This window comes from Eriocheir sinensis, chromosome 62 (genome assembly GCF_024679095.1).
Source record: "Eriocheir sinensis breed Jianghai 21 chromosome 62, ASM2467909v1, whole genome shotgun sequence".
NCBI lineage: Eukaryota > Metazoa > Arthropoda > Malacostraca > Decapoda > Varunidae > Eriocheir > Eriocheir sinensis.
In genome coordinates this window covers 6,527,788-6,598,354 of record NC_066570.1, presented here as the reverse complement: position 1 = coordinate 6,598,354, position 70,567 = coordinate 6,527,788, and the positions used below count along the sequence as shown (strand labels likewise).

Below are 70,567 nucleotides of genomic sequence, written 5' to 3'. Positions count from 1 at the left end.
AACTGAGATTACAGGTAGAGGTCCCTCGCTCACCCACTCCCCCGACCCCTCCTCACCCCCTCACCCACCTGACTCACTGACCGGCCCCGCCCATCTACAGCACAACTCGGCCTATATACGGACAACACAATACGATGCAACACAATACAGCGAAGGTTATTACAACACTACATTCTACTACAACATAAAATGAGGTTCCGCAATACAAAATAACACGGGGCAGCATTACACAATACACTCACAACACATAATAGGCAACACATTACAGCACAACACACACAACACAACACATGAAACCTCCCAAATACTCCTCCTGTCCTACAACACCCCATCCACTCCACCTACAACACAGCTAGGCACACTCACCCCTTTCCACCTCCCACTCCCCATCAACACCTCGCAACACAGTACAACACAACACAACAGTACACACGAATACACACTCAGAAAAACTCTCGACCTTACTTGCAACGCTAATGAAGCAACTTTTTACAACACTCCACTCTTCCACATCCCTCCACCTCTCAACACCTCCATGCAACACAATACCTACAACACAAGTCACCCCATCTACTCCTCCACACCTCCCTCTCCCCACTCCACACTCCAATCCACTCCACATTCTATATCCCTCCACACCCTTCCATCATACTCCACCCCTCTCTCTATCTCCCTACTCCACAACACCCCAATCCACTCCACATCCTACATCCCTTCACACCCTTCCATCCCACTCCACCCCTCTCTCTCTCTCTCTCTCTCCCCACTCCACAACATCCCAATCCACTCTTCTACAGATCCACACTAACCCTCAACATCCTTTCATCCCTCCTCCACATCCCCCTCCAGTCTATTACACCCATTGCCATCCTTCCACACTCCACTCCACTCCACAACACCCCAAACACGCCAGTACTCACACCTCCACCCCTCCCATCAATCCCCCTACAATACAAGTAAACAATCTAGTCTTTTTTTTTATTTCACTCAGGTTCTCGATTCAACAACTTGCAACACAACAGCAACACCATTTACCACCTCCGCAACACAGTAAGATTATCCACTTGTTATCTCATTCCACCTCTCAGTGCAACACCCCACACCCCACAGCATTATTTATCTCCCTCCCCTCCCCCCCCCCGCACCCACCCACAACACTACTAAATAAACCACTCCTTATCTCACTCTTCCATACAATTTAACACTCCGCAACACCATTCTTCTTCCCCTCCCACACACAACCAAGCAAACCACCCCATATCTCATCTCACTTCAACACTGCAACACCGGGCAACATCACTTATATCAGCTCTACAACACACTTAAACCGGTCGTTACCTCATTTCTTCCTCTCACTGCAACACCCACCAACACATCACTTCCCAGCGCCATTTATCTGCCTCCGCAACACAGCTAAACTAACCACTCCTTGCTTCAACAACCCGCAACACACAGCAACACAAACAAGCCACTCCCTATCTTGTTCTTCCTTATGACTTAACTCCATGCAACACCCAGCAACATGTTTTATTATCTCCCCTCCGCAACACAGCTAAACATACCAGTCATTACTTCATTCCCTCCTCTCCCTCCACCTTACCAACACCTCGCACGCAACATCCTGTACTCACCCCTGCCGCTGCGCCACCTTCATCCACCAGCGCGGGATCCTCTTCGCGTCGGTGGGGTGCGCGCCGACCACCAGCAGGCACCCCACACACACCAGCCTCAGCGCCTCCGCCAGCCCCATGCCTCCTGCGGCCTCTCTAGCACTGTGTTAACGTGTCGGTGCGTCGCGTCCTGTCAGCGCACCATGCTCCCCTGCGTGCGTGTCTGCGTTGGTGTGCGCGCGGCGAGGGAGGGTTCTCTACTGACACAACTTTGCTAGGCTAGGCTCAACCCGCGCTCCCCTCAGCTGCCCACCGTCTCAATGGCTAAACCAGAGCGTCTCCAGCACTCCCTTGCCCCCGTCTCCCCCTCCTTCGCCTCCTCCTCCTTCGCCTCCTCCGCCAAGCCACCTGTTTCTAACCCGCCCACCTCGCCCGCCCACGCCTCTCCAACCCCGCCAGCTGCCCGCCCTAGCCACGTGGAGGGAGGGTAGGATGGGGGATAGGGTGTGTGTGTGTATGTGTGTGTGTGTGTGTCGCCTCGCTGCACATACCCACCCACGCATGTTTTAGTGGCGCGACCTTTTCCTCTTGACCCGTCTCGAATTTATTTATTTATTTATTATTATTATTATTATTATTATTATTATTATTATTATTATTATTATTATTATTATTATTATTAGTGTTCTCATTATCACTTCCAAACATCCACTTGTCTCATTATGTCTCTGTTAATTAATGTTTGCGTGTGTTTTATCCATTCATCCATCCAATTATCATCTGTTGACATGTGTGTGTGTGTGTGTGTGTGTGTGTGTGTGTGTGTGTGTGTGTGTTCCATTCATCAGCCTCTTGCCGTCTGCTTTCCTGCCTATTTGTGTTTGTGTCTTATCCATCATGCCATCCACACACCTGTTTGTCCGCTCACTCATTATCTCATTACCTGGCCTGCATACCGCCCTGGTCTTCTGCCATTCATCACCCCCCCCCCCTCGCCCCCACACACACACACAACGAAAATCTATCCACCAGTCCACCCGCTTCTTCTCGTGTGTGTTTTATTTTCATTTTTTTTACGAGGGAGGCAGCTCAAGGGCAAAAAATAAAATAAATAAAGAGGCCGCTAGACACCGCTCCGAACAAACAAACAAAAGAAGACGAGAGGCCAGAAAAGAGGTCAGTTTCGGGTGTTTTTTGGGTGCTTTGGTCCATCTGGTCTTTTCTCGACCTAGATACTAATTTACCTTTATTTACTTTGTCCGTGTGATGCCGCCGCTCCGTGGGCTCCGGGGGCGGTAGGAGAATGAAATGACCCTTTTCGTAGACGGACAATATAATGTGGTCAAACCTGTCAACAATAACATTTACCGTCAGGATCACAATCATGACACTCAAAACGGCCGTGTCTCTGAGCACTAAACCGGGGAGCTGAACACTTCACTCAGCATCTAACGTCCAGCATTGTACGTCACTTTTTCTTTTTTTTTTCACAACAAAGGAGACAGCTCAAGGGCACACAAAAAAAGGAAACAATAATATAAAAAAGCCCGCTACTCGTTGCCCCTAAAAAAGAATCAAAAGAGGTGGCCGAAAGAGGGGTCAATTTCGGGAGAGGTGTCCTGATATATCAACAGACTGTATAAGGAGATAAATAAGCAAAGATAGAATTATACTCCGGCAGGCGCTTGCATTTACGCATTCTGGGCCTACTAAAATGTCTCCGTCTTTCTGTTCCTTGTGTTCCTCTATAGTGAAGCCAAATTGTCGAGTCCGTTTGGGTGGAGGCTCCCGCGGGTCTATTTCTCCCCTCTGCTCTGCCACACAGTCCCAACACCTATATCTCTTCCTCTCATATGTTAGGTAAAGGTAACATATGATAGGAAAAAAATAGGTGTTAGGTGGAGTTCTACACAACGTTACCAGATTATCGTACGCATAACATTGTATTTCCCGGTTTCTGGCCCATAAATATTGCAAAAAAGACCATCAGTATTTACCGATTTTAACAATAATTATAAATGCATATCGTTATCTTTGTGGGTGCGATAGTTTTTGGTCAGAAATCGGCAAAACAATACGCCAAGTACGATAATCTGGTAACGTTGGAACTTCTACAGGGGCAAACAGTGAGGCCGGGAAAGGACGTCTTCCCCTCACCGTTACTGTTAACTGTCTCTCTCCTCCTCGCCTCCTACAGCGCCCCGAGTGCCCCATCATATTTTTTTTTACAACAAAGGAGACAGCTCAAGGGCACAAAAAAAGGAAACAATAATATAAAAAAAATGTCGAATCATCAAAAATACACGTGTGTGGATTCGTCAACCCTGTCCCCTGAGTCAGCGAGAGCCTTCATCTGTTCTTCTTTTGCTATATTGAACCCGGTAGCTGCGGGGTCATGTTACTTAGGTTAGGTTAGGTTAGGTTAGGTTAGGTTAGGTTAGGTTAGGTTAGGTTAGGTTAGGTTAGGCTAGGTTAGGTCAGGTTAGGTTAGGTTAGGTTAGGTTAGGTTAGGTCAGGTTAGGTTAGGTTAGGTTAGGTTAGGTTAGGTTAGGTTGGGTTAGGTTAGGTTAGGTTAGGTTAGGTTGGGTTAGGTTAGGTTGGGTTAGGTTAGGTTAGGTTAGGTTAGGTTAGGTTAGGTTAGGTTAGGTTAGGTTAGGTTAGGTTAGGTTAGGTTAGGTTAAAGGCCCCTCTAAGTAAAATGATGAGAAAGAATCATCACTCACGCAAACCATTTCATAAAATATATCAACGCATGTGTGATCAGTTTATGCATCATCTATTTTGGGAGGTTTATATCATGGCAGAAATTTGGCCCATCGCTGCTACACGGTAAAGCCACAAATTTGGCCCGTCGCTGCTACCGGGTGAAGCGATACCGAAATGCTGGCTTGGCACCTTCAACACCGAGCAGCCGTGACACTCCTTTGATCTCTATTCAGGAGCAGTGAGTAGCGGGCTTTTTTTTTAATATTTTTCTTTACGGCCTTGAACTGTCTCCTTAGCTGTAAAAAAAAAAAAAAAATGACACCACAACCAAAGTTCCCTGTTCGCGTTCTCCACACCATCGTTTACTCCTCGCCCTATTAACCTAATCTTACTCCCCAAACTTTTCCATTCACCTTCCACCAATCATTCGTTCCGCCTTCAGGCAGTAACAGTGTGTGTGTTTTATTAAGGTTTGACTATTTATCTATCATCCCACATATCTGTTTATTGATATATTTTGTTATCCACCTGTTTATGTATTGATTATTATGATTACCTTATAACCTTATATATGATTTACCTTATATATACCTTAGAACGGGAAGGGGAACTGCATTGAGGCCTGCTTGGGTTGACCGTCTGTGTGTGTGTGTGTGTGTGTGTGTGTGTGTGTGTGTGTGTGTGTGTGTGTGTGGTGGTGGTGGGGGGGGGAGTCGATGGGTGAGTGAAGCAACGATCTCCTGGCGTATGCTCCCTTGATAGTACCGTACCTGTCTTCTTTCCTTCCATACTTGCTTACCTCAATACAGCTTTTTGCTTGTTTCACTTTTATTTACATGCTATCCAGCTTTTCCGAGACCACCTGTTTGTGTGTTCAACGAGTCCATCTTATCTTAACTTATCTTCCCACACGTACCTGTTAATTAGCTTCTCTTTATCTACCTGTGTGTGTTTATGAGTCTACCTGTCTCTTTACTCTTACTGGGCAAACCTCCATATCTATCTTCCCACATGTACCTGTTAATTAGCTTCTCTTTATCTACCTGTGTGTGTGTTTATGAGTCTACCTGTCTCTTTACTCTTACTGGGCAAACCTCCATATCTATCTTCCCACTTGTACCTGTTAATTAGCTTCTCTATATCTACCTGTGTCTCTTTCTTTACTCTTACTTGGCAAACCTTCATATCTATCTACCTGTGTGTGTTTATGAGTCTACCTGTCTCTCTCTTTACTCTTACTTGGCAAACCTCCATATTTATCTTCCCACCTGTACATGTTAATTAGTTTTTCCTCTCATCCACCTGTGTGTGTGTGTGTGTGTGTGTGTGTGTGTGTGTGTGTGTGTGTGTGTGTGTGTGTGTGTGTGTGTGTGTGTGTGTGTGTGTTTTATGAGGCCACCTGTCCTTTCTCTTTACTCATATCTCCTAACCTCCAAATTCATCTTCCCACGCATACCTGTTAATTAGCTTCCCCCTTTTATCCACCTCTGTGTTTTATGAGTCCACCTGTTATTCTCATTATTCAGATTCCCCGCTCATCCCACTAACTTTTTTTTTTGTTTTGTTTTTTTTTTGAGCATATACCTGTTTTATTCCCTTAATTACATTCTGCTTATCTTCCCACTTACCTGCTAATGGGCCAATCATCCTGCACTCCTGTTTACACCGTGCATTTAATTTACCTGTCTAATTTATCTTTTTTTTATGTATGGTTACCAAGAGACGACTCAGGTGAGGTATGAGAGAGAGAGAGAGAGAGATGGTATTTCGAGGACAAAAGGACCTCTCCCACCTCCCCTTCATCCACGTACCACTTGCTCGTCCACGTCATCATCACTCCGCTCCTCTTTGCGTCTGTGTGTGTGTATGTGTGTATGTGTGTGTATGTGTGGGTGTGGGTGTGTAGGTGTTGTGAATGGATTATACGTACATGGGTCTTGCAGTGATGTGTGTGTGTGTGTGGGTGTGGGTGTGGGTGTGTAGGTGTTGTGAATGGATTAAACGTACATGGGTCTTGCAGTGATGTGTGTGTGTGTGTGTGTGTGTGTGTGTGTGTGTGTGTGTGTGTGTGTGGTGGGTGGCCTGCCTTAGCTGCCCACACGTCGTCCCTTCCCCCTCATCACCTCCCCTTCAAGACAGCATTCACCTTACCCTCTCCCCCCTTGTTCCCCACCCCAGCCACCTCCAATCTTCCCCGTCTTTCCCTTCTCCCTCCCTCCATCCTTCCTTTCCTCCTTCGTTTCCCTCCCCTTCCTTCCCCTTCCCAACCACCTCCAATCTTCTCCGTCTTTCCCATCTCCCTCCCTCCACCCTTCCTTTCCCCTCCGTCTCCCTTCTCCTTCCTTCCCCTCCCCAACCGCCTCCAATCTTCCCCGTCTTTCCCCTCTCCCTCCCTCCACCCTTCCTTTCCCCTCCGTTCCCCTTCCCCTTCCTTCCCCTTCCCAACCGCCTCCAGTCTTCCCTGTCTTTCCCCTCTCCCTCCCTCCACCCTTCCTTTCCCCTCCGTCTCCCTTCCCTTACTTCCCCTCCCCAGCCACCTCCAGCCTTCCCCGTCTTTCCCCTCTCCCTCCCTCCACCCTTCCTTTCCCCTCCGTCTCCCTTCCCCTTACTTCCCCTTCCCAACCACCTCCAATCTTCTCCGTCTTTCCCTTCTCCCTCCCTCCAACCAACCTTACCTCCTCCGTCACCCTTCCCCTTCCTTCCCCTCCCCAACCACCTACAAACTTCCCCGTCTTTCCTCTCCCTCCCTCCACCTTTCCTTTCCTCCTTCGTCTCCCCTCCCCAACCACCTCCAAGCTACCCCGTCTTTCCTCTCCCTCCCTCCACCTTTCCTTGCCTCCTTCGTCTCCCCTCCCCAACCGCCTCCAATCTTCCCCGTCTTTCCTCTCCCTCCCTCCACCCTTCATTTCCTCCTCCGTCCCCCTTCCCCTTCCTTCCCCTCCCCAACCACCTTCAACCTTCCCCTTCCTCCCGCGACCCCTCCCTCCCCTCACCCTTCACTCTATGCCCCTTCTTTCCTCATACCATTCCCACGCCTCTCCCTCCCTCCCCCTCCCTCTCCTCCTCCATGTCCTATCACTCCCCCGCCAGCCATGCAACCTCCCCTCTCTCCGTAAATAGTTTTCCTTTTCACATTTACACCTGCCTGCAATCAGAATTACATAATGGTCACTTTGCCAAGGTTGACAGCCCCGCCAAGGACTGTTATGTGTGTGTGTGTGTGTGTGTGTGTGTGTGTGTGTGTGTGTGTGTGTGTGTGTGTGTGTGTGTGTGTCGTGCTCTCATCATGTCAGGCGAAGTCACGAACACACACACACACACACACACACACACACAAGTTTTAGATACTCAGTAATTAAGAGAGAGAGAGAGAGAGAGAGAGAGAGAGAGAGAGAGAGAGAGGTATACTGTATCTATACATGAGAGGTATACAGAAAGAACCATTCATCCATTATATTCTTTCTGACTGTTTCTGGTGACGGTTAATTAGGCTGGGCGATTGTTTTATTAATTCATTTATTCATCTATTAATTTATTTGATGATGGTGTTATTCATTCTGCGATCAGTTGTATTATTTCATCCTTATATCAGTTACATTTCTTTCTTGTTCCAGGTCCCGACGAAGGTGTTCAGCGGGCGGGCGGCGGTGGGTTGGGGGCCACATGGGGACTGCCGCAAGTACGCCGTCGAACCCAAGCCTTCAACTCAGGGCAGGGCGCGATGGGCTGAACCCCCACTGAGCCCTTAATGTAACCCCCCACCCACCACCTCCACGCACCACCACCACGCACCACCACCACCACCACCTCAACGGAGCAAAGGTAAGCTACAGTTCTCTTTCTCGGCGTTGCGTTACTTTTTCAATGTCAATTCATTTTTCAGCAAGAGTCGCGCTTGTTCACCATTAATCATATAAGGAGACGAGGCGGCGCAGTTCGGGCATCCGCGTGTGTTGACCGTGGTACGTACAGACAGCTTTAAGGCCCATGCTGCCGCCGCGAAGCCCCTGTCGACGCAAATAGCAATGTAAAGGTGATTGGGTAATACGGGGATGACTTTGCAGCGCGCGTTGATCAGGGGATAACCTCGATAGATCTTGACGCACTTGGGATCAGCTGGTTTTCACGGCGCGTATGATAGACTAACATGGTCGAGGGACTGTTAAGAAGCTGAAATATTAATAGGGTTTTTGTTTTTAGTTCACGTTAGGCTTCAGTTGATGTTGGGAGTGGAAGAATGAGTCGTATTTTCACCACACACACACACACACACACACACACACACACACACACACACACACACACACTTACCTGCACTAACCGACAGCATCATAACAATACACAACATTGCTCGCCGCGCCTGTGAACAAGGAAAGTCATTAGTCTCTCTCTCTCTCTCTCTCTCTCTCTCTCTCTCTCTCTCTCTCTCTCTCTCTCTCTCTCTCTCTCTCTCTCTCTCTCTCATCATCGTAACTGTTTAACGGGTCATCCACACATCACCACCTGCTTGTAACATCTCAGTTCTGCCTACATATCCTCACTGCCTCGTATGCACATTCTCCCGCCAACCGCGCACCTTCTGGCAGCTTATCTTTCGGCCACCCCACGTCACATCCTTCTTGGTTACTGTTTGCAAGCAGAGTTTGTCCTTGTTTTACCCTCGCGCCCTTAGGATAGTTTGTAGCCTTCACCAGTAGTAAGGAGAGCCAACATCTTTCTGCTTGTTTGCTTGTCAACCTCTCAGTCTTGCTATTTGATGATTGCTTAGGTCGCTGTCTGTCTCTCGGTTTGTCATTCTGTCGCTGTTTCTCTGTCTTTCTCTGTCTATATGTCTTTCACCCCCACACACACCAACACGCCAAATCCCACACATACCTACACCCACACACGCAGGTCGGTTGTTTTCTTTGTATAGCTTAAAACATCATCCCATGCCAGCTTCGCACGACACCGAGACAGTCTTCTCTAATCTTACTCCATTCACTCCCACTGCACGACGTCAACAAAATTCGGAATGGCCTCTTAAATTCACATGGCATTACGTCTGGCAGTATATTTTATGAGCCTGGGTTTATAGTCGCCGGGTGTATCACCAACCCTTCCACTATCCACCAGTCCATTCTGAGTCCCTTCCGCTATCCACCATTCCCTTCCCTATCCCTTCCCTTATCCACCAGTCCCTTTACCAACCCTTCCCCTCTCCATGAATCCCATTACCATCCCTTCGCCTGTCCACCAGTCCCATTACCAACCCTTCCCTTATCCACCAGTCCCATTACCAACCCTTCCCCTCTCCACCAGTCCCATTACCAACCCGTCCCCTATCCACCAGTCCCACTACTAACCCTTCCCCTCTCCACCAGTCCCATTACCAACCCGTCCCCTATCCACCAGTCCCATTACCAATCCTTCCCCTCTCCACCAGTCCCATTACCAACCTTTCCCCTATCCACCAGTCCCATTACCAATCCTTCCCCTCTCTACCAGTCCCATTACCAACCCTTCCCCTATCCACCTGTCCTATTACCAACCCTTCCCCTCTCCACCAGTCCCATTACCAATCCTTCCCCTATCCACAAGTCCCATTACCAACCCTTCCCCTCTCCACCAGTCCCATTACCAATACTTCCCCTCTCCATCAGTCCCTTTACCAAACCTTCCCCTCTCCACCAGTCCCATTACCAATCCTTCTCCTATCCACCAGTCCCATTCCCAACCCTTCCCCTATCCACCAGTCCCATTAATATCCCTTCCCCTATCCACCAATCCCATTACCAACCCTTCCCCTCTCCACCAGTCCCATTACCAACCCTTCCCTTCTCCACCAGTCCCAATACCAACCCTTCCCCTATCCACCAGTCCCATTACCAATCCGTCCCCTATCCACCAGTCCCATTAACAACCCTTCCCCTATCCACCAGTCCCATTACCAATCCTTCCCCTCTCCACCAGTCCCATTATCATTCATTCCCCTCTCCACCAGTCCCATTACCAATCCTTCCCCTATCCACCAGTTCCTTTACCAACCCTTCCCCTCTCCACCAGTCCCATTACTAACCCTTCCTCTATCCACCAGTCCCATTACCAATCCTTCCCCTATCCACCAGTCCCAATACCAACCCTTCCCCTCTCCACCAGTCCCATTACCAACCCTTCCCCTATCCACGAGTCAAATACCAATCCTTCCCCTATCCACAAGTCTCATTACCAACCCTTTCCATATCCACCAGTCCCATTACCAATCCTTCCCCTATTCACCAGTCCCATTACCAACCCTTCCTCTATCCACAAGTCCCGTTACCAATCCTTCCCCTATCCACCAGTCCCATTAGCAACCCTTCCCCTCTCCACCAGTCCCATTACCAACCCTTCCCCTATTCACCAGTCCCAATACCAATACTTCCCCTATCCACCAGTCCCATTACCAACCCTTCCCCTCTCCACCAGTCCCACAACCAATCCTTCCCTTATCCACCAGTCGCATTACCAAACCTTCCCCTATCCACCTGTCCCATGACCAATCCTTCCCTTATCCACCAGTCCCATTACCAACCCTTCCCCTATCCACCAGTCCCATTACCAATCCTTCCCTTATCCACCAGTCCCATTACCAACCCTTCCCCTATCCACCAGTCCCATTATCAACCCTTCCCCTCTCCACCAGTCCCATTACCAATTCTTCCCCTCTCCACCAGTCCCATTACCAACCCGTCCCCTATCCACCAGTCCCATTACCAGCCCTTACCCTATCTACCGGTCCCATTACCAACCATTCCCCTATCCACCAGTCCCATTACCAACCCTTCCCCTATCCACCAGTCCCATTACCAACCCTTCCCCTATCCACCAGTCCCATTACCAACCCTTCTCCTATCCACCAGTCCCATTACCAATCCTTCCCTTATCCACCAGTCCCATTACCAACCCTTCCCCTATCCACCAGTCCCATTATCAACCCTTCCCCTCTCCACCAGTCCCATTACCAATTCTTCCCCTCTCCACCAGTCCCATTACCAACCCGTCCCCTATCCATCAGTCCCATTACCAGCCCTTACCCTATCTACCGGTCCCATTACCAACCATTCCCCTATCCACCAGTCCCATTACCAACCCTTCCCCTATCCACCAGTCCCATTACCAACCCTTCCCCTATCTACCAGTCTCATTACCAACCCATCTCCTATCCACCAGTCCCATTACCAATCCTTCCCTTATACACCAGTCCCATTACCAATCCTTTCGCTATCCACCAGTCCCATTACCAATCCTTCCCCTATCCACCAGTCCCATTACCAATCCTTCCCCTATCCACCAGTCCCATTACCAACTCTTCCCCTTTCCACCAGTCCCATTACCAACCCTTCCCCTATCCACCAGTCCCATTACCAATCCTTCCCCTAACCACCAGTCCTAATACCAACCCTTCCCCTCTACAACAGTCCCATAACCAATCTTTCCCTTATCCACCAGTCCCATTACCAACCCTTTCTCTATCCACCAGTCCCATTACCAATCCTTCCCCTATCCACCAGTCCCGTTACCAACCCTTCCCCTATCCACTAGTCCCATTACCAACCCTTCCCCTCTCCACCAGTCCCATTACCAATCCTTCCCCTATCCACCAGTCCCATTACCAACCCGTCCCCTATCCACCAGTCCCATTACCAACCCGTCCCTTATCTACCGGTCCCATTACCAACCCGTCCCCTATCCACCAGTCCCATTACCAACCCGTCCCCTATCCACCAGTCCCATTACTAATCCTTCCCCTATCCACCAGTCCCATTACCAACCCGTCCCCTATCCACCAGTCCCATTAACAACCCTTCCTCTCTTCACCAGTCCCATTAACAATCCTTCCCCTATCCACCTGTCCCATTACCAAACTGTCCCCTATCCACCAGTCCCATTACCAATCCTTCCCCTATCCACCAGTTCCATTACCAACCCGTCCTCTACCCACCAGTCCCATTACCAGCCCTTACCCTATCTACCGGTCCCATTACCAACCCTTCCCCTATCCACCAGTCCCATTACCAACCCTTCCCCTATCCACCAGTCCCATTACCAACCCTTCCCCTATCCACCAGTCCCATTACCAACCCTTCCCCTATCCACCAGTCCCATTACCAGCCCTTCTCCTATCCACCAGTCCCATTACCAATCCTTCCCTTATCCGCCAGTCCCATTACCAACCCTTTCGCTATCCACCAGTCCCATTACCAATCTTTCCCCTATCCACCAGTCCCATTACCAATCCTTCCCCTATCCACCAGTCCCATTACCAACCCATCCCCTTTCCACCAGTCCCATTACCAACCCTTCCCCTATCCACCAGCCCATAACCAATCCTTCCCCTAACCACCAGTCCCATTACCAACCCTTCCTCTCTCCAACAGTCCCATAACCAATCCTTCCCTTATCCACCATTCCCATTACCAACCCTTCCCCTATCCACCAGTCCCATTACCAATCCTTCTCTTATCCACCAGTCCCATTACCAACCCTTCCCCTATCCACTAGTCCCATTACCAACCCTTCCCCTCTCCACCAGTCCCATTACCAATCCTTCCCCTATCCACCAGTCCCATTACCAACCCGTCCCGTATCTACCAGTCTCATTACCAACCGGTCCCCTATCCACCAGTCCCATTACTAACCCTTCCCCTATCCACCAGTCCCATTACCAATCCGTCCTCTATCCACCAGTCCCATTAACAATCCTTCCTCTCTCCACCAGCCCCATTAACAATCCTTCCCCTATCCACCTGTCCCATTACCAAACTCTCCCCTCTCCACCAGTCATATTACCAATCCTTCCCCTATCCACCAGTCCCATTACCAATCCTTCCCCTATCCGCCAGTCCCATTACCAACCCTTCCCCTATCCACCAGTCCCATTAACAACCCTTCCCATTTCCACCAGTCCCATTACGAATCCTTCCCCTATCCACCAGTCCCATTACCAATCCTTCCCCTATCCACCAGTCTCATTACCAACCCTTCCCATCTCCACCAGTCCCATTACCAATCCTTCCCCTATCCACCAGTCCCATTACCAATCCTTCCCCTATCCACCAGTCTCATTACCAACCCTTCCCATCTCCACCAGTCCCATTACCAATCTTTCCTCTATCCACCAGTCCCATTACCAACCCATGCACGCGCGTGCCGGCGCTCTCAAATACCGTGACGATGCCCGCCTCGCGAAAAATCTCCCGGCTGAGACGCACCGCCTTCACGTCCCGCTGTGGCCGCATGGCCTCGACAAACTCCCTGATGAGCCAGCTGGTGGGCAGGTTTGGGTGCTGCACGATGAAGCTCATGAGGGCCAGGCAGTAGTACTGGCACGTGGCGACGCCCACGCCCTGGATGCCGGGCCGCTCGAGAAGGTAGTGAACGCGACTCGTGCCGGAGCGGGTCACGGCCGCCATCACCTCGGGGGTCGGGGCGGTGGCAAAGTTGCTGTCAAAGAAGCAGTATTCTCCGTCGAGGCCGCGGTAGAGCAGCACGGCGTGCACCATGGCATCGGTGCACGGCTCGGGGGGGGCAGTAGAGGGAGTGGGGTGGCCACTCCCTCACCCACAGCTGCACTCCCCGGCCAGGAGACAGCTTGAAGGAGTGTTTCTCGGCGGGAGGGACGTAGCGGAACCTTCCGACAAGACGGCCTCGGCCAGAGTCCAGCAACTCCATGAGCTCTCCACAATGCATGACCCGTACGCGCCGCAGGGCCGCGAAGTACTCCTGCACTATTGTGACGTCGTCTGTCGTGTTGGCCATCGCGCGGGGTGGTGTCGCTGGGCGAGGAGGAGGTCCGCTCCGGTGGTCACACATGAGAGGCAGCTAACACGGAAAATATGTCTACACCTAACCAGCACCATTCAGCCGGTGCCAGTCACACACGAGAGGCAGCGAACCCGAGCAATACTCTACACCTAACCAGCACCGTTCAGCCGGTGCCAGAGTGCCTCATCGCCGCCGCGGGAGGGAGCAGCGGGAGTAATTTCAGAAAACATTTGTATTACTTTCCCTTGCTCATCTGTTACACAAGCTAGGTAAATTTTCTTCACGCCATTAGACTAAGAAGTGATTGTACAACTATAATACATCTATAAAGACTCAAAGGGGTTAAAAAATAAGGCAGTTTTGGCGAGCAGAAGTCAGAGAGTATCACTAAATGTTTATTCGACTCTTACAAATCCTTCCTTTTCTCCTCTTATATCGCACTTTTGCTAAAATCTTAAGGTACCATCGCGTTCAGGGGAATTTCATGTGCAAGAACAAACGTCTTAGTTGTAAATTGGTTCCATAATTGCTGCAAATCTCAATGAAAAGTAAAGTGCTGTATAAACTTTCAATGTTATTCTCTGACTTCAACTCGCTGTAATGACCAGGTTTTCTTTCCCTATCGAGTTTTGTGATGGTATGCTGGGTATACAATTACTGCTGGACACGAAAATGTTGACAAAATTTACCTGTCTCAAGTAACAGATGAGTTAAGTAAAGAAATGTGAACAGATTTTATTTCTCATTAACGACTAGTGCGGCGGGCGGCGCGGGATGACGTCAGCAGGCAGTGGAGGAGTACCCCCCAGTGATAAGGCTTGTGTGTCTGTCCCTTCCTCCCTCTCCCCACCTCTCTCTCTCTCTCTCTCTCTCTCTCTGTGTGTGTGTGTGTGTACACACACACACACACACACACACACACACACATATATATATATATATATATATATATATATATATATATATAGAGAGAGAGAGAGAGAGAGAGAGAGAGAGAGAGAGAGAGAGAGAGAGAGAGAGAGAGAGAGAGAGAGAGAGAGAGAGAGATGTATATAATTCAGGTGACCGTTACAAAACTACCGTCTTATATCTTTACTTTCCTTTCTTTCTAAAGCTGTTGGATCAATCCTTAAACGGAAAATTTCAAGCTTTCAAATTCCGGCCTTTCTGATCGCCAGCTTGGGCTCCGCAAAAGCTGTTCCACTGGTGATCTTCGCGCCTTCCCAACTCACTCCTGGTCAGCCTCTCTTAGCCGTTTCGGTGAAAATTTTGCTGTTGCTTTAGACATTTCGAAACCTTTAACAGATCTGGCACAAACCTTTGCTTTCTAAACTACCATTCTACGGATTCTATCCTTCTCTCTGTACCTTTATCTCCAGTTTCCTTTCTGGCCGATCTATCGTCGCCGTGATAGGCGGTCACTGTTCACCCCCCAAAGTTTAGGGCAATCAGCAGTGGTGTTCCGCAGGGCTCTGTTCTATCTCCCACTCTCTTTCTGTTGTTCATTAATGGTTTTTCCAAAAACTATCCTATCCACTCACATGCTGACGACTCTACTTTGCATTATGCAATCTCACTTATCAGATGACCCGCCCTACAGGAGTTACAAGGCTCTAGGCTCTGTTTTGGCCACTTTTCACTTTCATCTTCGCATGAACAGCGATTAGCGGGCTTTTCTTTTTACACCTTTTTCTGTTGCCCTTGAGCTGATTCCTTATCTGTAAATAAATAAATAAATAAATCTTCCCTCTCATTCAACCCTCCCCCAACACACCACCTTACTCATGTCACCTCATAACCCCTCTACCCGCTCCCTCACACCCCACCCGCCCGCCTCCCCATAAACCTTCCCACCAAAGATCCTTCGTCTACCCTTCTGCTCTCCTCCCGCCTCCGTTTTCTCTGACATAGCAGTTGCAGGATACGTCTTAAGGGGATAGGAGAGGAGGACAGCAGGATTTTGATTAAAGCTCCTACTTCTCCTCGTCCTTTTCCTCCTCCTTCTCCTTTTCTTTTTTCTTCTTCTCTTCATCATCATCATCTTCATCATCTTCCAACCTATTTTTTCATGCTTTTTTTGTTTTGTTTTAGAAGTAGTAGTAATAGTAGTTATTGTAGCAGTAGCAGTAGTAGTAGTAGTAGTAGTAGTAGTAGTAGTGGCAGTAGTAGTAGTAGTAGTAGTGGCAGTAGTAGTAGTAGTAGTAGTAGTAGTGGCAGTAGTAGTAGTAGTAGTAGTGGCAGTAGTAGTAGTAGTAGTAGTAGTAGTAGTAGTAGTAGTAGTAGTAGTAGTAGTAGTAGTAGTGGCAGTAGTAGTAGTAGTGGCAGTAGTAGTAGTAGTAGTAGTAGTGGCAGTAGTAGTAGTAGTAGTAGTAGTAGTAGTAGTGGCAGTAGTAGTAATAGTATATTAGAATACCTGGCTTGCCTCCCTTTACCTTGGGGAGGGCCAGATTCTACGGGTGACGGATGACCGGCGGGTTCACCCGCTTAAGTAACCTCAGTTTTCACTTTAAGTAGCATTTTCAGTTCAGGGTTCGAGCTATTCGTCGGACTCGTCAGTTCAATTTGAAAATGTTACTTAAGCGGTATAAGGATTTTGCCTCAGGACCGTCTCACATGTCACTTGAGGCAAAACTGAAATGGGATCGTCCGTATAAGCGGGCTAAGCTGATGGAGATGATTATTATTATTACTATTATTATTATTATTATTTTTATTATTATTATTATTATTAACTATTATTATTATTATTATTATTATTAATATTATTATTATTATTATTCCCTCACCGGTCCGTTTTCTGTGACATGGTAAACTCTTGTATAGTACGCCTTCGTGTTGCATTGTTCGTGGGAGCAGATCGCTGCATCCCAAAGGGACCACACTACTTTTTCAATCTCCCAAAAGATGAAGTTACAAATAATACACTTTTTGGATTAGTTTTTTTTATTAGATCCTAAGCTCATTCAACAGTTTATTATTGTGTATAATTTCATTAGGCATATATGTACTGTACACAAATAAATCATAAGGCTGTAGCCTCGTTACATAGCACAACGGAAGCTGCCAAGCTGCAGAGGGAAGGAGCTCACTGAGCTTAGCTGCACTGGGCACCATGCTCTATACCCAAGACTTAGGTGAACAAATACTTTTATTAAAGAGCAATGTGAACCCAGGATTGTATGTGAATGCACATGCCCTATAGTCATGCTTATTATTATAGGAGTGAATTGTCCTAATAACCAGGGGAAATTAATGCAGAGGGCACTAAAACAGTTCTGAAAATGCATTCCAGCATCAGAACCTACTTAGACGTTCACTGCTACATTACATCAGGATACCCTTAAATTCTCTCTCTCTCTCTCTCTCTCTCTCTCTCTCTCTCTCTCTCTCTCTCTCTCTCTCTCTCTCTCTCTCTCTCTCTCTCTCTCTCTCTCTCTCTCTCTCTCTCTCTCTCTCTCTCTCTCTCTCTCTCTCTCTCTCTCTATCTCTCGCTCCCTTCTAAGCAGTGACATCACTTAGAATGCGCAGAGAGGTGGGGTAGAGGGTATCCAGACAACCTGGTGTTTCTTCTACCATGACTCAGCTGCCCCTGGTCCCTCGCGACGAATTCAGAAAACGGCTGATGGTGGTGGTGGTGGTGGTGGTGTTAGCATCTCGCTCCGCTCTCCCTCACGGGCGACGAAAACTGGAAGCGTCTGATGGTGAAGATGGTGGTGGTGGTAGTGATCTCGCTCCGCTCTCCCTCACCGGCGAGCGACGAAATCTGAAAGCGTCTGTTGGTGGTGATGGTGGTGGTAGCATCTCGCTCCGCTCTCCCTCACCGACGACGAAAACTGGAAGGGTCTGATGGTGGTGGTGGTGGTGGTGGTGGTAGCATCTCGCTCCGCTCTCCCTCACCGACGACGAAAACTGGAAGGGTCTGATGGTGGTGGTGGTGGTGGTGGTGTTAGCATCTCGCTCCGCTCTCCCTCACGGGCGAGCGACGAAATCTGAAAGCGTCTGTTGGTAGTGATCTTGGTAGCATCTCGCTCCGCTCTCCCTCACCGGCGAGCGACGAAAACTGAAAGCGTCTGATGGTGGTGGTGGTGATGGTGGTGGTAGCATCTCGCTCTGCTCCCCCTCACGGGCGACGAAAACTGAAAGCGTCTGATGGTGGTGGTGGTGGTGGTGGTAGTGATGGTGGTAGCATCTCACTCCGCTCTCCCTCACCGGCGACGAAAACTGAAAGCGTCTGATGGTGGTGGTGGTGGTGGTGGTGTTAGCATTTCGCTCCGCTCTCCCTCACCGGCGAGCGACGAAAACTGAAAGCGTCTGATGGTGGTGGTGGTGGTGGTGGTGGTGTTAGCATTTCGCTCCGCTCTCCCTCACCGGCGAGCGACGAAATCTGAAAGCGTCTGTTGGTGGTGGTGGTGGTGGTGGTAGTGTTAGCATCTCACTCCGCTCTCCCTCACCGGCGAGCGACGAAATCTGAAAGCGTCTGATGGTGGTGGTAGCATCTCGCTCCGCTCTCCCTCACGAGCGACGAAATCTGAAAGCGTCTGATGGTGGTGGTAGCATCTCGCTCCGCTCTCCCTCACGAGCGACGAAATCTGAAAGCGTCTGATGGTGGTGGTAGCATCTCGCTCCGCTCTCCCTCACGAGCGACGAAAACTGAAAGCGTCTGATGGTGGTGGTAGCATCTCGCTCCGCTCTCCCTCACGAGCGACGAAATCTGAAAGCGTCTGATGGTGGTGGTGGTGGTGGTGGTAGCATCTCGCTCCGCTCTCCCTCACGGGCGACGAAAACTGAAAGCGTCTGATGGTGGTGGTGGTGGTGGTGGTAGCATCTCGCTCCGCTCTCCCTCACGGGCGACGAAAACTGAAAGCGTCTGATGGTGGTGGTGGTGGTGGTGGTGTTAGCATCTCGCTCCGCTCTCCCTCACCGGCGACGAAAACTGAAAGCGTCTGATGGTGGTGGTGGTGGTGTTAGCATCTCGCTCCGCTCTCCCTCACCGGCGACGAAAACTGAAAGCGTCTGATGGTGGTGGTGGTGGTTGTAGCCGCGGTGCCGCCGGTGTACGCGGCGCCGCGGAAAGGGTTAAAGGTCAGTGGTGTATGTTTACGCGTCGACGCGCTTATCAGGACCGTCTTCGCCCATATATTGGACCTACTAGGGTCAAAGGGTAATGCCTCCTAGGATTAATGTAGGGTAACGTGGGGTTACGGGGTTAATGTGGTGGAGGCGTAGGCCATTACTCGAGGCTTGAGTGTCAACAGGGAACCGTCATCCCGATGGCGGGCTGAACGGAGGACAAGGTAGTAGCAGGCTGGCGTTCATACCGTTAACACGGCGTTGATGGAACTGGAAGGAGTAATCTGACTAACCCCGCATTGTGTACGTATCTCTTTCTCTGTTATCGTCTAGCGTCTAAGTATCTCCTGATTCCACAATATTGTAATACGTTTCCTTAACGTCTAAGGTTATTCTGCCTCCCACAAGTGTACAAGTACATTCATGTTAACGACGAGTGGTACGGGTTGTCCTGCCACGGAATATAAGGATAAAGTTTACATTCATGTTCATATGTCGGACTGTAGGGATTTGCCCCATCCCGGAAAATGTAGAGATAAGGTGTAGTGTACCTCACATTGTAATGTTTCATGATATCGGCTTACAGGTTTGACCACTGTACAATAAACCGTGACGTGAGTTCGACACAGCGGTTTCAGTCATCCTTGGCACTCACTCAACAAGCGCTGGTCACCGCGCTTACAGTCAAACACACAGGGTTTGTGATGCCGCCAAATGGGATGGATTGAGTGAGTTGCAACAGGACAGCGGTACGAGGGCGCCGGACGCTGAGGGAACGGAAGGGCTCGAGGAAGGACTACACGACCCAGGTTGCCCGTCGGTTCGGCGTCGGTGTGGGTATGGTAAAATCTACGGAAGTGTCACTGACTGTTTCGTGTGGTGGGCACTGACGGTTTCGTGTGTAGTAGTAGCGGTTCTGTGTGGGTATGGAAAAACCTACGGGAGTGTCACTGATTGTTTCGTGTGGCGGGCACTGACGGTTTCGTGTGTAGTGGTAGCGGTTCTGTGAGGGTGTGAAAAAACCTACGGGAGTGTCACTGACTGGTTCGTGTGACGGGCACTGACGTATTCGTGTGGTGTTGTGGAAGCGGTTCTGTGTGGGTATGGTAAAAAACCTACGGAAGTGACGTCGAGTGTTTGGTGTTCGGGGTCGTGTGTTGAAAAAGGGGGGAGAGGGGAGTGAACCCCCAACGCACGCCGCCTGTGCAAGACGGAAGTAAGACGTCAAGAACACGAAAACGACATCGACCGTCATACGCCCGCAGTGATGTCACAAGGTAAGACAGACGGGGCATCCAGCCCACTTTCCAACGGGGAAGGAGAGGAGTCTAACGCCTCTAGCGACGCGCACCCGGCGTTCGGCGCTCGCGATGATGAATCTAGCGGTGCTCCCTTGACACCGGTGTTACTGGGAAGCCGCGAGCCCTCGGCCCCTCTGCACGTGACGGACGACACCTCCGGGCCTAAGCCAACCGAACCCGCCACCGAACCCGCCCGCGAACACCCCCTTGCAGGGGGAGTTATGCCCGCCGCTGACTCTGTGCCTGGAGGGGAGTTGGCACGCTTAGTCGCAACGATGATAGACGACCGGTTGAACCGATGGATGAGAGAGGAACGTTTCATAAGGGTGGACCGTACCGCCACAACACATCAAGAGACAGACGGAGAATATGCAGGGTCCTCGAATGAGGAAATAAACACGGGACGCGCCAGTGGGCGCGTTATGCACACTACCAAACCAGACGGAGAATATGCAGGGTCCTCGAATGAGGAAATAAACACGGGACGCGACAGTGGACGCGTTATGCACATTACCAAACCAGACGGAGAATATGCAGGGTCCTCGAATGAGGAAATAAACACGGGACGCGACATTGGGCGCGTTGTGCAACCTACCAAACCAGACGGAGAATATGCAGGGTCCTCGAAAGAGGAAAGATACACGGGACGCGACATTGGGCGCGTTGTACAACCTACCAACACAGACGGAGAATATGCAGGGTCCTCGAAAGAGGAAAGATACACGGGACGCGACATTGGGCGCGTTGTACGACCTATCAACACAGACGGAGAATATGCAGGGTCCTCGAAAGAGGAAAGATACACGGGACGCGACTTTGGGCGCGTTGTGCAACCAACCCACGGGAGGCGCGCAAAGCAGGGTCTTCTCATCGGGGCGGACCGAGGAGGCCCACGAACCCGCAACGACGTAGAGGGAGGAGGTACAACCTCCGATGACGAGGAGGGAGGCACCGGGTGCGCCAAAACCAGGGGCCGGGGAAGCCAAAGGACCCGTCGCGAGGCCCGTCGTGAGACCGACGGGGTAGGATCTAGGTCCAGATCCACGAGTGATGCGGAAAGACGCGGGAAGAGACGTCGGGGTAAGTCCCAGAGCCCCCAGACCAAACGACGTAAGAAAAGAAGGGACAAAACCGGAGCGGGTGGAACTCTACTTGAAACAGTGCGCATGATGCAGGCGAAGCTTCCCACTCTCTATGCGGGCAGTGTTGAGGACTACTGGGCGTTCAAGAGGCAGTTCCAGGAATTCGTCCTCGAGACATCGACGTCAGACATGCATAAACTCAACCAGCTGTACACCAACTGCGCCCGGGAGGTACGGCCACTCATAGCGCATTGCATGGCGCTGTCGTCGGAACAGGGCCTCGCTTCGGCCTTGAAGATCTTGGACGAACGATTCGGCGATGAGAGAGTTTATATGCATCATGCGAGGGAGAGATTGATTAGAGGACCAACGATTTCTGAGAACGACTATCAGGCCCTCTCCCAAATGTGTTCCCAACTGACGTCATACATCTCCTTTGCGGAAAACATTGGTCAGCTTTCGGATATCGACAATACACCCACTATCAGAGACATTCTCCTTCGGCTGGATAGGGCGATGCAGACCCGTTGGAATTCTCGATGGACAGGGAAGAGGGGCAGCCGGCCCCAACGGATTACGGACGTTTTACACTTCATGAAGAAGGAGACTAAGAGAGTTGAAAACAACCTCCTTTTGACGGAAAGACACGGCGCCGAGTTACGGAAACTAAGTGGGGGGGAGACTGACAACGGCAAGGAGGCCGCCGACAAGCAAGGGAAAGCCTACGGGGCAAGGCGGGAAGCCAAAGTGCCAGTCTTTGTAACACAAGGTAGAACCCGGGGGAGGATGGAAGGAGGCAGGTTCGGCAACGACGGATGTCGCTTATGTGGTGACATTCATGCACTCTCCTCGTGTACGATTTTCCGGCTGATACCTGTCGAGCACCGTAAGAGGGTTGTGAGGGCGCAGGGTAAGTGCTTTCTGTGCCTTCGAGACTCTCATCTGGTGAGGGATTGCAGAGCACAGCTTTGTGAGATAGAGAACTGTCGGGGCCGACATTCCAAGTGGCTTCACGAAACCGCAGCGGAAGCTAGACCGCGAAGGGGAGGTGCGACACCAGGGCAACGCGTGTCGGCTGAGGTCTCCCGCGGGGCAAGCGGGAATTGACTAGACCAGGAAGGCTACGTCGCTCACACCACGGCACCGACGACAGGAAACGTGTTACCTATAGTGCCGGTGGTATTGACTGCTGGGGTGACGGCAACGGGGGTGGAGACTTGTGCACTGCTGGACTCGGGTAGTACCCGCTCATTCTGTGTGAGGCGTATTGTTGACAGATTGGGAGTACGAGAGGGAAGAGAAACGATTGTGCTTTCCACTCTTCTACAACAAGAAGTCCAAACAGCCCCTAGTGTCGAACTTGTGGTCACCGGTTTGTTCGGGAGGAGGCCAACACCGGTCAGACTGACTGGGGTCCTCGTTGTAGACTCGTTTCCTGACGGCTTGACGGAGGCCAAGGCGGACCCTGCCATGGCTGCTCTCTGGGAACATCTTAAGGACTTGGCATCCATGCATAAACGTGCCGAGCACCTCTCCGTGGAGTTGTTGATCGGTCAGGACGCCCCCCTGGCCTTGACTCCACTGGAAGTCCGAAGAGGGCGGGACGGGGAACCCTTTGCGGTCAGGACAAAGTTGGGCTGGGCGATAAATGGTCCGCTGCAACGGAGCCGACAGTCCTCAACAAGCTTTAACGCTTTCGTGGAAGAAACGACGAAGATCCCGGATCCGTGTTCTGAAAGGGCCCTGCGGCAGTTTTGGGAAGTGGACGATCGAGAGGATCCGGAGCAACGGGGGAGGTCGGTAGAGGACCAGCTCGTTGTCGAACTGTGGGAAAAGGAGGGAGCGAAGACCATGGGCCATTACCAGTTCGATACCCTTCAGGGACAAGGAACCTGCATTACCAGATAACTCCGCCATGGCTTTACGGCGTCTGGCTGGGCTACGAGCTAGACTGCAGCGTAACGAACACCTCAGGAAACGATACGTGGAAGAAATGGAAAGTCTCATAGCGAAAGGATACGCTGAAGAAGTCATGGACCAGAAGGGCCCTCTGGGGAGAACGTGGTATCTCCCGCACCACCCGGTGCTCAGCCCAACTAAACCCGAGAAGACGCGCATTGTCTTCGACTGCGCGGCGGTGTACAAGGGAGTTGCGCTCAACATGCGAGTCATGCAAGGGCCCGACATGATGAATGATCTTCAGGGCATCTTACTCCGTTTTAGGGAGGGCCGGCTAGCCTTATCCGCAGATATTGAGGCCATGTTTCATCAGGTATTGGTGACACCGCGGGACCGAGATGTCCTAAGGTTCCTGTGGTGGCCGCGTGGGGACGTCGACAGGCCACCTGTCCTGTACCGCATGACTCGCCACCTGTTCGGCGGGGTGTGGAGCCCCGCGTGTGCCGCCTTTGCGCTTCGGAAGACCCTGCAGGGAGGAGGTGTAACGTCGCGCAAGGTAGGGCGGTGCTTCTACGTTGATGATCTCTTGCTGTCCGTCAAGTCCGAAGTTGAGGCAACGAGATGCGTCCGGGACTTGCAAGAGGACTTGCGGCGGGGGGGGTTCCGCCTAACGAAATGGATGTCCAGCTCCGCCAGGGTAATGGTCACGATCCCTCAGGTTGAAAGGTGCCCGTGTTAAGGGTATTGATCTTGCTAGGGATGAGTTGCCGGTGGACAGGGCTCTTGGGGTCCTGTGGGACTTGGAGGATGACAGCTTGCGTATCGCGGTGTCTCCGCCCAACAAACCTCACACGAAAAGAGGCGTTCTCAGCGCCATGAGCTCAGTGTTTGACCCGTTGGGCTTCCTGGCTCCCTTTACCATACGGGCGAAGATGATATTCCAGGACGAAGTACGTCGAAAAGAGGGATGGGATGTACGACTCACAAAGGCGACAGAGGACGGGTGGATCCTTTGGTTGGCGGAGCTCCGGGAGCTGGAGGATTTTCGCATCGCCCGTTACCTTCTACCCCCCCGCTTCGGCCGACTCATGGATGCCCAACTCCACCACTTTTGTGATGCCTCGACCAAAGCATACGCTGTCGTGTCATACGTGCGTCTCCAGGACGACGTCGGATTCGTGCATTGCAGTTTTATTGCAGCACGTACGCGATTGGCCCCTATCAAAACGACCTCCATACCACGATTGGAGCTCTGCGCAGCCGTCCTGGCGGTTAGCTCTGACGCGAAACTCCGAGGGGAAATCTCTCTCCCAATTGAAAGCTCCACCTTCTGGACGGACAGTATGATTGTCCTCCAATACATTGCCAGCCCCTCTCGGCGCTTCCACACCTTTGTGGCGAACCGCCTCGGGACTATCCACCGCCTGTCTTCCCCTCCACAATGGCGTCACGTGAGATCCGAAGAAAACCCGGCTGACGACGCCACACGAGGACTGCCTGCGCAAGTGCTGTTAACGGGTGGCCGGTGGAGACATGGCCCCGCTTTCCTACGCTTGCCCTTGGACTCCTGGCCTCTACTTCCTGGTGACCCCGCGGTAGACCTCGACAATGACCCGGAGGTGAAGCGGGACGTTACCACCCTCACAATGGAGGCGCAGACGCCAACTACGATTGACCAGCTTCTGTCCCGTTATTCGTCCTGGTACGCCTTACAACGGGCTGTAGCCTGGCTCCGCCGGTTTGCTGTCTGGATCAAGGAGGGTCGCCCCAGCGGCCCGGGCTCCCGCCTTGCAGTGACCGAGCTCCAGCCGGCCCGGACGGCCATCCTCAAATATGTGCAAAGGGCCCACTTCCAGGACGACATCGCGGCTCTCCGACGTGGCAGACTCACCAAGAGGAACACACTCTATAGGTTGGAACCAACTCTCGACACCCAGGGCCTTCTTCGCGTGGGGGGTCGGCGTTTGGACGCCTCGGATACCTACTCCCACGATGCCCCTCTTCTCCTCCCTAAGACTCACCATGTGACGGCCCTGATTGTCCGGGACGTCCACATCTTCTTGGCGCGGCACTCCGGGAGAGAACATACCCTGGCATGCTTACGTGGCCAGTACTGGGTGGTCGCGGGCCGCCCCTTGATCGACCGGCTCCTGCGTAACTGTTTCGTTTGTCGCCGGGTGAACAGCAGGCCGCTGGTGCAACGCCAGGGCGAGTTGCCGGTGGAACGGATCGCTGCTGGCAACCCACCCTTCACTCACACCGGGGTCGACTGTTTCGGCCCGTTCGGTGTCACTAGTATGCGGCGATCGGTGAAGCGTTTCGGCTGCGTCTTCACCTGCCTCAGCTCCCGTGCGGCGCATTTAGAGGTCCTGGATTCTCTCGATGCTGCCGCTTTCCTCAACGCCCTCATGCGCTTCATTGCCCGGCGCGGCCCCCCGGCGAAACTGTTCTCCGACATGGGGACCAACTTCCAGCGGGCTGCCAAGGATCTCCACGCCGCGGCCCGGGGCTGGCGGGACGACGCCAGGGTGGAGGAAACCTTACATCGGAGGGCCATCGAGTGGGTCTTCCTGCCGCCTACCGCCTCGCACATGGGCGGCGTGTGGGAACGACAGATCCGTTCTGTCCGCAAGATCCTGTCCTCCATCATTGGCACCCAGCGTCTTGACGACGACCGGCTGCGCACGTTGTTTTGTGAGGTCGAGGCTACTCTCAATAGCCGCCCCCTTACAGCCTCCCCGGGTGATGCTTCTGAGCCTGCGGCGCTTACTCCTGACCATCTTCTGCGTGTCGGGGCTGGTTTCCACTTACCCCGGGAAGAGCGTTCCTTGGGTGACACTTTCCGCCGCCGTTGGACACATGCTCAGGCCCTGGCTGATCGGTTCTGGGTCCGCTGGCGGGCGGAATATCTCCACACCCTCCGCATGCGTCAACGCCGGATTGCTCCCGCCCGCAACCTGCGCGTCGGCGACCTCGTCCTCCTCACCGAACCCCTCCTGCCGCGTAACCATTGGCGTCTTGGCAGGGTTCTTCAGGTCTTCCCGGGTTCCGATGGTTTGGTTCGGAGGGTCCGCCTTCGCACCGGTTCAGGGACTCTCGTTCGCCCCGTCGTCAAACTCTGTCTACTCGAGGGTGATGTCGCTTCCTCTCCGCCCTCGCCTTCGGCCGCTGCACGCTGACGCCTGATGGCTGCTGGTTGCCTTTTTTTGGTTGTTTACGCCGCCCGCGCGCAATCAAGGGGGGAGTGTAGCCGCGGTGCCGCCGGTGTACGCGGCGCCGCGGAAAGGGTTAAAGGTCAGTGGTGTATGTTTACGCGTCGACGCGCTTATCAGGACCGTCTTCGCCCATATATTGGACCTACTAGGGTCAAAGGGTAATGCCTCCTAGGATTAATGTAGGGTAACGTGGGGTTACGGGGTTAATGTGGTGGAGGCGTAGGCCATTACTCGAGGCTTGAGTGTCAACAGGGAACCGTCATCCCGATGGCGGGCTGAACGGAGGACAAGGTAGTAGCAGGCTGGCGTTCATACCGTTAACACGGCGTTGATGGAACTGGAAGGAGTAATCTGACTAACCCCGCATTGTGTACGTATCTCTTTCTCTGTTATCGTCTAGCGTCTAAGTATCTCCTGATTCCACAATATTGTAATACGTTTCCTTAACGTCTAAGGTTATTCTGCCTCCCACAAGTGTACAAGTACATTCATGTTAACGACGAGTGGTACGGGTTGTCCTGCCACGGAATATAAGGATAAAGTTTACATTCATGTTCATATGTCGGACTGTAGGGATTTGCCCCATCCCGGAAAATGTAGAGATAAGGTGTAGTGTACCTCACATTGTAATGTTTCATGATATCGGCTTACAGGTTTGACCACTGTACAATAAACCGTGACGTGAGTTCGACACAGCGGTTTCAGTCATCCTTGGCACTCACTCAACAAGCGCTGGTCACCGCGCTTACAGTGGTGTTAGCATCTCGCTCCGCTCTCCCTCACGGGCGACGAAAACTGAAAGCGTCTGATGGTGGTGGTGGTGGTGTTAGCATCTCGCTCCGCTCTCCCTCACCGGCGACGAAAACTGAAAGCGTCTGATGGTGGTGGTGGTGGTGTTAGCATCTCGCTCCGCTCTCCCTCACGGGCGACGAAAACTGAAAGCGTCTGATGGTGGTGGTGGTGGTGTTAGCATCTCGCTCCGCTCTCCCTCACCGGCGACGAAAACTGAAAGCGTCTGATGGTGGTGGTGGTGGTGTTAGCATCTCGCTCCGCTCTCCCTCACGGGCGACGAAAACTGAAAGCGTCTGATGGTGGTGGTGGTGGTGGTGGTGGTAGCATCTCGCTCCGCTCTCCCTCACGGGCGACGAAAACTGAAAGCGTCTGATGGTGGTGGTGGTGGTGTTAGCATCTCGCTCTGCTCTCCCTCACGGGCGACGAAAACTGAAAGCGTCTGATGGTGGTGGTGGTGGTGGTAGCATCTCGCTCCGCTCTCCCTCACGGGCGACGAAAACTGAAAGCGTCTGATGGTGGTGGTGGTGGTGTTAGCATCTCGCTCCGCTCTCCCTCACGGGCGACGAAAACTGAAAGCGTCTGATGGTGGTGGTGGTGGTGTTAGCATCTCGCTCCGCTCTCCCTCACGGGCGATGAAATCTGAAAGCGTCTGATGGTGGTGGTGGTGATGGTGGTGGTAGCATCTCGCTCCGCTCTCCCTCACGGGCGACGAAATCTGAAAGCGTCTGATGGTGGTGGTGGTGGTGTTAGCATCTCGCTCCGCTCTCCCTCACCGGCGACGAAAACTGAAAGCGTCTGATGGTGGTGGTGGTGGTGGTGGTGGTAGCATCTCGCTCCGCTCTCCCTCACCGGCGACGAAAACTGAAAGCGTCTGATGGTGGTGGTGGTGGTGGTGTTAGCATCTCGCTCCGCTCTCCCTCACGGGCGACGAAAACTGAAAGCGTCTGATGGTGAAGATGTGGTGGTGGTAGTGTTAGCATCTCGCTCCGCTCTCCCTCACGGGCGACGAAAACTGAAAGCTTCAGATGGTGGTGGTGGTAGTGATGGTGGTAGCATCTCGCTCCGCTCTCCCTCACGGGCGACGAAAACTGAAAGCTTCAGATGGTGTTGGTGGTGGTGGTGGTGTTAGCATCTCGCTCCGCTCTCCCTCACGGGCGACGAAAACTGAAAGCTTCAGATGGTGGTGGTGGTGGTGGTAGTGATGGTGGTAGCATCTCACTCCGCTCTCCCTCACCGGCGACGAAAACGGAAAGCGGCTGGAAGTGCCTATGAACGATGGTAGGCTGGTAGCGTCAATTTCATATTGGTGTTACTATTAAATCGATGTTGTTGTGTTGTTGTTCAGCAGACTTTCTTGCTGGTTGCCGTTACCGTTGAGTGTTGGTTTTCGTCGTTGGTCAGAGACTGACTTGTTGGTTAGACTTAATTGTTGGTTACCTCAGATTTTCATCGTTGCTCAGAGACTTATTTGTTGGTTATTGTTCAGTGTTGGCGATCTCAGATTTTCATCGTTGCTCAGAGACTTATTTGTTGGTTATTGTTCAGTGTTGGCGATCTCAGATTTTCATCGTTGGTCAGAGACTTATTTGTTGGTTATTGTTCAGTGTTGGCGATCTCAGATTTTCATCGTTGGTCAGAGACTTATTTGTTGGTTATTGTTCAGTGTTGACGATCTCAGATTTTCATCGTTGGTCAGAGACTTATTTGTTGGTTATTGTTCAGTGTTGACGATCTCAGATTTTCATCGTTGCTCAGAGACTTATTTGTTGATGATGTTGTAACCCGTAATCCGGGCACACAGGGTAGACGACACACTGTTTGTATTAGTGACACTTGACTTAAAATTCTGGTACTTTAGGAGTATTTAAAGGAGTTCGTAAATGGGGTGATGAAACGGTGTCGCCTTTCTTATATGTATTTTATTCTACCTTAATACTACTTAATATTACAGAGGGTAAAAATATTGTTTAAACCAGCGACTGGCTTACTAGACTCAATGAGTCTTCAGGTTTTCTTTCACTATTGGTTACTGACGTTAACACTGGTATAATATTGAGTAAAAACTCACACAATAAAGTATCATAGAAATATAATCCTAAGTAAAACTAAGATAATAGAACACAATAGATATGTTAGATACGCTTTCCTCTATGGTACCACATTACTTCATACTCACAGTAGCAACGATGAATGTTCTACCCATGTTGTCTAGGGAAGGACAACTGAGTGTCCAGCAACGAACAGAGTGCTGGTTGATCTGAGGTCAAGCCTGAATAAATGCTTCTTATATAGGCAGACATACATACAGACATCGCGAGGGTAATACGTCAGGCGTGTGAGTCATACATCAAACTCACACCGAGCTCATACAATAATCTACCTAACCGACATGCTTAATTCACGCGGTGACGCAGCTTTGTTTTCATAACATTTTGTTCCGCGGTTGATCGTGTTTTGGCCGCGGTTGATTGTGTTTTGGCTTAGAGAGATAAGCGGGTGCGTTAATGGGCAATTGCAATTGTGTATAGGTTGGTAAATGAACAGTGCGTGTGGGGACAATCATGTCTTGGAGTCCGTGTTGTGTTTTAGCGGTCGATACCGCTGTTGTCATCGGAAAATATTGCCGGTGAAGATGATGATGACACGAGTGGTGTCGCAGCCCTCGGGGCACCACAATGAGACTTAATTTCTGGTTACCTCAGATTTTCATCGTTGCTCAGAGACTTATTTGTTGGTTATTGTTCAGTGTTGACGATCTCAGATTTTCATCGTTGCTCAGAGACTTATTTGTTGATGAGACTTAATTTCTGGTTACCTCAGATTTTCATCGTTGCTCTGATACTCACTTATTGGTTACGGTAAAGTGTTGACGAACTCAGCTTTTCGTTGTTGGTCAGAGACTTACTTGTTGTGTTAATTTACTCAGTTTTTCGTTGTTGGTCAGGGACTTACTTGTTGTGTTAATTTACTCAGTTTTTCGTTGTTGGTCAGAGACTTACTTGTTGTGTTAATTTACTCAGTTTTTCGTTGTTGGTCAGGGACTTACTTGTTGTGTTAATTTACTCAGTTTTTCGTTGTTGGTCAGGGACTTACTTGTTGTGTTAATTTACTCAGTTTTTCGTTGTTGGTCAGAGACTTACTTGTTGTGTTGGTTTACTCAGTTTTTCGTTGTTGGTCAGAGACTTACTTGTTGTGTTGGTTTAATCAGTTTTTCGTTGTTGGTCAGAGACTTACTTGTTGTGTTGGTTTACTCAGTTTTTCGTTGTTGGTCAGAGACTTACTTGTTGTGTTGGTTTAATCAGTTTTTCGTTGTTGGTCAGAGACTTACTTGTTGTGTTAATTTACTCAGTTTTTCGTTGTTGGTCAGAGACTTACTTGTTGTGTTGGTTTACTCAGTTTTTCTTTGTTGGTCAGAGACTTACTTGTTGTGTTGGTTTACTCAGTTTTTCGGTGTTGGTCAGAGACTTACTTGTTGTGCTGGTTTACTCAGTTTTTTGGTGTTGGTCAGAGACTTACTTGTTGTGTTGGTTTACTCAGTTTTTCGTTTGGTCAGAGACTTACTTGTTGTGTTAATTTACTCAGTTTTTCGGTGTTGGTCAGAGACTTAATTGTTGTGTTGGTTTAATCAGTTTTTCGTCGTTGGTCATTTCATTACTCGTTGGTGATCCTCCAAATCAACGTTGTTGATAGACGTTCTTAGATTTTCGTACCAACATCGTTTCTTGCCGTCAACTGTTGGTGATCTCAGATTTTCATGCCTCGATTTCATGTGGTGGTATCAGAGTTCTTTCAACAACATGCACTACATCTAGATTTCCTACCACACCACATCACATCACACCATACCATACCATACCATACCTTTCAGATTTTCGACCTCATGTAGTTTCTTACGGATAGATGGAAACAACCAACTCTAAGTTTTGTGCATATTTATTGAGGGTTACAAATACTACATAACATTAGGAAAATAACATAACACCATCATTCAATCAAATCAGCCACATAGAATTCACCTGAAATGAATTAGATACATTGTCGCCGTCCACGAGGATCTCTCCATCTCGAACGGTGTGGTTCTTGAGTCCTCGAGATGAATTATTCCACCTTCCTTTCTGGTTACCGTCAATCGGGTTCTCTGTTGCCGTGTGTGACGTCTCGCCACGTTCCGCGTGTTCACTTGATGAAAATCGAGAGCCCTCACGAGTGCCCCGAGAAAGTGCGTGTTTTGTTGTCGGGTTTAAGGTTCGGCACATCATAGGCCGACACGACGCTCTCTCCATGCGAGTCGATTTTGAAGTTCTTCACCAATTCGTTAAACTGTTGATCCTATTCCTCGAGTATTCCGACACGCCCGTTTTGGTGGCCTCCAGGCTATTTCCTTGAATTTTCCTAATTTCTTCCAAATTGGCTTCAATAGCATCAGCAGCCGAACTCGACGGCCTGCTTCTGTGTCTTCAGGAAGCTGTTCACAGTACGGCACCTCCCCTGCCGCGCTCTCGCTCCCCGACGCTGGCTGTCTGTCACTGCCCACTCACGGGCGGCAGCAGCGACCCGATCTGTTCCTGCGTCTTCAGGCACCTGTTTGAAATGCGCTGCCTCTTCATAGTCCTCCTTCTGTCACGCTCCGTCTTCCTGACGCTGGCAGGCTGGTAGCGCCCATGCACGGGCTCAGGCACGGTGGTAGACTGGTAGCGCACATGCACGGTGGTAGGCTGGCAGCGTCCATGCACAGCGTAAGGCCTGCTGGCAGGTTGGTAGCTCCTATGCACGCGCGTGCCGGCGCTCTCAAAGTCCGTGACGATGCCCGCCTCGCGAAAAATCTCCCGGCTGAGACGCACCGCCTTCACGTCCCGCTGTGGCTGCATGGCCTCGACAAACTCCCTGATGAGCCAGCTGGTGGGCAGGTTTGGGTGCTGCACGATGAAGCTCATGAGGGCCAGGCAGTAGTACTGGCACGTGGCGACGCCCACGCCCTGGATGCCGGGCCGCTCGAGAAGGTAGTGAACGCGACTCGTGCCGGAGCGGGTCACGGCCGCCATCACCTCGGGGGTCGGGGCGGTGGCAAAGTTGCTGTCAAAGAAGCAGTATTCTCCGTCCAGGCCGCGGTAGAGCAGCACGGCGTGCACCATGGCATCGGTGCACGGCTCGGGGGGGCAGTAGAGGGAGTGGGGTGGCCACTCCCTCACCCACAGCTGCACTCCCCGGCCAGGGGACAGCCTGAAGGAGTGTTTCACGGCGGGAGGGACGTAGCGGAACCTTCCGGCAAGACGGCCTCGGCCAGAGTCCAGCAACTCCATGAGCTCTCCACAATGCATGACCCGTACGCGCCGCAGGGCCGGGAAGTACTCCTGCACTATTGTGACGTCCTCTGTCGTGTTGGCCATCGCGCGGGGTGGTGTCGTTGGGCGAAAAAGAGGTCCGCTCCGGTGGTCACTCATAAGAGGTAGCGAACACGGAAAATATGTGTACACCTAACCAGCACCATTCAGCCGGTGCCAGAGTGCCTCATCGCCGGTGAGGGGACGGGCAGCGCGCGTGTTTTCAGAAATCATTCATATTACTTTCCTTTGCTCACTTGTTACGCGAGCTAGGCAAATTTTATTGACACCATTAGAATAAGCAGTATATACTCTCTTTAGCGCCTTCGTGGGATGAAGGCGACTGACACAAGCTGTGTTGAACTCGCTCTTTTTATTCAACTCTCCCAATATCTGAGCTGCACTCGTAGGCGGAGACGTGTGGCTCTGAGATGTGGCCTTTGACACTGTTGCCCTGCTTCTGGCCTTTTACCCAACCAGAGGAGGGCCTCATGCAGGCGCCCTGGCTCCCCAGAGTCAGCACTCTTATCTCTCCCACACTGCTGCGTCAACAACTTGGGCGTACAAAAACATCGAGCAGCCACACCACACCGAAACACACAGTTCCTGTCCCCCAACTTCACTACCTTTACCCTTTCAGTTATCCGTGTCGCGATTTGGCGAAAAACATATTCGTCCGAGCATAATCCAGCCGCCGATGCCGTAGACGGCGGCTACACAGTGATTTTGTACACCTATAATACATCTTTAAAGACCCGAAGGGGTGATCTCAGATATTTTTCATGCTCCAATTTCATATTGGTGGTAAAGTTATCCTCAATTTCATATTGGTGTTACTATTAAATCGATGTTGTTGTGTTGTTGTTCAGCAGACCTTCTTGCTGGTTGCCGTTACCGTTGAGTGTTGGTTTTCGTCGTTGGTCAGAGACTGACTTGTTGGTTAGACTTAATTGTTGGTTACCTCAGATTTTCATCGTTGCTCAGAGACTTATTTGTTGGTTATTGTTCAGTGTTGGCGATCTCAGATTTTCATCGTTGCTCAGAGACTTATTTGTTGGTTATTGTTCAGTGTTGACGATCTCAGATTTTCATCGTTGGTCAGAGACTTATTTGTTGGTTATTGTTCAGTGTTGGCGATCTCAGATTTTCATCGTTGCTCAGAGACTTATTTGTTGGTTATTGTTCAGTGTTGGCGATCTCAGATTTTCATCGTTGCTCAGAGACTTATTTGTTGATGAGACTTAATTTCTGGTTACCTCAGATTTTCATCGTTGCTCTGATATTCACTTATTGGTTACGGTAAAGTGTTGACGAACTCAGTTTTTCGGTGTTGGTCAGAGACTTACTTGTTGTGTTAATTTACTCAGTTTTTCGTTGTTGGTCAGAGACTTACTTGTTGTGTTAATTTACTCAGTTTTTCGTTGTTGGTCAGAGACTTACTTGTTGTGTTGGTTTACTCAGTTTTTCGTTGTTGGTCAGAGACTTACTTGTTGTGTTAATTTACTCAGTTTTTCGTTGTTGGTCAGAGACTTACTTGTTGTGTTAATTTACTCAGTTTTTCGTTGTTGGCCAGAGACTTACTTGTTGTGTTGGTTTACTCAGTTTTTCGTTGTTGGTCAGAGACTTAATTGTTGTGTTGGTTTACTCAGTTTTTCGTTGTTGGTCAGAGACTTACTTGTTGTGTTGGTTTACTCAGTTTTTCGTTGTTGGTCAGAGACTTACTTGTTGTGTTGGTTTACTCAGTTTTTCGTTGTTGGTCAGAGACTTACTTGTTGTGTTGGTTTACTCAGTTTTTCGTCGTTGGTCATTTCATTACTCGTTGGTGATCCTCCAAATCAACGTTGTTGATAGACGTTCTTAGATTTTCGTACCAACATCGTTTCTTGCCGTCAACTGTTGGTGATCTCAGATTTTCATGCCTCGATTTCATGTGGTGGTATCAGAGTTCTTTCAACAACATGCACCACATCTAGATTTCCTACCACACCACATCACATCACACCATACCATACCATACCATACCTTTCAGATATTCGACCTCATGTATAGTTTCTTACGGATAGATGGAAACAACCAACTCTATGTTTTGTGCATATTTATTGAGGGTTACAAATACTACATAACATTAGGAAAATAACATAACACCATCATTCAATCAAATCAGCCACATAGAATTCACCTGGAATGAATTAGATACATTGTCGCCGTCCACGAGGATCTCTCCATCTCGAACGGTGTGGTTCTTGAGTCCTCGAGATGAATTATTCCACCTTCCTTTCTGGTTACCGTCAATCGGGTTCTCTGTTGCCGTGTGTGACGCCCGAGTGAATTCGTGCAGACTTAAGCTGCTTAGTAATGCTCTGATCACCTCAACAAAAATTGGTTGGTGACTAATTGGAGGCGATGGCTGAGTGGTTGGCGTGACGGCCCCGCGTTCAGGGACGCGGGTTCGAATCCTGGCCGCCGCACGGCTGAGTTTTTTAGTCACCGCCAAGTGGCCTAAGACTACCCACATGCTGGCCTGAAGACCACCCATCAACCTGGGCTCTAGATAACCTCTCCAAAGAGAGGCTCAAAGATGAGTTCCGGGGGGCAGCATGAGCCAACACAAGATGGCGCCACTTTAAACACTCGCCTGCACCAAAACGGGCTGGGCAAACCATCAGGCCCCACCGGGAAGAAGCCTACCGGCGCAATAGGCAGCGACGTAAAAAAAAAAGGGTGGGGTTGATAATTCTCTTGACAGTTTTATCGTTCGAAAATATGGTGTCTCCAAAATCACCACCACTACTACTACTACTACTACTACTACTACTACTATCACCAGCGAAAAACTGTTGTGATTCATGGTGGCGGGGAAAATCATACTCGTGGCAGACAGGTGCGAGGGTGCCAACAAAGGCTTGTGATGTTGGTTCCATTAACTGTTTAATATTTCAAAGCTCTCCATTACTATATTCGCGATCATGTTCTTGACTATCGTTGTGGATATGCAAGTCGTACATCATATCCATGTCCAGAGCTGCTCTGGCAGGCAGATTCAATCTTCCTTTGGACATGAGTTCTTTGAGGTACCTCTTGCCTTCACGTTCGCGTCTGCCAACATTAAATCGGCGACGTCGTTATCATCGCCACCATTACCCATCTCGAGTGTCTTATTGTAGAGGCGGAATTTTGCAGTGTCGTCCAGTCTCAGTTTGTCGGCGTAGTTTCTGGATACGCCGAATACAGAAACCGGTTCTCCGTTCATTTCGCCGTAACTTATTGGATCGTGAACAATGTTGTACAATAGGTTTCTGACGTTGTCATCCACAGGGAGATGTCAGCGATGATGAGGATAAATTTTTGTCGAGGAAATAATTGTCGAAGACGTCGATGGTTGCTTGTTTAGTGTTACTTCCTCTTTTTGATATCTCCGTTTACACCCTCGCCGCGTGCCGCGTGTTCACTTGATGAAAATCGAGAGCTCTCACGAGCGCCCCGAGAAAGTGCGCGTTGTGTTGTCGGGTTTAAGGTTTAGGCCGACACAACGCTCTCTCCATACGAGTCGATTTTGAAGTTCTTCACCAATTCGTCAAACTGTTGATCCTATTCCTCGAGTATTCCGACACGCCCGTTTTGGTGGCCTCCAGGCTATTTCCTTGAATTTTCCTAATTTCTTCCAAATTGGCTTCAATAGCATCAGCAGCCGAACTCGACGGCCTGCTTCTGTGTCTTCAGGAAGCTGTTCACAGTACGGCACCTCCCCTGCCGCGCTCTCGCTCCCCGACGCTGGCTGTCTGTCACTGCCCACTCACGGGCGTCAGCAGCGACCCGATCTGTTCCTGCGTCTTCAGGCACCTGTTTGAAATGCGCTGCCCCTTCATAGTCCTCCTTCTGTCACGCTCCGTCTTCCTGACGCTGGCAGGCTGGTAGCGCCCATGCACGCGCGTGCCGGCACTCTCAAAGTCCGTGACGATGCCCGCCTCGCGAAAAATCTCCCGGCTGTCGTGTTGGCCATCGCGAGGGGTGGTGTCGTCGGACGAGGAGGAGGTCCGCTCCGGTGGTCATACATGAGAGGTAGCGAACACGGAAAATATGTTTACATGTAACCAGCGCCGTTCAGCCGGTGCCAGAGTGCCTCATCGCCGCCGCAGGAGTGAGCAGCGGGAGTAATTTCAGAAAACATTTGTACTACTTTCCCTTGCTCATCTGTTACACAAGCTAGGTAAATTTTCTTCACACCATTAGACTAAGAAGTGATTGTACAACTATAATACATCTATAAAGACTCAAAGGGGTTAAAAAGTAAGGCAGTTTTGGCGAGCAGAAGTCAGAGAGTATCACTAAATGTTTATTCGACTCTTACAAATCCTTCCTTTTCTCCTCTTATATCGCACTTTTGCTAAAATCTTAAAGTACCATCGCGTTCAGGGGAATTTCATGTGCAAGAACAAACGTCTTAGTTGTAAATTGGTTCCATAATTGCTGCAAATCTCAATGAAAAGTAAAGTGCTGTATAAACTTTCAATGTTATTCTCTGACTTCAACTCGCTGTAATGACCAGGTTTTCTTTCCCTATCGAGTTTTGTGATGGTATGCTAGGTATACAATTACTGCTTGACACGAAAATGTTGACAAAATTTACCTGTCTCAAGTAACAGATGAGTTAAGTAAAGAAATGTGAACAGATTTTATTTCTCATTAACGACTAGTGCGGCGGGCGGCGCGGGATGACGTCAGCAGGCAGTGGAGGAGTACCCCCCAATGATAAGGTTTGTCTGTCTGTCCCTTCCTCCCTCTCCCCACCTCTCTCTCTCTCTCTCTCTCTCTCTCTCTCTCTCTCTCTCTCTCTCTCTCTGTGTGTGTGTGTGTGTGTGTGTGTGTGTATACACACACACACACACACACACACACACACATATATATATATATATATATATATATATATATATATATATATATATATATATATATATATATATATATATATATATATATATATATATATATATATATTTATATATATATATATATATATATATATATATATATATATATATATAGATTTATTTATATATAGAGAGAGAGAGAGAGAGAGAGAGAGAGAGAGAGAGAGAGAGAGAGAGAGAGAGAGAGAGATGCATATAATTCAGGTAACCGTCACAAAACTACCGTCTTATATCTTTACTTTCCTTTCTTTCTAAAGCTGTTGGATCAATCCTTAACCGGAAAATTTCAAGCTTTCAAATTCCGGCCTTTCTGATCGCCAGCTTGGGCTCCGCAAAAGCTGTTCCACTGGTGATCGTCGCGCCTTCCCAACTCACTCCTGGTCAGCCTCTCTTAGCCGTTTCGGTGAAAATTTTGCTGTTGCTTTAGACATTTCGAAACCTTTAATAGATCTGGCACAAACCTTTGCTTTCTAAACTACCATTCTACGGATTCTATCCTTCTCTGTACCTTTATCTCCAGTTTCCTTTCTGGCCGATCTATCGTCGCCGTGATAGACGGTCACTGTTCATCCCCCAAAGTTTAGGGCAATCAGCAGTGGTGTTCCGCAGGGCTCTGTTCTATCTCCCACTCTCTTTCTGTTGTTCATTAATGGTTTTTCCAAAAACTATCCTATCCACTCACATGCTGACGACTCTACTTTGCATTATGCAATCTCACTTCTCAGAAGACCCGCCCTCCAGGAGTTACATGGCTCTAGGTTGAACGTTGCACAACGCTTAACCTCACATCTTGCGATCCTTTGTGAATGAGGCAGGAGGAAGTTGGTGTCCTTCAATACCTCAAAACTCAACTCCCCTCCACATACTGACAGTCTTCTTCCTCTTAAATTCCGCCGCTATGTTGCATCTCTTTTTATCTTCTGTCGATATTTTCATGCTGACTGCTCTTCTGAACTTGCTAACTGCATGCCTCCCACCCTCCCACGGCTCGTTCCATTGGACTTTCTACTCCAGCCCATCTCTATACTGTCGAAACTCCTTATGCAAGAGTTAACCAGCATCTCCATTCTTTCATCCATTACCCTGGCAAACTCTGCAACAATCTTCTTCTCCTGTATTTCCTCCTGCTTACGACTTGAGCTCTTTCCAGAGGAGTGTATCAAGATACCTTTCCACCCGAAATTGATCTCTGTTTTGGCCACTTTTCACTTTTGTCTTCGCATGAACAGCGATTAGCGGGCTTTTCTTTTTACACCTTTTTCTGTTGCCCTTGAGCTGATTCCTTATCTGTAAATAAATAAATAAATAAATAAATCTTACCTCTCATTCAACCCTCCCCCAACACACCACCTTACTCATGTCACCTCATACCCCTCTACCTGCTCCTCACACCCCACCCGCCCGCCTCCCCATAAACCTTCCCAACAAAGATCCTTCGTCCCTTCTGCTCTCCTCCGCCTCCGTTTTCTCTGACATAGCAGTTGCAGGATACGTCTTAAGGGGATAGGAGGAGGACAGGATTTGATTAAAGCTCCTACTTCTCCTCGTCCTTTCCTCCTCCTTCTCGTTTTCTTTTTCTTCTTCTCTTCATCATCATCATCTTCATCATCTTCAACCTGTTTTTCATGCTTTTTGTTGTTGTTTTAGTAGTAGTAGTAGTAGTAGTAGTAGTAGTAGTAGTAGTAGTAGTAGTAGTAGTAGTAGTAGTAGTAGTAGTAGTAGTAGTGGTAGTAGTAGTAGTAATAGTAGTAGTAGTAGTAGTAGTAGTAGTAGTAGTAGTAGTAGTAGTAGTAGTAGTGGCAGTAGTAGTAGTAGTAGTGGCAGTAGTAGTAGTAGTAGTAGTAGTGGCAGTAGTAGTAGTAGTAGTAGTAGTAGTAGTAGTAGTAGTAGTAGTAGTAGTAGTAGTAGTAGTAGTGGCAGTAGTAGTAGTAGTAGTAGTAGTAGTAGTAGTAGTAGTAATAGTATATTAGAATACCTGGCTTGCCTCCCTTTACCTTGGGGAGGGCCAGATTCTACGGGTGACGGATGACCGGCGGATTCACCCGCTTAAGTAACCTCAGTTTTCACTTTAAGTAGCATTTTCAGTTCAGGGTTCGAGCTATTCGTCGGACTCGTCAGTTCAATTTGAAAATGTTACTTAAGCGGTATAAGGATTTTGCTTCAGGACCGTCTCACATGTCACTTGAGGCAAAACTGAAATGGGATCGTTCGTATAAGCGGGCTAAGCTGACAGAGATTATTTTTATTATTATTATTATTATTATTATTATTATTATTATTATTATTATTATTATTATTATTCCCTCACCGGTCCGTTTTCTGTGACATGGTAAACTCTTGTATAGTACGCCTTCGTGTTGCATTGTTCGTGGGAGCAGATCGCTGCATCCCAAAGGGACCACACTACTTTTTCAATCTCCCAAAAGATGAAGTTACAAATAATACACTTTTTGGATTAGTTTTTTTTATTAGATCCTAAGCTCATTCAACAGTTTATTATTGTGTATAATTTCATTAGGCATATATGTACTGTACACAAATAAATCATAAGGCTGTAGCCTCGTTACATAGCACAACGGAAGCTGCCAAGCTGCAGAGGGAAGGAGCTCACTGAGCTTAGCTGCACTGGGCACCATGCTCTATACCCAAGACTTAGGTGAACAAATACTTTTATTAAAGAGCAATGTGAACCCAGGATTGTATGTGAATGCACATGCCCTATAGTCATCCTTATTATTATAGGAGTGAATTGTCCTAATAACCAGGGGAAATTAATGCAGAGGGCACTAAAACAGTACTGAAAATGCATTCCAGCATCAGAACCTACTTAGACGTTCACTGCTACATTACATCAGGATACCCTTAAATACTCTCTCTCTCTCTCTCTCTCTCTCTCTCTCTCTCTCTCTCTCTCTCTCTCTCTCTCTCTCTCTCTCTCTCTCTCTCTCTCTCTCTCTCTGTCTATCTCTCGCTCCCTTCTAAGCAGTGACATCACTTAGAATGCGCAGAGAGGTGGGGTAGAGGGTATCCAGACAACCTGGTGTTTCTTCTACCATGACTCAGCTGCTCCTGCTCCCTCGCGACGAATTCAGAAAACGGCTGATGGTGGTGGTGGTGGTGGTGTTAGCATCTCCTCCGCTCTCTCACGGGCGACGAAAACTGGAAGCGTCTGATGGTGAAGATGGTGGTGGCGGTAGTGATCTCGCTCCGCTCTCCTCACCGGCGAGCGACGAAATCTGAAAGCGTCTGTTGGTGGTGATGGTGGTGGTAGCATCTCGCTCCGCTCTCCTCACCGACGACGAAACTGGAAGGGTCTGATGGTGGTGGTGGTGGTGGTGGTGGTAGCATCTCGCTCCGCTCTCCTCACCGACGACGAAAACTGGAAGGGTCTGATGGTGGTGGTGATGGTGGTGGTAGCATCTCGCTCCGCTCTCCCTCACCGACGACGAAAACTGGAAGGGTCTGATGGTGGTGGTGGTGGTGGTGGTGGTAGCATCTCGCTCCGCTCTCCCTCACCGACGACGAAAACTGGAAGGGTCTGATGGTGGTGGTGGTGGTGGTGGTGGTAGCATCTCGCTCTGCTCCCCCTCACGGGCGACGAAAACTGAAAGCGTCTGATGGTGGTGATGGTGGTGATGGTGGTGGTGATGGTGGTGGCAGCATCTCGCTCCGCTCTCCCTCACGGGCGACGAAAACTGAAAGCGTCTGATGGTGGTGGTGGTGGTGGTGGTGGTAGCATCTCGCTCCGCTCTCCCTCACGGGCGACGAAAACTGAAAGCGTCTGATGGTGGTGGTGGTGGTGGTGGTGGCAGCATCTCGCTCCGCTCTCCCTCACCGGCGACGAAAACTGAAAGCGTCTGATGGTGGTGGTGGTGGTGGTGGCAGCATCTCGCTCCGCTCTCCCTCACGGGCGACGAAAACTGAAAGCTTCAGATGGTGGTGGTGGTGGTGGTAGTGATGGTGGTAGCATCTCACTCCGCTCTCCCTCACCGGCGACGAAAACTGAAAGCGTCTGATGGTGGTGGTGGTGGTGGTGGTGGTAGCATCTCGCTCCGCTCTCCCTCACGGGCGACGAAAACTGAAAGCTTCAGATGGTGTTGGTGGTGGTGGTGGTGTTAGCATCTCGCTCCGCTCTCCCTCACGGGCGACGAAAACTGAAAGCTTCAGATGGTGTTGGTGGTGGTGGTAGTGATGGTGGTAGCATCTCACTCCGCTCTCCCTCACCGGCGACGAAAACGGAAAGCGGCTGGAAGTGCCTATGAACGATGGTAGGCTGGTAGCGTCAATTTCATATTGGTGTTACTATTAAATCGATGTTGTTGTGTTGTTGTTCAGCAGACTTTCTTGCTGGTTGCCGTTACCGTTGAGTGTTGGTTTTCGTCGTTGGTCAGCGACTGACTTGTTGGTTAGACTTAATTATTGGTTACCTCAGATTTTCATCGTTGGTCAGAGACTTATTTGTTGGTTATTGTTCAGTGTTGGCGATCTCAGATTTTCATCGTTGCTCAGAGACTTATTTGTTGGTTATTGTTCAGTGTTGGCGATCTCAGATTTTCATCGTTGCTCAGAGACTTATTTGTTGGTTATTGTTCAGTGTTGACGATCTCAGATTTTCATCGTTGCTCAGAGACTTATTTGTTGGTTATTGTTCAGTGTTGGCGATCTCAGATTTTCATCGTTGGTCAGAGACTTATTTGTTGGTTATTGTTCAGTGTTGGCGAACTCAGATTTTCATCGTTGGTCAGAGACTTATTTGTTGGTTATTGTTCAGTGTTGACGATCTCAGATTTTCATCGTTGGTCAGAGACTTATTTGTTGGTTATTGTTCAGGGTTGACGATCTCAGATTTTTATCGTTGGTCAGAGACTTATTTGTTGGTTATTGTTCAGGGTTGACGATCTCAGATTTTTATCGTTGGTCAGAGACTTATTTGTTGGTTATTGTTCAGTGTTGACGATCTCAGATTTTCATCGTTGGTCAGAGACTTATTTGTTGGTTATTGTTCAGTGTTGACGATCTCAGATTTTCATCGTTGCTCAGAGACTTATTTGTTGATGAGACTTAATTTCTGGTTACCTCAGATTTTCATCGTTGCTCAGAGACTTATTTGTTGGTTATTGTTCAATGTTGACGATCTCAGATTTTCATCGTTGCTCAGAGACTTATTTGTTGATGAGACTTAATTTCTGGTTACCTCAGATTTTCATCGTTGCTCTGATACTCACTTATTGGTTACGGTAAAGTGTTGACGAACTCAGCTTTTCGTTGTTGGTCAGAGACTTACTTGTTGTGTTAATTTACTCAGTTTTTCGTTGTTGGTCAGGGACTTACTTGTTGTGTTAATTTACTCAGTTTTTCGTTGTTGGTCAGAGACTTACTTGTTGTGTTAATTTACTCAGTTTTTCGTTGTTGGTCAGGGACTTACTTGTTGTGTTAATTTACTCAGTTTTTCGTTGTTGGTCAGAGACTTACTTGTTGTGTTGGTTTACTCAGTTTTTCGTTGTTGGTCAGAGACTTACTTGTTGTGTTGGTTTAATCAGTTTTTCGTTGTTGGTCAGAGACTTACTTGTTGTGTTGGTTTACTCAGTTTTTCGTTGTTGGTCAGAGACTTACTTGTTGTGTTGGTTTAATTAGTTTTTCGTCGTTGGTCATTTCATTACTCGTTGGTGATCCTCCAAATCAACGTTGTTGATAGACGTTCTTAGATTTTCGTACGAACATCGTTTCTTGCCGTCAACTGTTGGTGATCTCAGATTTTCATGCCTCGATTTCATGTGGTGGTATCAGAGTTCTTTCAACAACATGCACTACATCTAGATTTCCTACCACACCACATAACATCACACCATACCATACCATACCATACCTTTCAGATTTTCGACCTCATGTAGTTTCTTACGGATAGATGGAAACAACCAACTCTAAGTTTTGTGCATATTTATTGAGGGTTACAAATACTACATAACATTAGGAAAATAACATAACACCATCATTCAATCAAATCAGCCACATAGAATTCACCTGGAATGAATTAGATACATTGTCGCCGTCCACGAGGATCTCTCCATCTCGAACGGTGTGGTTCTTGAGTCCTCGAGATGAATTATTTTACCTTCCTTTCTGGTTACCGTCAATCGGGTTCTCTGTTGCCGTGTGTGACGTCTCGCCACGTTCCGCGTGTTCACTTGATGAAAATCGAGAGCTCTCACGAGTGCCCCGAGAAAGTGCGCGTTGTGTTGTCGGGTTTAAGGTTCGGCACATCATAGGCCGACACGACGCTCTCTCCATGCGAGTCGATTTTGAAGTTCTTCACCAATTCGTTAAACTGTTGGTCCTATTCCTCGAGTATTCCGACACGCCCGTTTTGGTGTCCTCCAGGCTATTTCCTTGAATTTTCCTAATTTCTTCCAAATTGGCTTCAATAGCATCAGCAGCCGAACTCGACGGCCTGCTTCTGTGTCTTCAGGAAGCTGTTCACAGTACGGCACCTCCCCTGCCGCGCTCTCGCTCCCCGACGCTGGCTGGCTGTCACTGCCCACTCACGGGCGTCAGCAGCGACCCGATCTGTTCCTGCGTCTTCGGGCACCTGTTTGAAATGCGCTGCCTCTTCATAGTCCTCCTTCTGTCACGCTCCGTCTTCCTGACGCTGACAGGCTGGTAGCGCCCATGCACGGGCTCAGGCACGGTGGTAGACTGGTAGCGCACATGCACGGTGGTAGGCTGGCAGCGTCCATGCACAGCGTAAGGCCTGCTGGCAGGTTGGTAGCTCCCATGCACGCGCGTGCCGGCGCTCTCAAAGTACGTGACGATGCCCGCCTCTCGAAAAATCTCCCGGCTGAGACGCACCGCCTTCACGTCCCGCTGTGGCTGCATGGCCTCGACAAACTCCCTGATGAGCCAGCTGGTGGGCAGGTTTGGGTGCTGCACGATGAAGCTCATGAGGGCCAGGCAGTAGTACTGGCACGTGGCGACGCCCACGCCCTGGATGCCGGGCCGCTCGAGAAGGTAGTGAACGCGACTCGTGCCGGAGCGGGTCACGGCCGCCATCACCTCGGGGGTCGGGGCGGTGGCAAAGTTGCTGTCAAAGAAGCAGCATTCTCCGTCCAGGCCGCGGTAGAGCAGCACGGCGTGCACCATGGCATCGGTGCACGGCTCGGGGGCAGTAGAGGAGTGGGTGGTACCCTCTCACCACAGCTGCACTCCCGGCCAGGGACAGCCTGAAGGAGTGTTTCACGGCGGTGGGACGTAGCGGAACCTTCCGGCAAGACGGCCTCGGCCAGAGTCCAGCAACTCCATGAGCTCTCCACAATGCATGACCCGTACGCGCCGCAGGGCCGGGAAGTACTCCTGCACTATTGTGACGTCCTCTGTCGTGTTGGCCATCGCGCGGGGTGGTGTCGTTGGGCGAAAAAGAGGTCCTCTCCGGTGGTCACTCATAAGAGGTAGCGAACACGGAAAATATGTACACCTAACCAGCACCATTCAGCCGGTGCCAGAGTGCCTCATCGCCGGTGAGGGGACGGGCAGCGCGCGTGTTTTCAGAAATCATTCATATTACTTTCCTTTGCTCACTTGTTACACGAGCTAGGCAAATTTTATTGACACCATTAGAATAAGCAGTATATACTCTCTTTAGCGCCTTCGTGGGATGAAGGCGACTGACACAAGCTGTGTTGAACTCGCTCTTTTTATTCAACTCTCCCAATATCTGAGCTGCACTCGTAGGCGGAGACGTGTGGCTCTGAGATGTGTTTTGACACTGTTGCCCTGCTTCTGGCCTTTTACCCAACCAGAGGAGGGCCTCATGCAGGCGCCCCGGGCTCCCCAGAGTCAGCACTCTTATCTCTCCCACACTGCTGCGTCAACAACTTGGGCGTACAAAAACATCGAGCAGCCACACCACACCGAAACACACAGTTCCTGTCCCCCAACTTCACTACCTTCACCCTTTCAGTTATCCGTGTCGCGATTTGGCGAAAAACATATTCGTCCGAGCATAATCCAGCCGCCGATGCCGTAGACGGCGGCTACACAGTGATTTTGTACACCTATAATACATCTTTAAAGACCCGAAGGGGTGATCTCAGATTTTTTTCATGCTCCAATTTCATATTGGTGGTAAAGTTATCCTCAATTTCATATTGGTGTTACTATTAAATCGATGTTGTTGTGTTGTTGTTCAGCAGACCTTCTTGCTGGTTGCCGTTACCGTTGAGTGTTGGGTTTAGTCGTTGGTCAGCATGCAGCCGCAATTTCTTTACCGTCACCGGAAAAGTTTTGACGATCTCATTTTTTTCGTCGTTGGTCAGAGACTCATTTGTTGGTTACGGTAAAGTGTTGATCTCAGATTTTCCTCCATACCTCAATTTCATATTGGTGTTATTATTAAATTTCTTCACTCTCAGTTTTTCGTTGTTGGTTACGGTGAAGTTTTGACGATCTCAGTTTTTTTGTCGTTGGTCAGACTTAATTATTGGCTACCTCAATTTTTTTCGTCGTTGGTCAGACTTAATTATTGGTTACCTCAATTTTTTTCGTCGTTGGTCGTTGGTTACGGTACAGTTTTGACGATCTTTTTTTTTCGTCGTTGGTCAGAGACTGACTTGTTGGTTAGACTTAATTGTTGGTTACCTCAGATTTTCATCGTTGGTCAGAGACTTATTTGTTGGTTATTGTTCAGTGTTGGCGATCTCAGATTTTCATCGTTGCTCAGAGACTTATTTGTTGGTTATTGTTCAGTGTTGACGATCTCAGATTTTCATCGTTGCTCAGAGACTTATTTGTTGATGAGACTTAATTTCTGGTTACCTCAGATTTTCATCTTTGCTCTGACACTCACTTATTGGTTACGGTAAAGTGTTGACGAACTCAGTTTTTCGGTGTTGGTCAGAGACTTACTTGTTGTGTTAATTTACTCAGTTTTTCGTTGTTGGTCAGGGACTTCCTTGTGTTAATTTACTCAGTTTTTCGTTGTTGGTCAGAGACTTAATTGTTGTGTTGGTTTACTCAGTTTTTCGTTGTTGGTCAGAGACTTACTTGTTGTGTTAATTTACTCAGTTTTTCGTTGTTGGTCAGAGACTTACTTGTTGTGTTGGTTTACTCAGTTTTTCGTTGTTGGTCAGAGACTTACTTGTTGTGTTAATTTACTCAGTTTTTCGTTGTTGGTCAGAGACTTACTTGTTGTGTTAATTTACTCAGTTTTTCGTTGTTGGTCAGAGACTTACTTGTTGTGTTAATTTACTCAGTTTTTCGTTGATGGTCAGAGACTACTTGTTGTGTTGGTTTAGTCAGTTTTTCGTTGTTGGTCAGAGACTTAATTGTTGTGTTGGTTTACTCAGTTTTTCGTTGTTGGTCAGAGACTTACTTGTTGTGTTGGTTTACTCAGTTTTTCGTCGTTGGTCATTTCATTGCTCGTTGGTGATCCTCCAAATCAACGTTGTTGATAGCCGTTCTTAGATTTTCGTACCAACATCGTTTCTTGCCGTCAACTGTTGGTGATCTCAGATTTTCATGCCTCGATTTCATGTGGTGGTATCAGAGTTCTTTCAACAACATGCACTACATCTAGATTTCCTACCACACCACATCACATCATACCATACCATACCATACCATACCTTTCCGATTTTCGACCTCATGTATAGTTTCTTACGGATAGATGGAAACAACCAACTCTATGTTTTGTGCATATTTATTGAGGGTTACAAATACTACATAACATTAGGAAAATAACATAACATCATCATTCAATCAAATCAGCCACATAGAATTCACCTGGAATGAATTAGATACATTGTCGCCGTCCACGAGGATCTCTCCATCTCGAACGGTGTGGTTCTTGAGTCCTCGAGATGAATTATTCCACCTTCCTTTCTGGTTACCGTCAATCGGGTTCTCTGTTGCCGTGTGTGACGCCCGAGTGAATTCGTGCAGACTTAAGCTGCTTAGTAATGCTCTGATCACCTCAACAAAAATTGGTTGGTGACTAAGGGGAGGCGGTGGCTGAGTGGTTAGCGTGACGGCCCCGCGTTCAGGAGCTCCAGGAGGGACGCGGGTTCGAATCCAGGCCGCCGCACAGCTGAGTTTTTTCAGTCACCGCCGAGTGGCCTAAGACTACCCACATGCTGCCCTGAAGACCACCCATCAACCTGGGCTCTAGATAACCTCTCCAAAGAGAGGCTCAAAGATGAGTTCCGGGGGGCAGCATGAGCCAACACAAGATGGCGCCACTTTAAACACTCGCCTGCACCAAAACGTGCTGGGCAAACCATCAGGCCCCACCGGGAAGAAGCCTACCGGCGCAATAGGCAGCGACGTAAAAAAAAAAAGGGGGGGGTTGATAATTCTCTTGACAGTTTTATCGTTCGAAAATATGGTGTCTCCAAAATCACCACCACTATTACTACTACTACTACTACTACTACTACTACTACTATCACCAGCGAAAAACTGTTGTGATTCATGGTGGCGGGGAAAATCATACTCGTGGCAGACAGGTGCGAGGGTGCCAACAAATGTTTGTGATGTTGGCTCCATTAACTGTTTAATATATCAAAGTTCTCCATTACTATATTCGCGATCATGTTCTTGACTATCGTTGTGGATATGCAAGTCGTACATCATATCCATGTCCAGAGCTGCAGTGGCAGGCAGATTCAATCTTCCTTTGGACATGAGTTCTTTGAGGTACCTCTTGCCTTCACGTTCGCGTCTGCCAACATTAAATCGGCGACGTCGTTATCATCGCCACCATTACCCATCTCGAGTATCTTATTGTAGAGGCGGAATTTTGCAGTGTCGTCCAGTCTCAGTTTGTCGGCGTAGTTTCTGGATACGCCGAATACAGAAACCGGTTCTCCGTTCATTTCGCCGTAACTTGTTGGATCGTGAACAATGTTGTACAATAGGTTTCTGACGTTGTCATCCACAGGGAGATGTCAGCGATGATGAGGATAAATTTTTGTCGAGGAAATAATTGTCGAAGACGTCAATGGTTGCTTGTTTAGTGTTACTTCCTCTTTTTGATATCTCCGTTTACACTCTCGCCGCGTTCCGCGTGTTCACTTGATGAAAATCGAGAGCTCTCACGAGCGCCCCGAGAAAGTGCGCGTTGTGTTTTCGGGTTTAAGGTTCGGCACATCATAGGCCGACACGACGCTCTCTCCATGCGAGTCGATTTTGAAGTTCTTCACCAATTCGTTAAACTGTTGGTCTTATTCCTCGAGTATTCCGACACGCCCGTTTTGGTGGCCTCCAGGCTATTTCCTTGAATTTTCCTAATTTCTTCCAAATTGGCTTCAATAGCATCAGCAGCCGAACTCGACGGCCTGCTTCTGTGTCTTCAGGAAGCTGTTCACAGTACGGCACCTCCCCTGCCGCGCTCTCGCTCCTCGACACTAGCTGGCTGTCACTGCCCACTCACGGGCGTCAGCAGCGACCCGATCTGTTCCTGCGTCTTCAGGCACCTGTTTGAAATGCGCTGCCTCTTCATAGTCCTCCTTCTGTCACGCTCCGTCTTCCTGACGCTGGCAGGCTGGTAGCGCCCATGCACGGGCTCAGGCACGGTGGTAGACTGGTAGCGCACATGCACGGTGGTAGGCTGGTAGCGTCCATGCACAGCGTGAGGCCTGCTGGTAGGCTGGTATCTCCCATGCACGCGCGTGCCGGCGCTCTCAAAGTCCGTGACGATGCCCGCCTCGCGAAAAATCTCCCGGCTGAGACGCACCGCCTTCACGTCCCGCTGTGGCCGCATGGCCTTGACAAACTCCCTGATGAGCCAGCTGGTGGGCAGGTTTGGGTGCTGCACGATGAAGCTCATGAGGGCCAGGCAGTAGTACTGGCACGTGGCGACGCCTACGCCCTGGATGCCGGGCCGCTCGAGAAGGTAGTGAAGGCGACTCGTGCCGGAGCGGGTCACGGCCGCCATCACCTCGGGGGTCGGGGCGGTGGCAAAGTTGCTGTCAAAGAAGCAGTATTCTCCGTCCAGGCCGCGGTAGAGCAGCACGGCGTGCACCATGGCATCGGTGCACTTCTCGGGGGGGCAGTAGAGGGAGTGGGGTGGCCGCTCCCTCACCCACAGCTGCACTCCTTGGCCAGGGGACAGCCTGAAGGAGTGTTTCACGGCGGGAGGGACGTAGCGGAACCTTCCGGCAAGACGGCCTCGGCAAGAGTCCAGTAACTCCATGAGCTCTCCACAATGCATGACCCGTACGCGCCGCAGGGCCGGGAAGTACTCCTGCACTATTGTGACGTCGTCTGTCGTGTTGGCCATCGCGCGGGGTGGTGTCGTCGGGCGAGGAGGAGGTCCGCTCCGGTGGTCATACATGAGAGTCAGCGAACACGGAAAATATGTTTACATGTAACCAGCGCCGTTCAGCCGGTGCCAGAGTGCCTCATCGCCGCCGCGGGAGTGAGCAGCGGGAGTAATTTCAGAAAACATTTGTATTACTTTCCCTTGCTCATCTGTTACACAAGCTAGGTAAATTTTCTTCACACCATTAGACTAAGAAGTGATTGTACAACTATAATACATCTATAAAGACTCAAAGGGGTTAAAAAGTAAGGCAGTTTTGGCGAGCAGAAGTCAGAGAGTATCACTAAATGTTTATTCGACTCTTACAAATCCTTCCTTTTCTCCTCTTATATCGCACTTTTGCTAAATTCTTAAAGTACCATCGCGTTCAGGGGAATTTCATGTGCAAGAACAAACGTCTTAGTTGTAAATTGGTTCCATAATTGCTGCAAATCTCAATGAAAAGTAAAGTGCTGTATAAACTTTCAATGTTATTCTCTGACTTCAACTCGCTGTAATGACCAGGTTTTCTTTCCCTATCGAGTTTTGTGATGGTATGCTAGGTATACAATTACTGCTTGACACGAAAATGTTGACAAAATTTACCTGTCTCAAGTAACAGATGAGTTAAGTAAAGAAATGTGAACAGATTTTATTTCTCATTAACGACTAGTGCGGCGGGCGGCGCGGGATGACGTCAGCAGGCAGTGGAGGAGTACCCCCCAGTGATAAGGCTTGTGTGTCTGTCCCTTCCTCCTCTCACCTCTCTCTCTCTCTCTCTCTCTCTCTCTCTCTCTCTCTCTCTGTGTGTGTGTGTGTGTGTGTGTGTGTGTATAGACACACACATATACAATATATATATATATATATATATATATATATATATATATATATATATATATATATATATATATATATATATTGTATATATATATATATATATATATATATATATATATATATATAGAGAGAGAGAGAGAGAGAGAGAGAGAGAGAGAGAGAGAGAGAGAGAGATGTATATAATTCAGGTGACCGTTACAAAACTACCGTCCTATATCTTTACTTTCCTTTCTTTCTAAAGCTGTTGGATCAATCCTTAACCGGAAAATTTTAAGCTTTCAAATTCCGGCCCTTCTGATCGCCAGCTTGGGCTCCGCAAAAGCTGTTCCACTGGTGATCGTCGCGCCTTCCCAACTGACTCCTGGTCAGCCTCTCTTAGCCGTTTCGGTGAAAATTTTGCTGTTGCTTTAGACATTTCGAAACCTTTAACAGATCTGGCACAAACCTTTGCTTTCTAAACTACCATTCTACGGATTCTATCCTTCTCTATACCTTTATCTCCAGTTTCCTTTCTGGCCGATCTATCGTCGCCGTGATAGACGGTCACTGTTCACCCCCCAAAGTTTAGGGCAATCAGCAGTGGTGTTCCGCAGGGCTCTGTTCTATCTCCCACTCTCTTTCTGTTGTTCATTAATGGTTTTTCCAAAAACTATCCTATCCACTCACATGCTGACGACTCTACTTTGCATTATGCAATCTCACTTATCAGAAGACCCGCCCTACAGGAGTTACATGGCTCTAGGTTGAACGTTGCACAACGCTTAACCTCACATCTTGCGATCATTTCTGAATGAGGCAGGAGGAAGTTGGTGTCCTTCAATACCTCAAAACTCAACTCCCCTCCACATACTGACAGTCTTCTTCCTCTTAAACTCCGCCGCTATGTTGCATCTCTTTATTTTTTATCGATGTTTTCATGCTGACTGCTCTTCTGAACTTGCTAACTGCATGCCTCCCACCCTCCCGCGGCTCGTTGCACTGGACTTTCTACTCCAGCCCATCCCTATACTGTCGAAACTCCTTATGCAAGAGTTAACCAGCATCTCCATTCTTTCATCCATTACCCTGGTAAACTCTGCAACAATCTTCTTCTCCTGTATTTCCTCCTGCTTACGACTTGAGCTCTTTCAAGAGGAGTGTATCAAGATACCTTTCCACCCGAAATTGATCTCTGTTTTGGCCACTTTTCACTTTTGTCTTCGCATGAACAGCGATTAGCGGGCTTTTCTTTTTACACCTTTTTCTGTTGCCCTTGAGCTGATTCCTTATCTGTAAATAAATAAATAAATAAATCTTCCCTCTCATTCAACCCTCCCCCAACACACCACCTTACTCATGTCACCTCATACCCCCTCTACCCGCTCCCTCACACCCCACCCGCCCGCCTCCCCATAAACCTTCCCACCAAAGATCCTTCGTCTACCCTTCTGCTCTCCTCCCGCCTCCGTTTTCTCTGACATAGCAGTTGCAGGATACGTCTTAAGGGGATAGGAGAGGAGGACAGCAGGATTTTGATTAAAGCTCCTACTTCTCCTCGTCCTTTTCCTCCTCCTTCTCCTTTTCTTTTTTCTTCTTCTCTTCATCATCATCTTCATCATCTTCCAACCTATTTTTTCATGCTTTTTTTATTTGGTTTTAGAAGTAGTAGTAATAGTAGTTATTGTTGTTATTGTAGCAGTAGCAGTAGTAGCAGTAGTAGTTGCAGTAATAGTAGTAGTAGTAGTAGTAGTGGCAGTAGTAGTAATAGTATATTAGAATACCTGGCTTGCCTCCCTTTACCTTGGGGAGGGCCAGATTCTACGGGTGACGGATGACCGGCGGGTTCACCCGCTTAAGTAACCTCAGTTTTCACTTTAAGTAGCATTTTCAGTTCAGGGTTCGAGCTATTCGTCGGACTCGTCAGTTCAATTTGAAAATGTTACTTAAGCGGTATAAGGATTTTGCTTCAGGACCGTCTCACATGTCACTTGAGGCAAAACTGAAATGGGATCGTCCGTATAAGCGGGCTAAGCTGACAGAGATTATTATTATTATTATTATTATTATTATTATTATTATTATTATTATTATTATTATTATTATTATTCCCGCACCGGTCCGTTTTCTGTGTCATGGGAAACTCTTGTACAGTACGCCTTCGTGTTGCATTGTTCGTGGGAGCAGATCGCTGCATCCCAAAGGGATCACACTACTTTTTCAGTCTTCCAAAAGATGAAGTTACAAATAATACACTTTTTGGATTAGTTTTTTTATTAGATCCTAAGCTCATTCAACAGTTTAGTATTGTGTATAATTTCATTAGGCATATATGTACTGTACATAAATAAATCATAAGGCTGTAGCCTCGTTACATAGCACAACGGAAGCTGCCAAGCTGCAGAGGGAAGGAGCTCACTGAGCTTAGCTGCACTGGGCACCATGCTCTATACCCAAGACTTAGGTGAACAAATGCTTTGATTAAAGAGCAATGGGAACCCAGGATTGTATGTGAATGCACATGCCCTATAGTCATGCTTATTATTATAGGAGTGAATTGTCCTAATAACCAGGGGAAATTAATGCAGAGGGCACTAAAACAGTACTGAAAATGCATTCCATCATCAGAACCTACTTAGACGTTCACTACTACATTACATCAGGATACCCTTAAATTCTCTCTCTCTCTCTCTCTCTCTCTCTCTCTCTCTCTCTCTCTCTCTCTCTCTCTCTCTCTCTCTCTCTCTCTCTCTCTCTCTCTCTGTCTATCTCTCGCTCCCTTCTAGGCAGTTACATCACTTAGAATGCGCAGAGAGGTGGGGTAGGGGGGATCCAGACAACCTGGTGTTTCTTCTGCCATGACTCAGCTGCCCCTGCTCCCTCGCGACGAATTCAGAAAACGGCTGATGGTGGTGGTGGTGGTGGTGGTGTTAGCATCTCGCTCCGCTCTCCCTCACGGGCGACGAAAACTGGAAGCGTCTGATGGTGAAGATGGTGGTGGTGGTAGTGATCTCGCTCCGCTCTCCCTCACCGGCGAGCGACGAAATCTGAAAGCGTCTGTTGGTGGTGGTGGTGGTGGTGTTAGCATCTCGCTCCGCTCTCCCTCACCGACGACGAAAACTGAAAGCGTCTGATGGTGGTGGTGGTGGTGGTGGTGTTAGCATCTCGCTCCGCTCTCCCTCACGGGCGACGAAAACTGAAAGCGTCTGATGGTGGTGGTGGTGGTGGTGGTGTTAGCATCTCGCTCCGCTCTCCCTCACGGGCGACGAAAACTGAAAGCATCTGATGGTGGTGGTGGTGATGGTGGTGTTAGCATCTCGCTCCGCTCTCCCTCACGGGCGACGAAAACTGAAAGCGTCTGATGGTGATGGTGGTGGTGGTGGTGTTAGCATCTCGCTCCGCTCTCCCTCACGGGCGACGAAAACTGAAAGCATCTGATGGTGAAGATGTGGTGGTGGTAGTGTTAGGATCTCGCTCCGCTCTCCCTCACGGGCGACGAAAACTGAAAGCTTCAGATGGTGGTGGTGGTGGTGGTGGTGTTAGCATCTCGCTCCGCTCTCCCTCACGGGCGACGAAAACTGAAAGCTTCAGATGGTGGTGGTGGTGGTGGTAGTGATGGTGGTAGCATCTCACTCCGCTCTCCCTCACCGGCGACGAAAACGGAAAGCGGCTGGAAGTGCCTATGAACGATGGTAGGCTGGTAGCGTCAATTTCATATTGGTGTTACTATTAAATCGATGTTGTTGTGTTGTTGTTCAGCAGACCTTCTTGCTGGTTGCCGTTACCGTTGAGTGTTGGTTTTCGTCGTTGGTCAGAGACTGACTTGTTGGTTAGACTTAATTGTTGGTTACCTCAGATTTTCATCGTTGCTCAGAGACTTATTTGTTGGTTATTGTTCAGTGTTGGCGATCTCAGATTTTCATCGTTGCTCAGAGACTTATTTGTTGGTTATTGTTCAGTGTTGGCGATCTCAGATTTTCATCGTTGCTCAGAGACTTATTTGTTGGTTATTGTTCAGTGTTGACGATCTCAGATTTTCATCGTTGCTCAGAGACTTATTTGTTGGTTATTGTTCAGTGTTGACGATCTCAGATTTTCATCGTTGGTCAGAGACTTATTTGTTGGTTATTGTTCAGTGTTGACGATCTCAGATTTTCATCGTTGGTCAGAGACTTATTTGTTGGTTATTGTTCAGTGTTGGCGATCTCAGATTTTCATCGTTGGTCAGAGACTTATTTGTTGGTTATTGTTCAGTGTTGGCGATCTCAGATTTTCATCGTTGCTCAGAGACTTATTTGTTGGTTATTGTTCAGTGTTGGCGATCTCAGATTTTCATCGTTGGTCAGAGACTTATTTGTTGGTTATTGTTCAGGGTTGACGATCTCAGATTTTCATCGTTGGTCAGAGACTTATTTGTTGGTTATTGTTCAGTGTTGACGATCTCAGATTTTCATCGTTGCTCAGAGACTTATTTGTTGATGAGACTTAATTTCTGGTTACCTCAGATTTTCATCGTTGCTCTGATACTCACTTATTGGTTACGGTAAAGTGTTGACGAACTCAGCTTTTCGTTGTTGGTCAGAGACTTACTTGTTGTGTTAATTTACTCAGTTTTTCGTTGTTGGTCAGAGACTTACTTGTTGTGTTAATTTACTCAGTTTTTCGTTGTTGGTCAGGGACTTACTTGTTGTGTTAATTTACTCAGTTTTTCGTTGTTGGTCAGAGACTTACTTGTTGTGTTGGTTTACTCAGTTTTTCGTTGTTGGTCAGAGACTTACTTGTTGTGTTGGTTTAATCAGTTTTTCGTTGTTGGTCAGAGACTTACTTGTTGTGTTGGTTTAATCAGTTTTTCGTTGTTGGTCAGAGACTTACTTGTTGTGTTGGTTTACTCAGTTTTTCGTCGTTGGTCATTTCATTACTCGTTGGTGATCCTCCAAATCAACGTTGTTGATAGACGTTCTTAGATTTTCGTACGAACATCGTTTCTTGCCGTCAACTGTTGGTGATCTCAGATTTTCATCCCTCGATTTCATGTGGTGGTATCAGAGTTCTTTCAACAACATGCACTACATCTAGATTTCCTACCACACCACATAACATCACACCATACCATACCATACCATACCTTTCAGATATTCGACCTCATGTATAGTTTCTTACGGATAGATGGAAACAACCAACTCTAAGTTTTGTGCATATTTATTGAGGGTTACAAATACTACATAACATTAGGAAAATAACATAACACCATCATTCAATCAAATCAGCCACATAGAATTCACCTGGAATGAATTAGATACATTGTCGCCGTCCACGAGGATCTCTCCATCTCGAACGGTGTGGTTCTTGAGTCCTCGAGATGAATTATTCCACCTTCCTTTCTGGTTACCGTCAATCGGGTTCTCTGTTGCCGTGTGTGACGTCTCGCCACGTTCCGCGTGTTCACTTGATGAAAATCGAGAGCTCTCACGAGTGCCCCGAGAAAGTGCGCGTTGTGTTGTCGGGTTTAAGGTTCGGCACATCATAGGCCGACACGACGCTCTCTCCATGCGAGTCGATTTTGAAGTTTTTCACCAATTCGTTAAACTGTTGATCCTATTCCTCGAGTATTCAGACACGCCCGTTTTGGTGGCCTCCAGGCTATTTCCTTGAATTTTCCTAATTTTTTCCAAATTGGCTTCAATAGCATCAGCAGCCGAACTCGACGGCCTGCTTCTGTGTCTTCAGGAAGCTGTTCACAGTACGGCACCTCCCCTGCTGCGCTCTCGCTCCCCGACGCTGGCTGGCTGTCACTGCCCACTCACGGGCGTCAGCAGCGACCCGATCTGTTCCTGCGTCTTCAGGCACCTGTTTGAAATGCGCTGCCTCTTCATAGTCCTCCTTCTGTCACGCTCCGCCTTCCTGACGCTGGCAGGCTGGTAGCGCCCATGCACGGGCTCAGGCACGGTGGTAGACTGGTAGCGCACATGTACGGTGGTAGGCTGGTAGCGCCCATGCACGGGCTCAGGCACGGTGGTAGACTGGTAGCGCACATGCACGGTGGTAGGCTGGCAGCGTCCATGCACAGCGTAAGGCCTGCTGGCAGGCTGGTAGCGCCCATGCACGGGCTCAGGCACGGTGGTAGACTGGTAGCGCACATGTACGGTGGTAGGCTGGTAGCGCCCATGCACGGGCTCAGGCACGGTGGTAGAATGTGAGCGCACATGTGGTAGGCTGGCAGCGTCCATGCACAGCGTAAGGCCTGCTGGCAGGCTGGTAGCGCCCATGCACGGGCTCAGGCACGGTGGTAGACTGGTAGCGCACATGTACGGTGGTAGGCTGGCAGCGTCCATGCACAGCGTAAGGCCTGCTGGCAGGTTGGTAGCTCCCATGCACGCGCGTGCCGGCGCTCTCAAAGTCCGTGACGATGCCCGCCTCTCGAAAAATCTCCCGGCTGAGACGCACCGCCTTCACGTCCCGCTGTGGCTGCATGGCCTTGACAAACTCCCTGATGAGCCAGCTGGTGGGCAGGTTTGGGTGCTGCACGATGAAGCTCATGAAGGCCAGGCAGTAGTACTGGCACGTGGCGACGCCCATGCCCTGGATGCCGGGCCGCTCGAGAAGGTAGTGAACGCGACTCGTGCCGGAGCGGGTCACGGCCGCCATCACCTCGGGGGTCGGGGCGGTGGCAAAGTTGCTGTCAAAGAAGCAGTATTCTCCGTCCAGGCCGCGGTAGAGCAGCACGGCGTGCACCATGGCATCGGTGCACGGCTCGGGGGGGCAGTAGAGGGAGTGGGGTGGCCACTCCCTCACCCACAGCTGCACTCCCCGGCCAGGGGACAGCCTGAAGGAGTGTTTCACGGCGGGAGGGACGAAGCGGAACCTTCCGGCAAGACGGCCTCGGCCAGAGTCCAGCAACTCCATGAGCTCTCCACAATGCATGACCCGTACGCGCCGCAGGGCCGGGAAGTACTCCTGCACTATTGTGACGTCCTCTGTCGTGTTGGCCATCGCGCGGGGTGGTGTCGTTGGGCGAAAAAGAGGTCCGCGCTCCGGTGGTCACTCATAAGAGGTAGCGAACACGGAAAATATGTGTACACCTAACCAGCACCATTCAGCCGGTGCCAGAGTGCCTCATCTCCGGTGAGGGGACGGGCAGCGCGCGCTCACTTGTTACACGAGCTAGGCAGATTTTATTGACACCATTAGAATAAGCAGTATATACTCTCTTTAGCGCCTTCGTGGGATGAAGGCGACTGACACAAGCTGTGTTGAACTCGCTCTTTTTATTCAACTCTCCCAATATCTGAGCTGCACTCGTAGGCGGAGACGTGTGGCTCTGAGATGTGGCCTTTGACACTGTTGCCCTGCTTCTGGCCTTTTACCCAACCAGAGGAGGGCCTCATGCAGGCGCCCCGGGCTCCCCAGAGTCAGCACTCTTATCTCTCCCACACTGCTGCGTCAACAACTTGGGCGTACAAAAACATCGAGCAGCCACACCACACCGAAACACACAGTTCCTGTCCCCCAACTTCACTACCTTCACCCTTTCAGTTATCCGTGTCGCGATTTGGCGAAAAACATATTCGTCCGAGCATAATCCAGCCGCCGATGCCGTAGACGGCGGCTACACAGTGATTTTGTACACCTATAATACATCTTTAAAGACCCGAAGGGGTGATCTCAGATATTTTTCATGCTCCAATTTCATATTGGTGGTAAAGTTATCCTCAATTTCATATTGGTGTTACTATTAAATCGATGTTGTTGTGTTGTTGTTCAGCAGACCTTCTTGCTGGTTGCCGTTACCGTTGAGTGTTGGTTTTAGTCGTTGGTCAGCATGCAGCCGCAATTTCTTTACCGTCACCGGAAAAGTTTTGACGATCTCATTTTTTTCGTCGTTGGTCAGAGACTGACTTGTTGGTTACGGTGAAGTTTTGACGATCTCATTTTTTTCGTCGTTGGTCAGAGACTCATTTGTTGGTTACGGTAAAGTGTTGATCTCAGATTTTCCTCCATACCTCAATTTCATATTGGTGTTATTATTAAATTTCTTCACTCTCAGTTTTTCGTTGTTGGTTACGGTGAAGTTTTGACGATCTCAGTTTTTTTGTCGTTGGTCAGACTTAATTATTGGCTACCTCAATTTTTTTCGTCGTTGGTCAGACTTAATTATTGGTTACCTCAATTTTTTTCGTCGTTGGTCGTTGGTTACGGTAAAGTTTTGACGATCTTTTTTTTTCGTCGTTGGTCAGAGACTGACTTGTTGGTTAGACTTAATTGTTGGTTACCTCAGATTTTCATCGTTGGTCAGAGACTTATTTGTTGGTTATTGTTCAGTGTTGGCGATCTCAGATTTTCATCGTTGCTCAGAGACTTATTTGTTGGTTATTGTTCAGTGTTGACGATCTCAGATTTTCATCGTTGCTCAGAGACTTATTTGTTGATGAGACTTAATTTCTGGTTACCTCAGATTTTCATCTTTGCTCTGACACTCACTTATTGGTTACGGTAAAGTGTTGACGAACTCAGTTTTTCGGTGTTGGTCAGAGACTTACTTGTTGTGTTAATTTACTCAGTTTTTCGTTGTTGGTCAGGGACTTACTTGTGTTAATTTACTCAGTTTTTCGTTGTTGGTCAGAGACTTAATTGTTGTGTTGGTTTACTCAGTTTTTCGTTGTTGGTCAGAGACTTACTTGTTGTGTTAATTTACTCAGTTTTTCGTTGTTGGTCAGAGACTTACTTGTTGTGTTGGTTTACTCAGTTTTTCGTTGTTGGTCAGAGACTTACTTGTTGTGTTAATTTACTCAGTTTTTCGTTGTTGGTCAGAGACTTACTTGTTGTGTTAATTTGCTCAGTTTTTCGTTGTTGGTCAGAGACTTACTTGTTGTGTTAATTTACTCAGTTTTTCGTTGTTGGTCAGAGACTACTTGTTGTGTTGGTTTAGTCAGTTTTTCGTTGTTGGTCAGAGACTTAATTGTTGTGTTGGTTTACTCAGTTTTTCGTTGTTGGGCAGAGACTTACTTGTTGTGTTGGTTTACTCAGTTTTTCGTCGTTGGTCATTTCATTACTCGTTGGTGATCCTCCAAATCAACGTTGTTGATAGCCGTTCTTAGATTTTCGTACGAACATCGTTTCTTGCCGTCAACTGTTGGTGATCTCAGATTTTCATGCCTCGATTTCATGTGGTGGTATCAGAGTTCTTTCAACAACATGCACTACATCTAGATTTCCTACCACACCACATCACATCACACCATACCATACCATACCATACCATACCTTTCCGATTTTCGACCTCATGTATAGTTTCTTACGGATAGATGGAAACAACCAACTCTATGTTTTGTGCATATTTATTGAGGGTTACAAATACTACATAACATTAGGAAAATAACATAACACCATCATTCAATCAAATCAGCCACATAGAATTCACCTGGAATGAATTAGATACATTGTCGCCGTCCACGAGGATCTCTCCATCTCGAACGGTGTGGTTCTTGAGTCCTCGAGATGAATTATTCCACCTTCCTTTCTGGTTACCGTCAATCGGGTTCTCTGTTGCCGTGTGTGACGCCCGAATGAATTCGTGCAGACTTAAGCTGCTTAGTAATGCTCTGATCACCTCAACAAAAATTGGTTGGTGACTAAGGGGAGGCGGTGGCTGAGTGGTTAGCGTGACGGCCCCGCGTTCAGGAGCTCCAGGAGGGACGCGGGTTCGAATCCAGGCCGCCGCACAGCTGAGTTTTTTCAGTCACCGCCGAGTGGCCTAAGACTACCCACATGCTGCCCTGAAGACCACCCATCAACCTGGGCTCTAGATAACCTCTCCAAAGAGAGGCTCAAAGATGAGTTCCGGGGGGCAGCATGAGCCAACACAAGATGGCGCCACTTTAAACACTCGCCTGCACCAGAACGGGCTGGGCAAACCATCAGGCCCCACCGGGAAGAAGCCTACCGGTGCAATAGGCAGCGACGTAAAAAAAAAAGGGTGGGGTTGATAATTCTCTTGACAGTTTTATCGTTCGAAAATATGGTGTCTCCAAAATCACCACCACTACTACTACTACTACTACTACTACTACTATCACCAGCGAAAAACTGTTGTGATTCATGGTGGCGGGGAAAATCATACTCTTGGCAGACAGGTGCGAGGGTGCCAACAAATGTTTGTGATGTTGGTTCCATTAACTGTTTAATATATCAAAGTTCTCCATTACTATATTCGCGATCATGTTTTTGACTATCGTTGTGGATATGCAAGTCGTACATCATATCCATGCCCAGAGCTGCAGTGGCAGGCAGATTCAATCTTCCTTTGGACATGAGTTCTTTGAGGTACCTCTTGCCTTCACGTTCGCGTCTGCCGACATTAAATCGGCGACGTCGTTATCATCGCCACCATTACCCATCTCGAGTATCTTATTGTAGAGGCGGTATTTTGCAGTGTCGTCCAGTCTCAGTTTGTCGGCGTAGTTTCTGGATACGCCGAATACAGAAACCGGTTCTCCGTTCATTTCGCCGTAACTTATTGGATCGTGAACAATGTTGTACAATAGGTTTCTGACGTTGTCATCCACAGGGAGATGTCAGCGATGATGAGGGAGAGCGGAGCGAGATGCTACCACCACCATCAGACGCTTTCAGATTTCGTTGCTCGCCGGTGAGGGAGAGCGGAGCGAGATGCTACCACCACCATCAGACGCTTTCAGTTTTCCTCGCTCGCAGGTGAGGGAGAGCGGAGCGAGATGCTAACACTGCCACCAGACGCTCTCAGTTTTCGTCGCTCGCCGGTGAGGGAGAGCGGAGCGAGATGCTAACACTACCACCAGACGCTCTCAGTTTTCGTCGCTCGCCGGTGAGGGAGAGCGGAGCGAGATGTACCACCACCATGACCACCATCAGACGCTCTGTTTTCGTCGCTCGCCGGTGAGGGAGAGCGGAGCGAGATGTACCACCACCATCAGACGCTTTCAGTTTTCGTCGCTCGCCGGTGAGCGAGAGCGGAGCGAGATGCTACCACCATCACTACCAACAGACGCTTTCAGATTTCGTCGCTCGCCGGTGAGGGACAGCGGAGCGAGATGCTAACACCACCACCACCACCACCATCAGACGCTTCCAGTTTTCGTCGCCGGTGAGGGAGAGCGGAGCGAGATGCTACCACCACCACCACCACCACCATCAGACGCTTCCAGTTTTCGTCGCCGGTGAGGGAGAGCGGAGCGAGATGCTACCACCACCACCACCACCACCATCAGACGCTTTCAGATTTCGTCGCCGGTGAGGGAGAGCGGAGCGAGATGCTACCACCACCACCACCACCACCATCAGACGCTTTCAGATTTCGTCGCCCGTGAGGGAGAGCGGAGCGAGATGCTAACACCACCACCACCACCACCACCATCAGACGCTTTCAGTTTTCGTCGCCGGTGAGGGAGAGCGGAGCGAGATCACTACCACCACCACCATCTACACCATCAGACGCTTCCAGTTTTCCTCGCCCGTGAGGGAGAGCGGAGCGAGATGCTAACACCACCACCACCACCACCACCATCAGCCGTTTTCTGAATTCGTCGCAAGGGAGCAGGAGCAGCTGAGTCATGGCAGAAGAACCACCAGGTTGTCTGGATCCCCCCTACCCCACCTCTCTGCGCATTCTAAGTGATGTCACTGCCTAGAAGGGAGCGAGAGATAGACAGAGAGAGAGAGAGAAAGAGAGTGAGAGAATTTAAGGGTATCCTGATGTAATGTAGTGAACGTCTAAGTAGGTTCTGATGCTGGAATGCATTTTCGGTACTGTTTTATTGCCCTCTGCATTAATTTCCCCTGGTTATTAGGACAATTCACTCCTATAATAATAAGCATGACTATAGGGCATGTGCATTCACATACAATCCTGGGTTCCCATTGCTCTTTAATCAAAGTATTTGTTCACCTAAGTCTTGGATATAGAGCATGGTGCCCAGTGCAGCTAAGCTCAGTGAGCTCCTTCCCTCTACAGCTTGGCAGCTTCCGTTGTGCTATGTAACGAGGCTACAGCCTTATGATTTATTTATGTACAGTACATATATGCCTAATGAAATTATACACAATACTAAACTGTTGAATGAGCTTAGGATCTAATAAAAAAACTAATCCAAAAAGTGTATTATTTGTAACTTCATCTTTTGGGAGACTGAAAAAGTAGTGTGGTCCCTTTGGGATGCAGCGATCTGCTCCCACGAACAATGCAACACGAAGGCGTACTATACAAGAGTTTCCCATGTCACAGAAAACGGACCGGTGAGGGAATAATAATAATAATAATAATAATAATAATAATAATAATAATAATAATAATAATAATCTCCGTCAGCTTAGCCCGCTTATACGGACGATCCCATTTCAGTTTTGCCTCAAGTGACATGTGAGACGGTCCTCAAGCAAAATCCTTATACCGCTTAAGTAACATTTTCAAATTGAACTGACGAGTCCGACGAATAGCTCGAACCCTGAGCTGAAAATGCTACTTAAAGTGAAAACTGAGGTTACTTAAGCGGGTGAACCCGCCGGTCATCCGTCACCCGTAGAATCTGGCCCTCCCCAAGGTAAAGGGAGGCAAGCCAGGTATTCTAATATACTATTACTACTACTGCCACTACTACTACTACTACTACTACTACTACTACTGCTACAATAACAACAATAACTACTATTACTACTACTTCTAAAACAAAACAAAAAAAGCATGAAAAAATAGGTTGGAAGATGATGAAGATGATGATGATGAAGAGAAGAAGAAAAAAGAAAAGGAGAAGGAGGAGGAAAAGGACGAGGAGAAGTAGGAGCTTTAATCAAAATCCTGCTGTCCTCCTCTCCTATCCCCTTAAGACGTATCCTGCAACTGCTATGTCAGAGAAAACGGAGGCGGGAGGAGAGCAGAAGGGTAGACGAAGGATCTTTGGTGGGAAGGTTTATGGGGAGGCGGGCGGGTGGGGTGTGAGGGAGCGGGTAGAGGGGTTATGAGGTGACATGAGTAAGGTGGTGTGTTGGGGGAGGGTTGAATGAGAGGGAAGATTTATTTATTTATTTATTTACAGATAAGTAATCAGCTCAAGGGCAACAGAAAAAGGTGTAAAAAGAAAAGCCCGCTAATCGCTGTTCATGCGAAGACAAAAGTGAAAAGTGGCCAAAACAGAGATCAATTTCGGGTGGAAAGGTATATTGATACACTCCTCTTGAAAGAGCTCAAGTCGTAAGCAGGGGGAAATACAGGAGAAGAAGATTGTTGCAGAGTTTACCAGGGTAATGGATGAAAGAATGGAGATGCTGGTTAACTCTTGCATAAGGAGTTTCGACAGTATAGGGATGGGCTGGAGTAGAAAGTCCAGTGCAACGAGCCGTGGGAGGGTGGGAGGCATGCAGTCAGCAAGTTGAGAAGAGCAGTCAGCATGAAAATATCGACAGAAAATAAAAAGAGATGCAACATAGCGGCGGAATTTAAGAGGAAGAAGACTGTCAGTATGTGGAGGGGAGTTTAGTTTTGAGGTATTGAAGGACACCAACTTCCTCCTGCCTCATTCAGAAATGATCGCAAGATGTGAGGTTAAGCGTTGTGCAACGTTCAACCTAGAGCCATGTAACTCCTGGAGGGCAGGTCTTCTGATAAGTGAGATTGCATAATGGAAAGTAGAGTCGTCAGCATGTGAGTGGATAGGATAGTTTTTGGAAAAACCATTAATGAACAACAGAAAGAGAGTGGGAGATAGAACAGAGCCCTGCGGAACACCACTGATGATTGCCCTAAACTTTGGGGGGTGAACAGTGACCGTCTATCACGGCGACGATAGATCGGCCAGAAAGGAAACTGGAGATAAAGGTACAGAGAAGGATAGAATCCGTAGAATGGTAGTTTAGAAAGCAAAGGTTTGTGCCAGATCTGTTAAAGGTTTCGAAATGTCTAAAGCAACAGCAAAATTTTCACCGAAACGGCTAAGAGAGCCTGACCAGGAGTGAGGTAGGAAGGCGCGACGATCACCAGTGGAACAGCTTTTGCGGAGCCCAAGCTGGCGATCAGAAGGGCCAGAATTTGAAAGCTTAAAATTTTCCGGTTAAGGATTGATCCAACAGCTTTAGAAAGAAAGGAAAGTAAAGATATAAGACGGTAGTTTTGTAAAGGTCACCTGAATTATATACATCTCTCTCTCTCTCTCTCTCTCTCTCTCTCTCTCTCTCTCTCTCTCTCTCTCTCTCTCTCTCTCTCTCTCTCTCTCTCTCTCTCTCTCTCTCTCTCTGTCTCTCTCTCTCTCTCTCTCTCTCTCTCTCTCTCTCTCTCTCTCTCTCTCTCTCTCTCTCTCTCTCTCTCTCTCTCTCTCTCTCTCTCTCTCTCTCTCTCTCTCTCTCTGTATAAATAAATAAATAAACATATATATATATATATATATATATATATATATATATATATATATATATATATATATATATATATATATATATATATATATATATATATAAATATATATATATATATATATATATATATATATATATATATATATATATATATATATATGTGAGTGTGTGTGTGTGTGTGTGTGTGTGTGTGTGTGTGTGTGTGTGTACACACACACACACAGAGAGAGAGAGAGAGAGAGAGAGAGAGAGAGAGAGAGAGAGGTGGGGAGAGGGAGGAAGGGACAGACAGACAAGCCTTATCATTGGGGGGTACTCCTCCACTGCCTGCTGACGTCATCCCGCGCCGCCCGCCGCACTAGTCGTTAATGAGAAATAAAATCTGTTCACATTTCTTTACTTAACTCATCTGTTACTTGAGACAGGTAAATTTTGTCAACATTTTCGTGTCAAGCAGTAATTGTATACCTAGCATACCATCACAAAACTCGATAGGGAAAGAAAACCTGGTCATTACAGCGAGTTGAAGTCAGAGAATAACATTGAAAGTTTATACAGCACTTTACTTTTCATTGAGATTTGCAGCAATTATGGAACCAATTTACAACTAAGACGTTTGTTCTTGCACATGAAATTCCCCTGAACGCGATGGTACCTTAAGATTTTAGCAAAAGAGCGATATAAGAGGAGAAAAGGAAGGATTTGTAAGAGTCGAATAAACATTTAGTGATACTCTCTGACTTCTGCTCGCCAAAACTGCCTTACTTTTTAACCCCTTTGAGTCTTTATAGATGTATTATAGTTGTACAATCACTTCTTAGTCTAATGGTGTGAAGAAAATTTACCTAGCTTGTGTAACAGATGAGCAAGGGAAAGTAATACAAATGTTTTCTGAAATTACTCCCGCTGCTCACTCCCGCGGCGGCGATGAGGCACTCTGGCACTGGCTGAACGATGGTAGGCTGGTAGCGTCTATGCATAGCGCAAAGCCTGCTGGCAGGCTGGTAGCTCCCATGCACGCGCGTGCCGGCGCTCTCAAATACCGTGACGATGCCCGCCTCGCGAAAAATCTCCCGGCTGAGACGCACCGGCTTCACGTCCCGCTGTGGCCGCATGGCCTCGACAAACTCCCTGATGAGCCAGCTGGTGGGCAGGTTTGGGTGCTGCACGATGAAGCTCATGAGGGCCAGGCAGTAGTACTGGCACGTGGCGACGCCCACGCGTTACGGTGAAGTTTTGACGATCTCAGTTTTTTCGTTGTTGGTCAGACTTAATTATTGGCTACCTTAATTTTTTTCGTTGTTGGTCAGAGACTGACTTGTTGGTTACGGTGAAGTTTTGACGATCTCTGTTTTTTCGTCGTTGGTCAAACTTAATTATTGGTTACCTCAATTTTTTTCGTCGTTGGTCAGACTTAATAATTGGTTACCTCAATTTTTTTCGTCGTTGGTCGTTGGTTACGGTAAAGTTTTGACGATCTTTTTTTTTCGTCGTTGGTCAGAGACTGACTTGTTGGTTAGACTTAATTGTTGGTTACCTCAGATTTTCATCGTTGGTCAGAGACTTATTTGTTGGTTATTGTTCAGTGTTGGCGATCTCAGATTTTCATCGTTGCTCAGAGACTTATTTGTTGGTTATTGTTCAGTGTTGACGATCTCAGATTTTCATCGTTGCTCAGAGACTTATTTGTTGGTTATTGCTCAGTGTTGACGACCTCAGATTTTCATCGTTGCTCAGAGACTTATTTGTTGATGAGACTTAATTTCTGGTTACCTCAGATTTTCATCGTTGCTCTGATACTCACTTATTGGTTACGGTAAAATGTTGACGAACTCAGTTTTTCGATGTTGGTCAGAGACTTGTTGTGTTAATTTACTCAGTTTTTCGTTGTTGGTCAGAGACTTACTTGTTGTGTTGGTTTACTCAGTTTTTCGTTGTTGGTCAGAGACTTACTTGTTGTGTTGGTTTACTCAGTTTTTCGTTGTTGGTCAGAGACTTACTTGTTGTGTTGGTTTACTCAGTTTTTCGTTGTTGGTCAGAGACTTACTTGTTGTGTTGGTTTACTCAGTTTTTCGTTGTTGGTCAGAGACTTACTTGTTGTGTTAATTTACTCAGTTTTTCGTTGTTGGTCAGAGACTTACTTGTTGTGTTAATTTACTCAGTTTTTCGTTGTTGGTCAGAGACTTACTTGTTGTGTTAATTTACTCAGTTTTTCGTTGTTGGTCAGAGACTTAATTGTTGTGTTGGTTTACTCAGTTTTTCGGTGTTGGTCAGAGACTTACTTGTTGTGTTAATTTACTCAGTTTTTCGTTGTTGGTCAGAGACTTACTTGTTGTGTTAATTTACTCCGTTTTTCGTTGTTGGTCAGAGACTTAATTGTTGTGTTAATTTACTCAGTTTTTCGTTGTTTGGTCAGAGACTTACTTGTTGTGTTAATTTACTCAGTTTTTCGTTGTTGGTCAGAGACTTAATTGTTGTGTTGGTTTACTCAGTTTTTCGGTGTTGGTCAGAGACTTACTTGTTGTGTTGGTTTACTCAGTTTTTCGTTGTTGGTCAGAGACTTACTTGTTGTGTTGGTTTACTCAGTTTTTCGTTGTTGGTCAGAGACTTACTTGTTGTGTTGGTTTACTCAGTTTTTCGTTGTTGGTCAGAGACTTACTTGTTGTGTTGGTTTACTCAGTTTTTCGTTGTTGGTCAGAGACTTACTTGTTGTGTTGGTTTACTCAGTTTTTCGGTGTTGGTCAGAGACTTACTTGTTGTGCTGGTTTACTCAGTTTTTCGGTGTTGGTCAGAGACTTACTTGTTGTGTTGGTTTACTCAGTTGTTCGTTGTTGGTCAGAGACTTACTTGTTGTGTTAATTTACTCAGTTTTTCGGTGTTGGTCAGAGACTTACTTGTTGTGTTGGTTTACTCAGTTTTTCGTTTGGTCAGAGACTTACTTGTTGTGTTGGTTTACTCAGTTTTTCGTTGTTGGTCAGAGACTTACTTGTTGTGTTGGTTTACTCAGTTTTTCGTCGTTGGTCATTTCATTACTCGTTGGTGATCCTCCAAATCAACGTTGTTGATAGACGTTCTTAGATTTTCGTACCAACATCGTTTCTTGCCGTCAACTGTTGGTGATCTCAGATTTTCATGCCTCGATTTCATGTGGTGGTATCAGAGTTCTTTCAACAACATGCACTACATCTAGATTTCCTACCACACCACATCACATCACACCATACCATACCATACCATACCTTTCAGATTTTCGACCTCATGTAGTTTCTTACGGATAGATGGAAACAACCAACTCTAAGTTTTGTGCATATTTATTGAGGGTTACAAATACTACATAACATTAGGAAAATAACATAACACCATCATTCAATCAAATCAGCCACATAGAATTCACCTGAAATGAATTAGATACATTGTCGCCGTCCACGAGGATCTCTCCATCTCGAACGGTGTGGTTCTTGAGTCCTCGAGATGAATTATTCCACCTTCCTTTCTGGTTACCGTCAATCGGGTTCTCTGTTGCCGTGTGTGACGTCTCGCCACGTTCCGCGTGTTCACTTGATGAAAATCGAGAGCTCTCACGAGTGCCCCGAGAAAGTGCGTGTTGTGTTGTCGGGTTTAAGGTTCGGCACATCATAGGCCGACACGACGCTCTCTCCATGCGAGTCGATTTTGAAGTTCTTCACCAATTCGTTAAACTGTTGATCCTATTCCGCGAGTATTCCGACACGCCCGTTTTGGTGTCCTCCAGGCTATTTCCTTGAATTTTCCTAATTTCTTCCAAATTGGCTTCAATAGCATCAGCAGCCGAACTCGACGGCCTGCTTCTGTGTCTTCAGGAAGCTGTTCACAGTACGGCACCTCCCCTGCCGCGCTCTCGCTCCCCGACGCTGGCTGTCTGTCACTGCCCACTCACGGGCGTCAGCAGCGACCCGATCTGTTCCTGCGTCTTCAGGCACCTGTTTGAAATGCGCTGCCTCTTCATAGTCCTCCTTCTGTCACGCTCCGTCTTCCTGACGCTGGCAGGCTGGTAGCGCCCATGCACGGGCTCAGGCACGGTGGTAGACTGGTAGCGCACATGCACGGTGGTAGGCTGGCAGCGTCCATGCACAGCGTAAGGCCTGCTGGCAGGTTGGTAGCTCCCATGCACGCGCGTGCCGGCGCTCTCAAAGTCCGTGACGATGCCCGCCTCTCGAAAAATCTCCCGGCTGAGACGCACCGCCTTCCCGTCCCGCTGTGGCTGCATGGCCTCGACAAACTCCCTGATGAGCCAGCTGGTGGGCAGGTTTGGGTGCTGCACGATGAAGCTCATGAGGGCCAGGCAGTAGTACTGGCACGTGGCGACGCCCACGCCCTGGATGCCGGGCCGCTCGAGAAGGTAGTGAACGCGACTCGTGCCGGAGCGGGTCACGGCCGCCATCACCTCGGGGGTCGGGGCGGTGGCAAAGTTGCTGTCAAAGAAGCAGTATTCTCCGTCCAGGCCGCGGTAGAGCAGCACGGCGTGCACCATGGCATCGGTGCACGGCTCGGGGGGGCAGTAGAGGGAGTGGGGTGGCCACTCCCTCACCCACAGCTGCACTCCCCGGCCAGGGGACAGCCTGAAGGAGTGTTTCACGGCGGGTGGGACGTAGCGGAACCTTCCGGCAAGACGGCCTCGGCCAGAGTCCAGCAACTCCATGAGCTCTCCACAATGCATGACCCGTACGCGCCGCAGGGCCGGGAAGTACTCCTGCACTATTGTGACGTCCTCTGTCGTGTTGGCCATCGCGCGGGGTGGTGTCGTTGGGCGAAAAAGAGGTCCGCTCCCGTGGTCACTCATAAGAGGTAGCGAACACGGAAAATATGTGTACACCTAACCAGCACCATTCAGCCGGTGCCAGAGTGCCTCATCGCCGGTGAGGGGACGGGCAGCGCGCGTGTTTTCAGAAATCATTCATATTACTTTCCTTTGCTCACCTGTTACACGAGCTAGGCAAATTTTATTGACACCATTAGAATAAGCAGTATATACTCTCTTTAGCGCCTTCGTGGGATGAAGGCGACTGACACAAGCTGTGTTGAACTCGCTCTTTTTATTCAACTCTCCCAATATCTGAGCTGCACTCGTAGGCGGAGACGTGTGGCTCTGAGATGTGGCCTTTGACACTGTTGCCCTGCTTCTGGCCTTTTACCCAACCAGAGGAGGGCCTCATGCAGGCGCCCCGGGCTCCCCAGAGTCAGCACTCTTATCTCTCCCACACTGCTGCGTCAACAACTTGGGCGTACAAAAACATCGAGCAGCCACACCACACCGAAACACACAGTTCCTGTCCCCCAACTTCACTACCTTTACCCTTTCACTTATCCGTGTCGCGATTTGGCGAAAAACAT

General features: G+C 48.6%; 5 protein-coding genes and 1 long non-coding RNA gene across 6 annotated transcripts in view; 3 read left to right on the top strand and 3 right to left on the bottom strand.

Annotated features, from left to right (window-relative positions):
- The window catches only part of LOC126986697 (serine-rich adhesin for platelets-like), a 94,490-nt gene extending 92,551 nt beyond the window's left edge, over window positions 1-1,939 (bottom strand). The window contains exon 1 of the mRNA XM_050843053.1: window positions 1,632-1,939. Coding sequence (XP_050699010.1) covers window positions 1,632-1,750 — 119 coding nt within the window. The 5' untranslated portion in view covers window positions 1,751-1,939. The remainder of the gene's footprint in view (window positions 1-1,631) is intronic.
- The window catches only part of LOC126986698 (uncharacterized), a 61,446-nt gene extending 53,034 nt beyond the window's left edge, over window positions 1-8,412 (top strand). The window contains exon 3 of the long non-coding RNA XR_007739898.1: window positions 7,931-8,412. This is a non-coding gene — a long non-coding RNA (uncharacterized LOC126986698). The remainder of the gene's footprint in view (window positions 1-7,930) is intronic.
- A 10,729-nt stretch (window positions 8,413-19,141) lies between these two features.
- Window positions 19,142-23,403, top strand: LOC126986696 (uncharacterized). The gene is made up of 2 exons (XM_050843052.1): window positions 19,142-19,475; window positions 19,759-23,403. The coding sequence occupies exon 2, from the start codon at window positions 20,440-20,442 to the stop codon at window positions 22,660-22,662; it is 2,223 nt and encodes a 740-aa protein (XP_050699009.1). The 5' UTR covers window positions 19,142-19,475; window positions 19,759-20,439; the 3' UTR covers window positions 22,663-23,403.
- On the top strand, window positions 23,026-26,633 carry LOC126986557 (uncharacterized). Its single transcript, XM_050842824.1, has 3 exons — window positions 23,026-23,175; window positions 23,828-24,010; window positions 24,195-26,633. Exons 1-3 carry the CDS (start codon window positions 23,026-23,028, stop codon window positions 26,631-26,633), a joined length of 2,772 nt encoding a protein of 923 aa, XP_050698781.1.
- Window positions 26,634-34,906: 8,273 nt separating this feature from the next.
- LOC126986528 (uncharacterized) lies at window positions 34,907-50,279 on the bottom strand. Its single transcript, XM_050842802.1, has 3 exons — window positions 49,643-50,279; window positions 43,826-44,763; window positions 34,907-35,052 (listed from the first exon to the last, which is right to left on the bottom strand). The coding sequence occupies exons 1-2, from the start codon at window positions 50,036-50,038 to the stop codon at window positions 44,242-44,244; spliced, it is 918 nt and encodes a 305-aa protein (XP_050698759.1). The 5' UTR covers window positions 50,039-50,279; the 3' UTR covers window positions 34,907-35,052; window positions 43,826-44,241.
- A 6,235-nt stretch (window positions 50,280-56,514) lies between these two features.
- Window positions 56,515-69,975, bottom strand: LOC126986529 (uncharacterized). The gene is made up of 2 exons (XM_050842803.1): window positions 69,157-69,975; window positions 56,515-56,668 (listed from the first exon to the last, which is right to left on the bottom strand). Exons 1-2 carry the CDS (start codon window positions 69,960-69,962, stop codon window positions 56,611-56,613), a joined length of 864 nt encoding a protein of 287 aa, XP_050698760.1. The 5' UTR covers window positions 69,963-69,975; the 3' UTR covers window positions 56,515-56,610.
- Window positions 69,976-70,567: the final 592 nt, after the last annotated feature.

Bases quoted from the DNA above. Each gene is read 5' to 3' on its own strand.
- LOC126986557 (XM_050842824.1), top strand. From the start codon at position 23,026: ATGGCTGCTCTCTGGGAACATCTTAAGGACTTGGCATCCATGCATAAA. The intron at 23,176-23,827 runs GTCAGGACAAAG...ATGTTTCATCAG, and splicing joins GGGACGGGGAACCCTTTGCG to GTATTGGTGACACCGCGGGA. The intron at 24,011-24,194 runs GTAGGGCGGTGC...GCCCGTGTTAAG, and splicing joins GAGGTGTAACGTCGCGCAAG to GGTATTGATCTTGCTAGGGA.
- LOC126986696 (XM_050843052.1), top strand. From the start codon at position 20,440: ATGTCACAAGGTAAGACAGACGGGGCATCCAGCCCACTTTCCAACGGG.
- LOC126986529 (XM_050842803.1), bottom strand. From the start codon at position 69,962: ATGGCCAACACGACAGAGGACGTCACAATAGTGCAGGAGTACTTCCCG. The intron at 56,669-69,156 runs GTGCCTGAAGAC...CATTTCAAACAG, and splicing joins AGGCAGCGCATTTCAAACAG to GTGCCTGAAGACGCAGGAAC.
- LOC126986528 (XM_050842802.1), bottom strand. From the start codon at position 50,038: ATGTATGACCACCGGAGCGGACCTCCTCCTCGCCCGACGACACCACCC. The intron at 44,764-49,642 runs GTGATGGCGGCC...CCGACCCCCGAG, and splicing joins CCACCGCCCCGACCCCCGAG to GTGATGGCGGCCGTGACCCG.